This window comes from Nicotiana attenuata, chromosome 9 (assembly GCF_001879085.1).
Source record: "Nicotiana attenuata strain UT chromosome 9, NIATTr2, whole genome shotgun sequence".
In the NCBI taxonomy this organism is placed as follows: Eukaryota; Viridiplantae; Streptophyta; class Magnoliopsida; order Solanales; family Solanaceae; genus Nicotiana; species Nicotiana attenuata.
In genome coordinates this window covers 635,521-707,609 of record NC_031997.1, presented here as the reverse complement: position 1 = coordinate 707,609, position 72,089 = coordinate 635,521, and the positions used below count along the sequence as shown (strand labels likewise).

Here is a 72,089-nt window from a genome sequence, read left to right as displayed (position 1 = left end):
AGGATTAGGCCATTAATTAGTCTTTTTTTTCCGCACCCCAGTATCTACATTGGAGCCCGATCACTATCAAGGATTTTTTCATACCAGGGCTCAAACCCGAAACCTCTGATTAAGGGAAGAGCAGCCTCTATCTGCTGCACCACATCTTTTGGTGATGGATTAAGCCATTAGTCTCTTGTTATTTTTGGTTGCATTTTTTCTTGCCTATTGTTATTTTTTCTTTAGAATTATATTCTTGGATTTATTTCATGAGAAATTAATTAGATTAGGTTAGAATTGTACACAAGATTGGTGAAAGTGTATAGCTTGAGAGTAATTTTTTTGTTTAATCATCTGGCTTTCGGAATCACTGGCTCGACTAATTCAAATTCGTTGTAGTGTACGGCACATTAAGATGGAAGTTCTCTCTCCGCCCAGCTCTATTTTCACGACCCAAAATTTTTACCTTCGGGACCGTAACGGCGCCTAACATTTCACTTGCTAGGCAAGCCAACGTTAGAGTAATTTCTTTTGCCAATTTTTAAACACTTCGAATAATTTAACCAATTAAACATAAATGAAACTAAAATGAAGAACAAGTAGCATAATAACCCAATCATCTAGTACAACCCGGATCTGGAGTCACAAGTACACGAGCTTCTAGAGTTTCTACAAATAGGGTTTGAAATAAGTACAACCGTCTCGAGTGAAATAAACAGTAAATAGGAAAAGAGCAAAGGGACTTCAAGGTCTGCGCACACCAATAGATCTACCTCGAGTCTCCAAATAAGCTAATCTGAGCTGATGCACCTCACGGACAGCTGGGACCAGTACCAAAATCTGCACAAGAAGTGCAGAGTATAGTATGAGTACAACCGACCCAATGTACTCCGTAAGTGTCGAGCCTAACCTCGACAAGGTAGTGACGAGGCTATAATAGGGCACCCACATAATTAAACATGTACAGACGAAAATATACGTACAACATAATAACAAATAAAGATTAAACATGTACTATTGGGAGGTGACATGCGAAAGGGGGTACAAGATACGGTAACTACAATAGGAAATGACAACATGAAACAATCAATAAACCTTCAGCCGATGAAACGGATAAACATAATGAATAAAAACTGCACGACATCACTCTTCGTGCTTTTACTCTCAACCTCACCATGAAACAATAATAATAGCACGGCATCACCCTTCGTGCTTTTACTCTCAATCTCTCGATAAAATGATAAATACGGCACGACATCACTCTTCGTGCTTTTACTCTCAATTTCATCATGAAATAATAAATACGGCACGGCATCACCCTTCGTGCTTTAACTCTTTTAATCACTATGTATTAATCAATAATTGTAACAACAATTTGCACGGCATCACCCTTCGTGCTTTAACGCTCTGCCTTAACATGTAACAATGAACATATAACAATTGGGAGATAGAATAAGCAAGAATAAACCTTACGTCAACAACGGTCCCACAATACCGACCTCAACTTCAAAAACAATACTCAATTATCACAAATAGCCCATATATGCGGGAAAAATGATCAATTTAGTAATAAGCTAGTCTAAGCATGGATATCATGATCAAAGAAGGAAGTAAATTACAAGAAACAAGTCTTACCCGCATGCTTTAACCCAACAACAACGCATAAATACCGGTCACCTCATACATTCGTTGTACCCAACATTTAAACGTGTAGCAAATAGGCAAACAAGTCCTAATCCCTCAAGTCAAGGTTAACCACAACACTTACCTCGCTCCAAAAATTACCTCAAAGCTCAACCACGGCTTTGCCTTTCGAAAAAGCCTCCGAGCCAATAAAATCTACAAAATTATCGAACAAACAATTCAAAATAAGCCTTAGGAACTACCCACGAATGAAAATGGTTCAATTTAGGTCATTATTGAAAAAATCAACAAAAGTCAACTCACGGACCCGCTTGGTCCAAACCCGAAATTCGGACCAAAATTTGATTACACATTCACCCCGAGCCTGATTATGCTGTTTGTGAAATCCGACCTCAATTTGAGGTCTAAATTCCAATTTTTACAATAATTCCTAATTCTACCTAAAACCCCAACTTCTAACATGGAGGAACAAAGAGTAGGGCTAGAAATTAATGGGTTTTAACGACCCGACCGGTCGTTTTTAGCTCTAGTGCGTCGTTCAGCAGTTTGAGGCCATGAGCAGCTTCACTTCAGGTATTATGACTTGTACGCGTGGTCGGAATTGAATCTCGGGAAGTTCAGAGTCGATTTGGAAAGAGAATTCTCATTTCGGAAGCTTTAAGTTGATAGAAGTGACTAAGATTGGATTTTGAGTAAACGGCCTCAGAATCGGGATTCGAAGGTTCCAGCAGGTTCGTATGATGATTTCGGACTTGGGCGTATGTCCAAATCGGGTTTTGGAAGACCCGGGAATGTTTCGGCGCCTATTGTGAAAGCTATCATTTTTGGAAGAATTTCATAAGTTTGGGTTGTAGTACATTTTAGTGTTATCGATGTCTGTTTGAGATTCTGAGTCTGGGAATAGCTCCATATGGTGATTCTGGTATTGGGAGCACGATCAAAAGTGAATTCAGAGGTTCGTGGGTCATTTTGGAGTCATTTGGCTAAAGTTAGAAATTTGAAAGTATTTGAGAAGTTCGACCGGAAGTGGACTTTTTGTTATCGGGGTCAGATTCCGATTTCGGAAGTTGGAGTAGGTCTGCAACGTCAAATATGACTTGTGTGAAAAATTTGAGGTCAATAGGATATGATTTGATAGGTTTCGGCATCGAATGTTGAAGTTTGAATTTCTCAAGTTCATCAAGTTTGATTTGGGGTGTGATTCGTAATTTTGGCGCTTTTTGACATGATTTGAGGCCTCGAGCAGGTCCGCATTATGTTATGAGATTGGTTGGTGTGATTGGACGGGGTCCCGGGGGCCTCGGGTGGATTCCGAATAGTTAACGGATCGAAAAAAGGAGTTGAGGAAAAGCTGAAGCAGCTGAGCATCTAGTGTAACCGCACCTGCGTGAGGAGGGCCGCAGGTGCGAGCCCGCAGGTGCGACGGATAGCTCGCAGAAGCGGAATGGAGCCAGGCTGGTGGGGATCGCGGAAGCAAAATTATGTGAGCACCTGCAATGGCACAGGTGAGATGCCAGTAGTCGCAGAAGCGACAAAGACTGTAGGTGCTAAAGGAGAGGCCGCAGAAGCCGCAACGCCGGTACGACTGCCTGACCGCAGGTGCGAGTGGTCGAGCTGGGCAGTGTGTTTGTTTAAAACGGGGGTTTGGCTCATTTCAACCCCATTTCCTCCACGGAAGCCGATCTTTGGGCGATTTTGGAGCTCCATCTTCATCATCCATGTCAGGGTAAGTGGTTTCTACTAGTTTTGATTTAAATACTTGGATTATATACGGATTTGAGCATGAAAATGGGTAGAAACTTGGGGTTTGAGGGAAAACCTAGAAAATTGGTATTCTTGGATTTTGACCACGATTTTGGGCATGAAATTAAGAGTAAATTACATATTTGAGTTCGTGAGGTTATGGGTAAACTTTATCTTCGAAAAATTTCGGAATCCGAGCACGTGTGCCCGAGGGCGATTTTGTCAACTTTTTGAGCGGAGTTGGGATTTTATATAAATTGAATTGTTATGAATATTAGGGTGTATTTTCATTGGTTTGCCCGTCATTTGGCTAGTTTTGGAGAGTTGGGGCATCGGTTTGAGTCGTCGGAAGGGCTTGGAAGCCGGTCATTGGACTTCGGAGCAAGGTAAGTCTCCTCTCTAACCTTGTAAGAGGAATTGTCCCCATAGGCGAAATAATTGGTTATGTGCTTCTATTTGTGGGGGCTACGTACGCACGAGGTGACGAGAGTCCTTGCGTAGCTACTATTATGTTTAAGCCCGGGTAGTCTAGGACACAAAAGCATGCTATACTTGGAATATTTGTAATCTTATTAACAGTTTGAATTGCTTAAATCATATCAAATTAGTAAATGAATTTCTAAAAAGATTAAACTTCATTTTCATAAATTGTTAAAAGAGAATTGGCTTTCTTTGGATAATTGTTCCCTGATGACTTCTTGATTGATTGTCTGTGTGTGTTTAATTTTGGAACGGGCCGAACGCCTCGGCAGATTAAATAGATGCATCTATGGTTCGCGCCATTCGACCCTTTGGCAGTACAGAGTTTAAATATTTGTTGGATCGGGTCGTACGACCTCGACATGATTTGCGCATGCTTGTAATGTTTGCTTGAGATTTGTAAATTGATATTGCCTCCCTGGTCTGAGATAAATTGATAATATATGGATTATAAATTTGGAAACTCCTAAATGTAATAAGGGATGTTTACCTGTTTCTTGACTTACTGGTTTATTGCCGCTTTAATGAATCCATGATTATTCGTATTATTTATATATTATTATTGGACCACTAGTAAGTGTCTAAGTCGACCTCTCATTTCTACTTCTTCAAAGTTAGACGGGATACTTACTGGGTATATATTATTTTCGTACTCATACTACACTTGATGTGCATTTTGTTGCACAGGTTCATGTGTGGCTAGTGGCTTAGTGGCGTAGCGGCATGGTTGATGCGGGAACTTAGGTGAGCTGCATCTTGCGAGACGATCCGCAACCAGCAGAGTCTCCTTCAGAGTGTTGTACTGTACTATTTCATTCCTGTCCAATTGTATTTCGGACATTTATTGTATTTTATTTCATTCCTTAGTAAATGCTCATGCACTTGTGACACCGGGTTCTGGGATGATTATGGGTTATATGTATTAATTCCTAAATATTCTATCTAATTTGAAACGGTTATCTTTTACTAGTAAATTTGAAGGGAAAAAAATCATAGTTTTCAAAAATTTTAAAACAAGGCCTAAATTAAGTATTTATGATTGGCTTGCCTGAAAGCGGTGTCCGGTGCCATCACGACCCTTAGTGAATTTTGTGTCGTGATATGGGTAATGTTAGAAATGAAAGGAAATGAGTTAAATTGTACAAACCTATAAACTGGTGTTGAGTTTTCTCTTCAAAATCGCCTCTAGGCCGAGCTCTAATGGATGGTTTATGGAAAATGGGAGAAATCTCGTTTTGGGACTGTTTTAAATCACTGGCGTATGGTGTTCATCGCGTTCGCATGAAACCTGACGCGTTCGCGAAGAGCGTGGCTCAACTTGCCCTTCTTTCGGAACCTCATCACACCCTTCATGGGTAAAACCCGGAGCAACACCCTCTCTCTGACCATGAATGCAATATCCGTATGATATTCTTGAAAAGGATTGTACCGTACTTCCTTAGAATCGCGATATCACACTACTGCATTTTCATATGAATTGTTGAGCATTCATCCGTTACCTTTTGTTGAAGATTTCATTTAAAATCCTTGGTTTGAGATATCATTTGTTAGCTTAGCAAGCATAAGAATCTCACTATTAATGATATGGGAAAGTCTTTAAAAATTGGGAGTTGTGGGCCTCACTCTTGTGGATGACTTGGCCACAAAGACTCCTCCAATCTTGCCACCTTATTAAATGAACTTAAGAGTCACTTAATTTGGCCCAAGTCTTGCTGCCACGTTGGGGAGCCTATTAGGCTTATCCACAATATCTTAATTAATTATCAATTCCTTAATTAACTTGATAATTCTTTACTAATTCAATAATTAATCAATTACTCACATAATTAAGAATTATCTTAAATTACTTAAAATACTACTCACTTTTAACATACCTTATACACCTTACTATCATGGATGTGATACCTTGTATGGTACTAGTCCATAAATATCGAGTATTATAGCTCGGACCGTATTTTATCCCGAATTTTCAAACTTTGGCGAAACTCATTTTCTTCGATCCACTTACCCTCTCACCTTCACGAATTTACTTATCACTTGTTTGAAATAGCATAATACTTATAATCTCCAAATGCTCTTGTCCTTGAACTGATGTCAATTATCTTACAACAAATTCAACGTAAAATACTACATGGTGTAACATCGTCGTAATATAATACTGCAGAGCGTAACATTGACGTAAAACCGCGGGGCATAACACCTCTGCACTAGAATCACGGACATAAGCCAAATAAGCTAGACACCCGTTCTCGACCATATGCCGAGCCTTCACTTAAGAGATAAACCTACTGGTAGAATGGCTAGGAGTCCCCTCCACTCTAATCGAGGCAACCCTGGCAAGGCTAAGGTCACCGTCTTGGCGTGACAATCTAATATAGCATGATAAGGTGACAAACAATCCATACCCAAGATGACATCAAAATCAACCATATCGAGAAGTAGGAGATCTACACTAGTCTCGAGACTCCCAATGGTAAGCACACACGAACGATAGACACGATTAATAACAATAGAATCTCCCACAAGTGTGGACACATACATAGGAGCATTCAAAGAATCACGAGACACAACCAGATATGAAGCAAAATAGGATGACACGTATGAATATGCAGAGCCCGGATCAAATAGAACTAAAGCATCTCTATGGATAACAACGTCAGATGACTCAGCCCCAGGCCTAGCTGGAAAAGCATAAAATTAGGGCGGAGCCCCTCCACTCTTAACTACGTCTCATGGACGGGCCCTAGCTGGCTGGCCTCCACCTCTAACGGCCTGACCTCCACCTCTAGCTTCCTGACCCCTACCTCTAGCTGGCTGAGCGGGCGGCGAAACTACCGGTGCTGGGACCATGGCACGAGAACCCTGCTATTGTGAGCAGCCCGGTGCCCGAGGGCAGAATCTAACAATGTGCCTCGGATCACCACAAGTATAACAGGACCTTGGCTGTTGTGACTGCTGACCCTGTGTTACATCCCGTACCTTAGCATTAGGATGTGGCGTACGAAATCCACATAAATTCGAAGGGATTATGTCTATTAGGAGGTTATAGAGGGTTTAAGACATTATTATTATGAAACCCTGTAAGTTTAACAACCTTGATACTGTTAGATATTATGTTATTATGGTATTTTCTTCTAAGTGGAGTATTTTAGTAAAAGTTTTATAAGTATAATTTTGGATAGCTACCATTATTACTATTTTCGGATATGGTAAATGATCACGCCCAACTATGCCTTATAAAAAGGACTAAGCGGTCGTTGCAAAAATAATCCGGTTTACAAGTCCGGAGTCGAATCCCACAGAGAACTAAGGCTTAGCTATAGTTGTTCAATATCGCTAAGAAACACAAATCCAAACAATTTTCTAATTATAAAGATTATAATTTTATTTTTATCTAATTAACTAACAAATCTAGAAAGCCGTAAAACTATCAATTAACAAGGATAAGGATTGGAGTCAAGATTAAGGAGGCCTAGAGTTATAATTTCCCCAATTGTCGGAATCCTTCCCGCTACGTTTATCTATAAATTCGCCTAAGTATTCTCTACCGATCATGAGCGCTGACTGTCGTAACTCTCTCCCGAGTAATTACCACAATTTACTAGACGCACTCTCCCGAGTTACGCTAGCTGGCTTTGTTTATTACAGCTCACTTTAGATTGCACCCAAGGCTTCGTTATCCCTAATCCCGCCTTTAAACCCGTAGTTATAGATCCCTCTTATACTTTGGGAGTGGTGTTATTCAACAACTACCTAAATATACACTCTCTCCCGAGTTATGCACACTAAATAGGCACAGCTAATTGAGGATCCTGTCAATTAACTACAACAAACACGTAGTTGAACAAATAGAGAAAATACTAAGGCTCAATTATATAAAAATAACAAGAATTTATCCTACAAAAGGTTCCATCAAAACCCTAGATAACAAATTAGCTATTCATAATAGCATGTAAAACTACAATACTAAAAGTCATAACCAACAATGCAAAATAGGAAGAGGAAGGAAAAACTCGTAGAAGAATTTCCCGCCTTGCTCCTACCGTGTTCTTGCCTCCTAGGGTGTTGTCTAACCCTAAAGTAGTGTCCCTTCCTCCAAAGTGGTGTTTTAGGATGTATTTATATGACCTAGGGTTGATGAGGGACGGAATTCTTCAATCCAACTTTGGATGGGAGAGCTGGAATCCGCGTCTGCCTTCGTGTCTAGACGCGGACTTTGACGCGGATCCGCGTCTGCCTTCACGTCAGACGCGGACTTTGACGCGGATGCAGCTTTTGAAATTCTTCCATTTCGCGAAGCGCTCCGTGCCTTTGCTTCGCTTCGCTGTTTTGTGCCTTAATTTTTCTCCTTTTTCGCGTCCGACTTCGTGCCACGCACGAGAGTAGACGAGCTCCCACTCATTAATTTTCTTCTTTTTGTGTCGAGTTGTCATCTTTTGATCATTTATCATCCAAACTCGTTCCTACACATAAGAAACACATAATGAGTATATTTCAATTCGAAAATCATGTAATCTCCCGCGACACACACAAGAATTAATATGCAAATATATTCAAAAATATGCACTTTTCATCATTTATCAGTAAATTATACTCATAATATAAGAAAGTTTATGAGATTTTCTTTATTGTAAAGATAGAAATTATTTTCGCACAAGCAACGAAGGTTATCTTTTTACCATTTTAAGAATGAAGCGTACGAAAAATTTTACTCTTTATATGAGATTAGGAAAATTAAAAGTTGAAAAATTATATGTATTTTTACATGGATGTTTTAATGAAATAATAGTGTATGAATTTATTTTACATAGTACCACATGACCGTAATAGCACGGCGTATAAACAGAGGCGGATCCAGGATTTCAGGAGGATGGGTGCACCACTATCCGACCACCGTTTAATATGGTTCTCTAAAATTTAACTTGGAAAACTATCAATAATAACATCATTATTTGTAGTTACAAGTATTAAGCTCAATATATTAAAATTAAATAACTAATCAAAAAGAAAGTGGTAATGAAAAATGAGAAAACTTGAAATTGAAAAGATTCAAAATGATTTAATTTTCATTTTTTATAGTTTTTGAAACTCAATGATTTAACTAAAAAAGAGAATAAAGAAAACACAGAAAAGAATCCAATAAAAATGAAAATTTAATCCAAGGATATATCAAAGGATGAACCCAAAAACGAAAGAATGCATGGAAAAAAAAAAAAAAAAGATAGGACATGGATTTTGAACAAAAGAAAAGAACGAAAAAGAGAAATAGAAATAGAAAAATGGCTAAGAGATGGAAGATAGGAAAGTGGGATTTGAACACTAGACCTAGGGGGTCAATGGTGCACAATGCTACCACTACACCAAATGCTCTTTTGAGCATGGGTTCCCACGTGGATAATTAAGTACTTTATCCGAAAAATATCCCTTTGATGCACAGCCTAAGGAGGGGAGCATGGGTGCACGTGCCCCATGTCCCTCCACGTGGATCCGCCTCTGCGTATAAAGTGTATTAGAAATACATAGAATTTTAAGTAATTTGGGATAAATTTTAATTATGCGGATAATTGATAATTATCTAAAATATTTTGGATAAATCTTGAACTTTAACGTGGCAACAATATATGGTATAGATGATGACTCTTAAGTCACTTTGGAAAGGTGGAAGTTTGATGAGCTATATTACACCTTCTCTTTTCTTTATTCCCTTTCAAGGAGTGGTATGACATCAAAGAAGGAAAATAGCGTCTTGTGAGCCCTAGAAAGAAACATTTCTCCCTTAAATGTCTATTAGCTAACTTGACATTAGGTTGCAAAGCATTGAATATAAGACACATTATATTGTGGTATATAACTTGGAGGGAAATAGTGGCGAGACATGTATGAAGTAATTGGTCTAGCTATCAACTTTTCAAGTGGTGATTCCTTAGGTACATTTTTTTCTTTTGTAATAAGTCAAGCTATTCATCACTACTTAACCAAGATCGTGTTATTAACTGTGCCTTTGTCTTTGTTATTGCATAAGCATTTCTCACCTCCTTTTTGTCAAGGTGCTACATATCTCCTACCATCCTTCTGGATCTGAGGTAAAATTAGTGTTTGCAGGGTTAAAAGGGAATCTGTGACATTCCATTTGCTAGTAAGGTGATTGTATTTTGTTTTAACTGGAAGTATGCTGGGTAGGAAATAAAAGAAATAGAAGCTCTCAGAATGAGAGATAAGGGATTGAGGTACGCTACGATTTGGACTTATGAAAAAACGTACTCCAATGAACAAAGAAGGCATGGACTGATGAAAAAAAACGTACTCAAATGGACAAGACTGTGCAGTACTTATGGGTTAGGACAGCTAGACATACAGCAGCAGAGTAATCCTGGTTTCTGTCTCCTTTTGTTGGGGACGCTGCATCCATGCCTACAAGTATAGATAATCAGTTTGACGAGCCCTCATAGTAGACGAGATTGGCTTCAGCGAAGGATCGGTAAGACTCCACCTCATTTGGAGTGCAGCCGAATCTATGAATCATCGTGTCAAAAGTTTTCTACAGACTTATAGGTAGGCCGGTACCCTGTCCCATTTGATGTCAAATAATCTTAGAAGCTTTGTAGATAGAGGTTTATTTTGTACAATATGTCAGAGACCTTGACGGCCCATATGTATTTATGTTTTAAGAAAAATGGTTCAGTGATACAATGTTGTCCACTTACAATTGTACATTACGAGTTGTGGACATGTTGGCCCATGATAGTTGCAAAAGGAATGAATGAGTTTTAGAGTGGTTAGCTCGAGCCAGTGCGGAACCGGGTGCCATCTACGCCTCCCAAGGTTGGGGCGTGACACCCTGAAACTGACCCTGTCGACCTAAGTAATCACTCTAAAAACTTTGGAGCGGAGGTGCACTAAGAGGAGCTGGTGGTGCACAGTAGGTACTTGGTCGAGATGAGACATATGAGGGCCGCAACCACCTGAAGCACTGTGAGATGCTTGGAGAACTGAGTGAAACGGCCTGGGAGGATGGCCCCTACCAAAAGTACCCCTGACTCTAGACGAAGCGCCACTGCACCCATTGAAATGACGAGACCTCTTATCAGACCCTTGCCCTCTCTTGTGCAAGAACCATCTCGATCCTCCTAGCAACATTAGCCGCCGTCTGAAAGGAAATCTCACCCTCAGTCTCCTTGGACATCTGTAGCCTGATAGGGTGAGTTAGTCTATCAATAAACCTCATCATCCTCTCTCTCTCTCTCTCTCTCACTAGGAAGAAAAAGAAGAGCATGTCGGGCTAGATCCACAAAACAGGTCTCGTACTGAGTAACAGTCATACTACCCTACTGGAGACGCTCAAACTGTATGATCCTCTCTCAGTGTGATAGGGAGGAACTTCTCTAGGAATAGCTGAGAGAACTGGTCCCAAGTAAGAGCAGGCGACCCAACTAGTCTGGTCGACACATAATCCTTCCACCACCTCTTCGTGGAACCCGTCATCTGAAACACAGCAAAATCGACCCTATTGGTCTCAACTATCCCCATGTTCTGCAACACCTCATGGCAGCGGTCAAGATAATCGTGTGGGTCCTCAGAAGGTGCACCACTGAAGTGAGCTGGGAAGAGCTTTGTAAACTTGTCCAATCTCAATAAGCCCTCAGAAGACATGGCTGGCCGATCACCGGCATGTGCCGCAACAATCGGCTGAACTACCCTAGCTGGCTAGGCTGCTGGAGTCTGGTACTAGGGAGTCATCTGCTCTAGAGTGTGAGTAGCGACAGTTTGTGTTCCTCCCCCAGCCTGAGAGACGGTTGGTGCCACAGGAAATGTACCGGCCTGGGCCACACTCTTATAAGGCCCACCAAACAGACTAGAGTGTCCTGAAGCACTAGGGTGGCGATGAACCCCTCCAGGAGCTGAGCTGGTCCAACAAGGACAGTCTTAGCTGGAACCTCCTCATCAAAATCCACCTGAGGCTCCACTACTGGTGTTGGTGCTGCTACTCGAGCTCTAGGCTGAGCTCTGCCTCTGCCTCGGCCTTTGGCGCGACCTCGGCCTCGACCTCGACCTCTGCCCCCAGTATGAGCTGCCACTAGGGCTCCGGCTGCTATCTAGTTGAAGATGCAGTACGTGTTCGCGCCATCTGCGAGAGAACAAGAGTAGAAGAGTTCAATTATCAATGAGAGAATAAAATCGCACGGCAGAGAAGAATAGAAGTGAAATTTGTTCTTAAACTCCATAGCCTCTGAGAGATAAGTACAGACGTCTAGATACTGATCCTCCAAACTCTACTAAGCTTGCTCGTGACTCGTAAGACCTAGGCAACCTAGTGCTCTAATACCAACTTGTCACGATCCGAAATTCTCTCCTTCGGGACTGTGACGGTGCCTAATATTTCACTTTCTAGGCAAGCCAACGTTCGAGTAATTTCTTTTGCCAATATTTAAACACTTCGAACAATTTAACCAATTAAACATAAATGAAACTAAAATGAAGAGCAAGTAGCATAATAACCCAATCATCTAATACAAATTGGATCTGGAATCACAAGTACACGAACTTCTAGAGTTCTACAAATAGGATTTGAAATAAGTACAACTGTCTCGAGTGAAATGAACAGTAAATAGGAAAAGAGAAAAGGGGACTTCAAGGTCTGTGGACGCCAGCAGATCTACCTCGAGTCTCCAAATAAGCTAATCCGAGTTGATGCGTCTCATGGATAGCTGGAACTACAAACTCGTTCGCGCGATCAAAATACCAAAATAACACCTAGAACTACAAATCGAATACCAAAACGAATGAAATTTTCAATAAAATTTAAGAACTTTCACTTTAACAACCGGACGTCCGAATCACGTCAAATCACTTTTGTTTTGCACCAACTTTTGCAGACAAGTCACAAATATCGTAATGGACCTATACCAAATTTTGAAATAAAAATCGGACCCAGTATCAAAAAAGCCAAATATTGGTCAAATTTATAAAGTCTTTAAACCTTTAAACTTCAACTTTTCGACAAAATGCGATAACTTGAGCCAGAGACTTCCGAATACGATTTCGGGCATACGCCCAAGTCCTAAATCACAATACGGACCCACCTCGACTGTCAAAATAAGGTTACGGGTCCGTTTTCTCAAAACGTTGACCGAAGTCAACTCAAATTGGTTTTTAATATATGAATTCACATTTTAGTCAATTTTTCACATAAAAGCTTTTCGGAAAAAGGCATGGACTACGTACGCAAATTGAGGAAAGCTAAAAGGAGCTATTTGAGGTTTCGAAAAATAGAATTACAAGTTAAAGTTCTAGATGACCTATCGGATCATCACATCTATCAGCGGGCCCTTTCTTTTGCAATACTTAAAGTGAAAAATAGCACAGGCTAGCCAGTTTTTGGACTGGTAATCGAAAAATATCCAGCGTTTGCAAAGTCATTAAAAAATAGATATTATTTTGTTGAAACATGGAAAGTTCTAACATAATATACGTGATTATGGAGCTCCTGCGTATAAACTTCCAACATATTATGTGGGAACTCCAGCACACGGAAAGTTCCAGCATAATATGCTGGATTATAAAGCTCCTGCATATAAACTTCCCATATACTATGTTGGAACTCCAGCATATTATGAAATTCCAGTATATTATGCTGGAAGCTTATATGTAAAAAATTCAAACTCAACATATTATGCTGGAATATTTCCGGATTTTTAAAGGTATTTTTGTTCAGATTTGATTTTTACATGAAAAAGTGACTAAATTTCGATTACTTTTAAAACTATGACTATTTTTCAATTACCAGTTATAAATCTGGCTTCGTTCTTTTTTTTCCATACTTAAGAGAGACTCATGGACCAGTGATTATTATAGCGTTCACTACCATAGATTCAGACGAGAGATTTTTTATTGAGGACCCGAACTTAAGACTTTGATAATGCTTGAGACTTGACAGTGATAAGCTTATTCTATTTCTATTTATTTGAGATTAGACACTGAATTGTAAAATTGATGTTCAGCCAAAAATGCATTTATTCACTCATTGTTGCCTTATATTATAGCACCTTTTAATCGCCTTTTGAGTGTTAGTTATATTACATTATGCTTAATATTATATTTTAATTGTGTAGGAATAAAGCGGTATGAAGATGAAGAGATTTGGAGCAAAATTGAATAAAACGCGAAAGAAAAAGAAAGAAAATTAAATGAATAAAAAAGGGGGGACACCCTTTGGTTTTTGTCCCCCCAATTTGAAGACAAGAACAAAGGGAAAAATACAATTCCAATTGAAAGAAGGCAAAAGAAACGTACCTGGCATGAAGGATTCAGAACGGCAAATGTTACTGGTTTCAGCGCCAGGACCAGCGCCTAGCGCTGGCCTGGACGCTGTGTGAAGTGAGTTTTCCTATTTCGTCCGGGACAATGTTCTTTCGGCCCTACACGATTCCAATTCGTATAAAAGGGGTCCTAAACCTAATTTGGAGAAGATCTAACATACTTTGAAGGGAGTTTCACGTAGAGGAACATACACCACGCTTGGAGGAGGCTTCTAACTAGTTTTTCTTCTCTTCTCTTCCTTTAATTTCATAGTTTATTAGTTCTAGAGTGTGGGTGCTACATGAACATTGTGGTTTGAAGCTTGAATTGTTCTTATTATTTTATCATATTGGTTTATTTATTCAATCTTGCGCTTAATTATTTGATTGCTTGATCACCAATTAAATACTATCTACGAATCTAGGATTGAACTCGGGAGAGGGAATTCTAGATTGAATATAAGATTGAGTAGAGCAAGATCTTAACTCTTAGGGGGAGCGGATTTGCAGTTAGGATAGGAATATACCTAATTGCCTTACTTGGTTATTATACGGGAATTATAAATGCGTTCTTGTTAATTCTAACTCCATAGGAATATAGGCGTTAGGTTAGCTTGAATTGGTGAGTTGTACTTCGGGAGAAGGCTACGAGCAATATTAACCCTGTCAACCAATAAACCAGATAAATTAATTAGACGATTTAAGTGGAAAACTCAACGGGATTGTTAGCTAACCCATAGCTCTAGAATATTCACCCACATTGAATTCTTCGTTAGGTTTGTCGTTGTTTTCTTTAATCTCTTAATTTGTTACTTTAAATTAATTTTAGTTAAGTATTCATACTTTAGGAATCGCTTGAATAGATAAATTGTTTGGTTTAATTTAGTTGATAGTTAATCACAAGTCCCTGTGGGTACGATATCTGGATTTACAATCCTTTATTACTTGTCGACCACGTATACTTGCGTGTGCGTTTGGGAGCAACAAAAATCGTTAAAAGATTGAATTAGTCAAACATCACTTCTTCTCTTTCTTTTAATTTTATTTGTTGTTTTAAAGTTTTAACAAATTCATTAAGGCCGCATGCAGTAGATCTTTGTGGTCCGGTCCTTCTCCGGATCCTGTGCATAACGGGAGTTTAGTACACCGGGCTACCCTTTTATTAAGAATTTATTTGATAGCAATTAGCATGAATTGTATTCAACTGAATTACTTTTTTCTCTTCCTCAAACCTATAATTAATGACTATATATCTTCTTGAAGTAGTAAGGGTGGAATTGGAAAAATAATTACTTCCTCCGTTTACTTTTACTTGGCATGTATATTAAAAATAGATTTTTATTTTTTCTTGTCACTTTACGCATATCAAGATAAGACAAATTTTTTTTCTTGTTATACCCACAGTTAGGGGTGTTAAAACCGAACCGGAAAACCGCACCAAACCGAAAAACCAAACCAAACTGATTATAAAACCCGACTAGGTTTGGTTTGACTTGGTTTGGTATTGAGTAAAAAAACCCGAACCAAACCGTCATATAAATATATAAATTTTATTTATATTTTTAAGACTTTATAGTGAATTTTCTTTAGAAAATGTAAAAATATTTGGGATCCTCTCATGTATTAACCTTGAAAGCGTAAATTAACGAAAAATTATTGTTAGACGACTAAGAAAATAACTATCATGTGTTACTAAAAAAATTCTCCCATTAGAATATATTAATAGATCATATATTTGTCAATTTTTTTCATATTTACTAGACATATATTCACTTATCAAAGACCTATCTATAATTTTAACAAAGTAAGATTGAAATAATATTCATGTAACAAAAAAACCCGAAAACCCGACAAAACCGAACTAATCCAAATCGATATAGTTGGTTTGGTTCGGTTTTTATAAAAACCGAACCAACCCGGTCCATGTACACACCTACCCACAGTATTTATTACTCATTTCAAATCATTTTTTCAAATCTAATAAAATATACATCAATTAATATGGGTATCATGGTAAATTATGCACTTCATTTATTATTTCTTAAGGGGCGTGAAAAATCAAAACGTGCCAAGTAAAAGTGAACGGAGGGAGTATTATATTTTTGATCATTTTCTAAAGTGACGAATATTTTGGACCAATTTTTTATACCCAAAAATGATAGATAAAAAATGACCGGAGAAATTAAATATGTTATTTCTGCAATTTGTTAATTTGAGTGAGTGGCTGTGATGGATTCTTAATTGGATGATTAAACCGTAACCAATATATTATTATGTAATAAAAATTCATTGGGCAACTTGAACACATTTATTAAGATGAAGCACTGCAATTAAACATGAAATAGACCACTTATTATTTAACAATTTATTTACAGTAAGTCATAGAAATAGTGAAATTAAACACACAAACCATTTTTTAAGTGTAACTAAAGCGAAATAAATTCCAATGAGTAAAACTTGTGGTCTTCTGCATATTGTGTCTCATATTGAACCGGAAGGTGGTGGTCTCACGTGACCCCTACCCCTCCCACTCGGCCCAGAAGACTGAATTACTCGTTTTACCTGAATACGATGATAATTATCTATATTATCACTGTTTGAACCAGAAGGCGGTAATTCTTCGTTAATCTTCAGACTCGGTCCAGAAGGCGGAATTACTCCTTTCACTAGAATATGACGATAATTATCTATATTGTTACTGCTTGAGCCGGAAGGCGGCAATTCCTCGTTAATCTTTGGACTCGGCCCAGAAGGCGGAATTAATCCTTTCACTAGAATACGACGATAATTATCTATATTGTCACTGGTTGAACCAGAAGATGGTAATTCCTTGTTATTCTTCGGACTCGGCCCAGAAGGCGGAATTAATCCTTTCACTAGAATACGACGATAACTATCTATATTGTCACTGCTTGAACCAGAAGGCGGTAATTCCTTGTTAATCCTTGGACTCGGCCCAGAAGGCGGAATTACTCCTTTCACTAGAATACGATGATAATTATCTATATTGTCACTGCTTGAACCGGAAGACGGTAATTTCGCGTTAATCTTCGGACTCGGCCCAGAAGGCGGAATTACTCCTTTCGCTAGAATACGACGATAATTATCTATATTGTAACTGCTTGAACCAAAAGGCGGTAATTCCGCGTTAATCTTCGGACTCGGGCCAGAAGGCGGAATTACTCCTTTCGCTAAAATACGACGATAATTACTTATACTGCCACTGATTGTTCCTCTTTCCCAATTGGTTTCCGCCATTGAAAACGTCTCACTTGCCAACATTGACATGACTATTATCACAAGCATAGAAATTAAAGAAAGTTTATGAATTAAGTTGGCCATGGGAAATTAATCAATAATATGTTTAGAAATAGAAGAAGAAAGTTGATAGAAAAATTTTGTGTATTTGTTTTTTGTGTATGGAGGAATGTATTTATATGTACCATAATTTAATGTGGGAAATATTCGGTTTAATTACCAAATCATTAGAGTTATAAAAAGATTATTTTAGCTTAAATAGTGTGATCTCTACGTGCATGCTTTAGAATGTCCAAATCCAATATGATATTTTTTGCTTTCCATCTATTTACTGGTCTTGTAATATTGTTATTAATTTTATGGTTTTTTGTTGATGGTACTGATATATTGTCTCTTTTCGTCTTCTTGAGCCGATGGTCTATCGGAAACAGTCTCTCTACCCCATTGGGATAAATATAAAATCTGCGTACACTCTACCTTCCCCACACCTCACTTGTGGGATTTTACAGGGTCGTTGTTGTTGTTGTTGTTGTTGTTGTTGTTGTTGTTGTTGTATTATGATATCCTGATTTTTGAGATTTTTGTTATTATTATTGATTAATGTCAATAATTATGCAAAATAAGAGAAAGGATTTTGGACAAACAATTCTTGATTTGAGCTTTTAGATGGTTGTTAATTATTAACACGTTGTTCTTGAGATACTTGTGAAATTAAAAAATTTAAGATTAAGGATATTGAGACATCCAATAGGATGCATACTTAGGAACTACCCAAAAAAAAATCTTCATTTTAGTCTAAAGATTTTTTTTTCATTTCACCCTGTGTTTTACTCCCAATTGGTGCTTATTTTGTGACACTTTTACGATTTTTAAATATTTAATTATCTTTTTATTAAAGATACTTTGTTTTGTAGTTTCTTAAGGTAATTATTATATTTATAGAATTAAAAAGCCAAAATTAGCATTCAAATCCCGTTGTTGTTTTTGAACGATCGAAGAAGTATACGACAATGAATTGTTTCTCTAGTATAGTCTTTTATTTGGTAAATAGGAGATTTTATCATACAAGACAAAATTCAAATTCCGTGCTAAAATTGGGTGAAATTCAAAAATAGCCACATTTACAAGTGGTAATTGAAAAATAGTCACAGTTTCAAAAGTAATCTTAATTTAGCCACTTTTCATGTAAAGATAAATATGAACAAAAACACTGTTTAAACTCCGGAAAATATTCCAACATAATATACTGGAGTTCCAGCATAATATACTGGACTTCCAGCATAATATACTGGTCCGTCATAATATGCTGGAAGTTCATACACAGGTGCTCCAATCTCCAGTATATTATGCTGGAACTTTCCGTGTGTTGGATTTCCAGCATAATATGCTGGAAGTTCATACACAGGTGCACCAATCTACAGTATATTATGCTGGAACTTTTCGTGTTGTAGCAAAATAACGGATATTTTTCGATGACTTTACAAACACGGACTATTTTTTAGTTACCAGTCCAAAAACTGGTTAGCTCGTGCTATTTCGCTAAAATTTGAAATATCCTTGCAAGCATGACAGTATCATGGACGAAATCCGGGATATTATCACATAGTTTTACTTCCTTTTTAAAAATAAAAAGAATTGTATCTTGGCTTTTTTACTTATTTAGGTTGGAAATCCATGACATTATCTTCGTATTTTTACATTAAAAATGTCTACATTTTAATAAACTTTAAAACATTAGTTATTTTTCAAAAATGTGTCTGAAAATGGCTAGCGGTTAAAATTTTGAGGAACTTTCGTAAAACACACTATGATTTAGAGTCTAATAACTATAGTTTACCTAATTACTATTCATAGCTACTATTCAATTGTTACCAGCTTGTATCACTTGTATTCAAACACGCAACGAATACAACTTATGTCTACTGTATTTATTCGCGCAATTGTATTCACTTGCACAACGAATATAACATGTATCAATTGGAACTAAGGCGAAATACAAGGGTGTATACAAAGGAACATGTATCTACTGTATTCATTCGCGCAACAAATACAACCAAGGTCAAATACAAAAATACAGAAAAATAAAATGCTCTTGTTGAGAGTCAAAATCGAGACATCTACTAACTAAGTAGGCGCTTTAACCAACTGAGCTACGAGAGCTTGTTGCTCTATTCTAAGCAATTAATTTTTTATTTTATGAATTTGCTATAAAATTTAAATATAGTTACGAATGGTAAATATGCTGTAAGTATAGCTACGGATGGTAAATATAGTGTATATGTTTGACATATCGTGTAGTTTTCCCTAAAAATTTTAGAGAAATTATCATAAACCACACTATATTACTTCCTATAGCTATGTTTTCAGTTTTGCTAGAGTGTATTCGATGTATTTAAGCTACTGTATTCATGAATACAGTAGCAAAACTCGGTGTGAAACAGGGGAGTACAGCTGGGCAATTATTGTATTCGACTGTATTCACGATATATATTTGTGAATACAGTAACGTAAATAGCGTAAATCGTGGTCTATTCGGATGTTCTTTAACGGAAAGTGAATCAATTAACACAAATAGACTCCTAATATAACTCAACAAACTCAATTATAAATCTGAATACATAAATTATATTAATTAAAAAAAATATATATGAATACATTCATGGAATATAGAGAGACAGTGAATACAATGAAATACATGGAATACAGCGAGATACATTGAAATACAATGAAAAAAGAAGACAATGAATACAATGAATACATAAAATACAGCGAGATACATTGAAATACAATGGGAAAAAAAAAGGTAACAGACTCTTCAAGTTGCTCAGCCGCAAACTCCGTCGTCTTTGTTCAAGAATAACCCTAATGTCGTCTCGTCGATAGCAGATTTCGACCCTCCATTGTCAGCCCCAATTTACCTTATGTCAGATTTCGACATTGATACGAAACATAAGACATTGATTTCTAAACAGACTCTTCAACCACTAAATACAGCTATACGAAATTTTTATTATCAGCCCCAATTTACCTTTCAATAGCAGATTTCGGACCTTCATCTTTCTCTCTAGGGCTTGATTTCGACATTGATTTAGAGCCCCAGGCAACTGACAATGAAAATTTCGTTTGACAATGGAGATGAATCAGTGGAGAATCATGGTTGTATTCATGGAGAAAGACTAGCGTTGAGAGAGAGAGAGAGAGGGTGGAGAAAAATCTGAAAGAATGAGAGAGAAAAATAATACAAATCATATATGGCTTAAGGGTAGGAGATGACCACAAATAGATGGCTATAAAAATCAAAAGGTAGCAATGGAATATAATTTTTTAAAAGGGTATTTATTTAAAATAAATAAGGTATCGACCTTTGCTATAGGAGGTAAAAAAAAATTCCAAAATATACATAGAGTCTGTTTGGAAAGCCAACCTGTAATTGGAATTGGTGTAATTACTAGGGTAGTAATTACACAGCCTAGTAATTACACAGTTATGTAATTATGACGATCTGTTTGTTTGTCATAGTGTAATTACATGTTTACTGTTTGGTTGCGCAAGTGTAATTAAATAGTTAAATTAAATTTTAAATTTAATAATTATCGAAACTTAAAAGTTAATATAATAAGTATATGCCTATAAATTTTTATAAGTATAGATAATATTATATTTGGTATTTAAGATGTATATTTTTTCTTGAATATACATTAATTTAGTAACCATATATTTATAACTATTCATGTTTTATAAAATAAATTAATATTTTTAAATATAATATCGTAACATTATTCAAATATTTCACAAAACTAATCTATCAATTCTAACTAAAAAATGAACAACATGAAATATGAGCCAATACTACTAAAACAAGTAAATAAGAACCATGAATATAACACAATTTCAAAATTCAAAAAAAATAGTTTAACATATGTCAAATTCCAACATAATAATAGTAAGTTCCACTGTAATTTAAAATTAGGAAACATGATAAGTTTATAACCACATTCAACAACGAAATTCTACTTTAATTGAATCACTCATTATATGCCAAGTTTGTCAATGACTCATTATTTCTAATATTAGGAGGTGTAGTTTCAAAAAATAAAAAAATAAAAAAATTAAAATATAAGCAATTACATGGAATCACAAGAAATAAAGATAGAGAAATAAAAGATAAATAATGTACAAAGAAAAATATATTTAAAATTTCAATATAAATTAAAAAGTAAAAATAAAATTAAAAAAATTAAAATAATAGAAATAAAAAGTTATAAAGAAAATAAATTAAAATAAAAACAAAAGGGAAAGAAACTAAAAAGTAACCTTGTAATTACACAGTGTAATTACCACCAATTATCACCTCCCCCTTGAGAATTGAAGAGTGTAATTACACCCCTCGAATTACACCCAATTCCATATTGACCAAGTAATTACTTGGCCAAACAAGCATAACAAACTGTATAATTACACCCAATTACACCCAAATCCATTTCCAAGGTGGCTTTCCAAACAGGCTCGTAATGTTATGTTGGAAAATGGAGTTGGGCTGCAAGATTAGGTTGGGCCAAGTGGGAATGTCAATATTGGGCCTGTGAGAAAGAGTTCAAGATCCTAAATATAGTCTCTCCCTCTAAATTCGCCGAATGTTTTATCCCATCTAATTTCTAATGATTTCGGTTTTGTGCCATTTTTAGTATTTCTTCTAAATATATATGCTATAAAATAATCGAAAAGAAAAAAAGAAGTTTCTTATTCTTAAATAGATCAATCAGTTCATGAAATAAAAATTCAAAAGAATAACTTCAATACGTTTATTGAGATGAAACACTGGGGGTTAAACATGAAATAGTTCACACTTATTATTTAACAAATTATTTACAATAAAGTCATATAAACTATAATTAAACACATGACAACACAAATTACATCACTTTAAACGGAGGGTAAATATAAAAGATATTGTGTTTCATATTAAACCGGAAGGCAGTCGTGACCCTTTCGGCTCGGACCGGACAGCAGAATTACCCTTCTTACCGGAAAATGACGATAATTTTCTATATTGCCACTGCTTATTCCTCCTTCCCAATATTTTTGCTCGCTAAGTTGTTGTGACTGTAAAATTTTATATTATCAAATTAAATGTTTATCTTAAAAATAATTGTGCACTCATCTTCTTGAAATCTTAGATCCGACTCTGATTATTATATGATGAGTTCTTGCTGAAAATGCCCCACTTGTCATCATTGATATGACTAGTATAATCATAAGAATTGAGATTAGAGAAAGTTTCTGAACTGTGTTGGCCATGAAAAAATGAATACAAATTAAGAAGCAGAGGAAAATTGATAGAAAAATGCGTGTTAACATTCTTAATTTTGTTTGTTTTTGTGTATGGAGGAATGTATTTATGTGTATATCATGATTTAATGTGGGAAATATTTTGTTTAATTGCCATATAATTAGAAGTTATGAAAAGATTAGTGTAACTTAAATAGTGCAATTTTATCGTCCATGCCCCACAATATCCAAATTCAATGGGGTATATTCTTTCGATTTTTTATCTTTTTGTAATATTGATTAATTAATGACAATAATTAGGAGAAGTAAGAGGAGGGTTGTGTACAAACAATTCTTCCTTAAGATTTTACATCATCAACAACAACAACAAACCCAGTAGTTTTCCACAAGTGGGGTCTGGGGAGGATAAGATATACGCAGTCTTACCTCTACCCCTGGAAGGGCAGAGAGGTTGTTTCCGATAGACCCTCGGCTAGAGAACGACTGAAAAAGAAAAGATAATTGCAACAAGTAGGAATAACAGCAAGATGAAATAAGATTGAATCAATGAATGCAGTCAAATTCTAGGTAGTAATAGCCATCTACAGATAAAAGATATCATACTAATACTAATGCTAGCAGATTGAGTAAGACAAAGAGAAACACTCGACTACCTACGAACCGTCTACCCTAATCTTTAACCTCCACACCCTCCTGTCTAGGGCCATGTCCTCAGTCAGCTCCAGGTGCGCCATGTCCTGCCTAATAACCTCTCTCCAAGACTTCTTAGGCCTACTTCTACCTCTCCTGCTACCCACTGTTAGTAAACTGTATTTGTAAAATAATTCTGAAAATATAAATGAACATAAACAGAAATGAACACCGAAATAACAGAAACCAATTCGAGCCCACTGAATTCATAGTGTTTCCTTAAGGAATTTAATCCCCTCCTAGTACCCAAGGTTATGGATTATTTCCTCCCAGGATAGAACGAATTACACACTGGTGTAGTGTTACTTCAAACCCCAGTGTTTCATCGAACACAAAGTTCGGTAGCAAATCACACTTATTGTTGCTTTGTTTGATGTTTAAACTATGCAGAAGAAGGAGAAGATACTCTTCAGAATGACTGTTTATGCAAAACGGCCACAGCATAAATGTCATTACATAAGTGGCTATTTACTCAACGATAAAGAGGAAAAATTAAAGAGGGTAAATATTTAATAACATTTATGTTAATATTTTACTATTAACAAATAAATTTGGTCCAAAAAATTAATCAATCAATCGATCATTTGACCGAATCCGAATCCGAATCCGATGCCGAAGCCGAAGCCGAAGCCGAAGCCGAGCCGAGCCGAGCGAGCGACGACGACGACGGCGCGAGGCTTGCCTTCTTCTCAACTCTTTAAGAGCTAGAAGAAGAGCAATTGCTTATATACCCATAAAAAACCTCTTCCTCTTTCAATATGGGACAATGTTCCTTCATCAAGGGGGAAAACTTAAAATCTCACTCAAAAAATTTTTTATTTCCCTCCATTTCCCATTCACCCTCTTTTAAGTATTTAATATAATTAAATACATAAAAACCCAATAATCCCCCACATGAATGGGGAATGGCTATATCACGGAAACATGCATCACTGTGTGATTCGCAAGCAAGGATTAATTGCATCTGGATAAGTAGGTTTCCCTTTGAACTTTCCGTAGTGAACTTATGTCGGATATACTCGATCAATCGGTAGATTTGATATCTTTGAACCCTCGAACTTTGGTGTATACCTAGACAACCACAAGTCACACAACCAACCCTTAACCGTCTTTGGTTCTCATTGTTGTGTTCGTTTCAGCCATGAACACCGCCTGGTTTCATAAGTGCATAGAGAACTGGCCTTGCAAGATTCTCCTTGAAGCGGCTAACACTTAACACTTACATAGGTGATTCCTAAACGTGTCATCCCGTAGATATACTATTTGATATACCCCGTATCAAATTTAGAAATCATTAAAAAGACTTAATACTTTATCCTTGGTACTGAACATTGTCTCATCACGAGAATGGACCAAAAGTTTAGCTGACAATGTTGAACCGTCATTAATGACTTTGTTTGATCTCCTTGAACCTAGATCTTGGGATCTCCAGTCTTCTAGGTAGAGTTACCGCCTCTATGACTTGTTCTCGGCCATAGTCCCATTCCCCTTGATGATTTCTCGACTACCTCTCTAGTTAGGCCTTTTGTAAGTGGATCCAACATATTATCACTTGACTTTACATAATCAATCGTGATAATTCCTCTAGAGAGTAATTGCCTAACGGTTTTATGTCTTCGTCGTAAATGACGAGATTTACCGTTATACATAACGCTCCCAGCCCTTCCAATTGCCGCTTGACTATCACAATGTATGCATATTGGTGCCAACGGTTTGGGACAAAATGGAATATCTTCCAAGAAATTCCGGAGCCATTCAGCTTCTTCATCGGCTTTATCTAAGGCTATGAATTCAGCCTCCATTGTAGAGCGGGCAATACAAGTTTGTTTGGACGACTTCCAAGATACCGCTCCTCCACCAATAGTGAATACATATCCACTTGTGGACTTGGAATCAGTTGATCCGGTGATCCAATTTGCATCACAGTATCCCTCAATGACCGCAGGATATTTACTGTAGTGCAAAGCAAAGTCCTGGGTATGTACTAAATACCCCAAAACTCGTTTCATGGCCATCCAATGAGATTGACCTGGATTGTTCGTATATCGACTCAATTTACTTATAGCACAAGCTATATCTGGTCGTGTATAATTCATGATGTACATTAAGCAACCCAACACACGAGCATAATCCAATTGTGATATGCTTTGGCCTTTGTTCTTTGCTAATGCAAGATTCACGTCAATTGGAGTCTTTGCAACTTTAAAGCCCAAGTGCTTGAATTTTTCAAGTACTGTCTTAATATAATGAGATTGTGACAATGCCAGACCTTGAGAAGTCTTATGGATCTTAATTCCAAGAATTAAATCAGCAACTCCCAAGTCTTTCATATCAAACTTGCCAGTTAGCATGCGCTTAGTCGCATTTATGTTGGCAATTTCATTACTCATTATCAGCATATCATCCACATATAAGCAAACAATGACTATGTGATTTGGGACATTTTTAATGTACACACATTTATCACATTCATTTATTTTAAAACCATTTGACAACATTATTTGGTCAAATTTCGCATGCCATTGTTTGGGTGCTTGTTTTAGTCCGTAAAGGGACTTAACAAGTCTACATACCTTCTTTTCTTTACCTGGAACCACAAACCCTTCAGGTTGTTCCATGTAAATTTCTTCCTCCAACTCTCCATTTAAGAAGGCCGTCTTAACATCCATTTGATGAATTTCAAGACCATAAACTGCAGCTAACGCTACTAAAGTTCGTATGGATGTAATTCTTGTAACTGGAGAGTATGTATCAAAATAGTCAAGACCTTCTCGTTGTCTATACCCTTTGACCACAAGTCTTGCCTTAAATTTGTCAATAGTGCCATCATCTTTCATCTTCCTCTTAAAGATCCATTTAGAACCCAACGGTTTATTTCCAGGAGGAAGATCAACCAATTCCCATGTATGGTTGTTTAGTATGGATTCTATTTCACTATTGACTGCCTCTTTCCAAAATAATGATTCCGAAGAAGACATAGCTTCTTTAAATGTTTGAGGCTCATTTTCCAATAAGAAAGTCACAAAATCTGGTCCAAATGAAGTAGACGTTCTTTGACGTTTACTATGTCTTGGATCCTCCTGGTTAAGTGTACTTTCTTTTGTTTCTTCCCGAGGTCGTTTAGATCCTTCACCAATCGACTCACATTCCTTTTTTTACGGATATATATTTTCAAAGAACTCAGCATTATCTGATTCTATAACCGTATTATTATGAATGTCGGGATTTTCTGATTTATGAACCAGAAATCGATATGCTTTACTATTAGTCGCATATCCTATGAAAACACAATCAACGGTTTTCGGTCATATATTTAGCCTTTTGGGTTTAGGAACTTGCACTTTTGCCAAACACCCCCACACTTTAAAATAATTCAAGTTGGGCTTCCTTCCTTTCCATTTTGCATATGGAATGGATTGTGTTTTGCTATGGGGTACTCGATTTAGTATTCGGCTAGCCGTAAGAACGGCTTCCCCCCACAAGTTCTGTGGCAAACCAGAACTTATCAATAATGCGTTCATCATCTCCTTTAATGAACGACTCTTTCTTTCTGCAATCCCATTGGATTGGGGCGTGTAAGGGGCCGTTGTTTGATGAATAATTCCATATTCTAAACATATTTGTTCAAAAGGAGATTCATATTCACCACCCCTATCACTTCTTATCATTTTGATTTTCTTATTAAGTTGCGTTTCAACTTCATTTTTGTATTGCTTGAATGCGTCTATTGCTTCATCTTTACTATTAAGTAAGTAAACAAAGCAATATAGAGTACTATCGTCAATAAAAGTTATGAAATACTTCTTTCCGCCGCGAGATGGTATTGACTTCATGTCGCAAATATCTGTGTGAATTAAGTCTAAAGGATTTGAATTCCTTTCAACTGACTTATAAGGATGTTTAACATACTTAGATTTCACACATACTTGACATTTTGATTTGTCACATTCAAACTTAGGCAATACTTCCAAATTAATTATTTTCCGCAAGGTTTTATAATTGATATGACCCAAACGTATATGCCATAATTCATTTGACTCAAGTAAGTAAGACGAAGCTGAAATTTTATTATTATTTTCAACAATCATTACATTCAGCTTGAAAAGGCCCTCAGTGAGGTAACCTTTTCCTACAAACATTTCGTTCTTACTTATTACAACCTTATCGGAAACAAAAACACATTTAAAATCATTCTTAACAAGAAGTCCAGCAGAGACTAAATTCTTCCTAATCTCGGGAACATGAAGGACGTTGTTCAAAGTCACCACCTTGCAGGAAGTCATTTTGAGAAATATCTTCCCATATCCTTCAATCTTGGCATTTGAAGCATTTCCCATAGAAATCGTCTCATCGGGTCCAACAGGAGCATAAGTAGCAAAAGCTTCTCTAACAGCACAAACATGGCGAGTGGCTCCAGAATCAATCCACCACTCTTTAGGATTGCCCACCAAGTTGCATTCGGAAAGCATGACACATAAGTCATCAACATCATCATTCTTTTCAACCATGTTTGCTTGACCCTTCTTCTTATCTTTCTTCGGAGCACGACACTCCGTAGATTTGTGTCTGGTTTTTCCACAGTTGTAGCAGTTTCCACTGAACCGCTTCTTGCTTGGGTTGTATTTCGGTCCAGAAGCCTTCTTCCTCTTTTTGTTCTCTTCAACAATATTTGCTCCCATTATTGTTGAGTTTCCACGGCCTCTCTTTTCAGCAGCTTTGTTGTCCTCTTCGATTCTTAATCGAACAATGAGATCTTCAAGGGACATCTCCTTGCATTTGTTTTTCAAGTAGTTTTTGAAGTCCTTCCACAAAGGAGGCAACTTCTCAATCATCGCTGCTACTTGGAATGCTTCATTGATGACAAGACCTTCAATGAAATTTCTGTTAGTGAAAATACTAAGATTACTACTTTCAACATCAGTATTAATTTGATTTAAACCTTCAGCAAGGAGATCGTGAATAATCACTTGCAATTCCTGGACTTGGGTAATAACAGACTTGTTATCTACCATTTTGTAGCAAAAACTTTGCAGCAACGAACTTCTTCAACCCGGTATCTTCGATTTTGTATTTCTTTTCAAGAGCAGTCCACAGTTCTTTTGATGTTTCCACGCCACTGTAGACGTTATACAAAGCATCCTCCAGCCCGCTTAGAATATAATTCTTGCACAAAAAATCTGAATGCTTCCACGCCTCTATCACGAGAAAGCGTTCAGTTTCTGGAGTTTCATCGGACAGCACAGGAACATCTTCCTTGATGAACTTCTGGAGACTTAGAGTAGTCAAATAGAAGAACATCTTTTGCTGCCAGCACTTGAAATTAATCCCGAAAAATTTTCCGGGTTTCTCCGCCGGTGCCAATGCTGCCGGTGTTGTTCGGCTCGTTGAGGCATTGGCAGTCACCATTGGAATAACTTGGTTCACATTATCATTAGTCATTTCTGTAAAAGAATGACACAAACGTTAAAATCACGTAGATTTTAATAGAGTACAAAACCACAAAGGTTTTACTCTCCAGAAACAGTAAGTACAAAAACAAAAAATATATTAAATTCATTAAGCTTGTTAGTAAACTGTATTTGTAAAATAATTCTGAAAATATAAATGAACATAAACAGAAATGAACAACGAAATAACAGAAAACCAATTCGAGCCCACCGAATTCACAGTGTTTCCTTAAGGAATTTAATCCCCTCCTAGTACCCAAGGTTATGGATTATTTTCTCCCAGGATAGAACGAATTACACACTGGTATAGTGGTACTTCAAACCCCAATGTTTCAGCGAACACAAAGTTCGGTAGCAAATCACACTTATTGTTGCTTTGCTTGATGTTTAAACTATGCAGAAGAAGGAGAAGATACTTAGAAAATCGTATAGAAATTCTGAGCAGAATATTGTTGTATTTATAGCCAAAGTTGGGCTGAAATCTGAAGAGGTGCTACTCTTCAGAATGGCTGTTTATGCAAAACGGCCACATCATAAATGCCATTACATAAGTGGCTATTTACTCAACAATAAAGAGGGAAAATTGAAGAGGGTAGTTAATTTTCTGTTACCAAAATAGAAAAACGGATTGGAGGATTTAATATTAATATTTATTTTAATATTTAATATTCTGTTATTAAAATAAATATTTAATAACATTTTTGTTAATATTTTACTATTAACAAATAAATTTAGTCCAAAAATTAATCAATCAATCGATCATTTGACCAAATCCGAATCCGAAGCCGAAGCCGAAGCCGAGCCGAGCCGAGCGAGCGAGCGACGACGACGGCGCGAGGCTTGCCTTTATATTAACAAATAAATTTGGTCCAAAAAATTAATCAATCAATCGATCATTTAACCAAATCCGAATCCGAATCCGAATCCGAAGCCGAAGCCGAAGCCGAAGCCGAAACCGAAGCCGAGCCGAGCGAGCGACGACGACGGCGCGAGGCTTGCCTTCTTCTCAACTCTTTAAGAGTTAGAAGAAGAGCAATTGCTTATATACCCATAAAAAACCTCTTCCTCTTCCTCTTCTAATATGGGACAATGTTCCTTCATCAAGGGGGGAAACTTAAAATTTCACTCAAAAAAATTTCATTTCCCTCCATTTCCCATTCACCCTCTTTTAAGTATTTAATATAATTAAATACATAAAAACCCAACACCCACTGAGGCTAACCGCTCGCGCCTTCTTATTGGGGCTTCTATACTTCTCCTCTTAACATGACTGAACCATCTCAACCTCGTCTCCCGCATCTTATTCTCCACAGGGGCCACTCCCAACTTTTTCCGAATAACTTCATTTCTAATCTTATCTAACCGGGTATGCCCACACATCCACCTCAACATCCTCATCTCAACTACTTTTAGCTTCTGGGCATGAGAGTTCTTGACCGGCTAACACTTTGCTTTATACAACATAGTCGGTCTAACTAAAAACTTGTAGAACTTACCTTTAAGTCTCAGCGAGACATTCTTATCACACAAGACATCGGAAGCGAGCCTCCACTTCATCCGTCTTGCTCTGATACGATGCGTGACATCTTCATCAATCTCCCTGTTACATTTTATTATAGATCCAAGATACTTAAAACTACCTCTCTTGGGGATAACTTGCGTATGAAGTTTCACCTTCATATCCCTTTCCCGGTACCGTTGCTGAACGTGCACTCCAAGTATTCCGTCTTGGTCCTGCTCAACTAGAAACCCTTAGACTCTAGGGCATGCCTCCAAACCTCCAACCTATCATTAACACCACCCCGCGTCTCATCAATTAAAACTATGTCATCAGCAAATAATATACACCATGGCACCTTACCTTGAATATGTCTCGTCAAAGTATCCATTGCCAAGGAAAATAGGAATGGACTAAGAGCTGATCCCTGGTGCAACCCCATAATAACCGGAAAGTGTTCCAAGTCTCCTCCTGCTATCCTAACCCGAGTCTTAGCTTCATCATACATGTCATTAATCACCCTAATGTAGGCTACTGGGACCCCTTTAGCCTTCAAGCATCGCTAGAGCACCCTTCCCGGGACTTTGTCATATGCTTTCTCTAGGTCAATGAACACCATGTGCAAGTCTTTCTTCATCTCCCTATACCGCTCCACCAATATCCTCACAATGTAATGGCTTCCATAGTCGAATGTCCCTGCACGAAACCGAACTGGTCCTCACCCTTACTTCAACCACCCTCTCCCAAACTTTCATAGTATGACCTAGCAGCTTAATCCCCCTATAATTATTGCAACTTTAGATATCGCCCTTGTTTTTATACATAGGAATCATTGTACTCCACTTCCATTCATCGGGAATCTTCTTCGTCCTAAAAATAACGTTGAACAGTCTAGTGAGCCACTCCAAACCTGCCCTACCCGTATTCTTCCAAAATTTCACAAGTATTTCATCTGGCCCGGTAGCTCTACCCTTGTGCATCTTACGCATAGCCCCCTCGACCTCCTCTACTCTTATGCGCCTACAATAAATTTCTACGCATCTCGGAGTGCTCCAAGTCGCGCAGCACAATGTCCCTATCACCCTATTCGTTCAGGAGTTTATGGAAATATGTCTGCCATCTTCGTCTAATTTGAGCCTCTTCCATAAAAACTCTACCTTCCTCATCTTTGATACACTTAACTTGATCCAGATCATGGGCCTTCTTCTCTCTCACCTTGGCTAGCCTGTATAGTTTCTTATCACCGCATTTGGCCCCAAGCTCTTCATACAAACGCCTAAATGCCACAGTCTTAGCCGCAGTAACCGCTAACTTCACCTCCTTCTTAGCCCTCCTATACTCCTCCATGTTCATCCTCTTCTCCTCCTCATCCTCTTCATAAATATAATCCGGTTTACAAGTCCGGAGTCAAATCCCACAGAGAACTAAGGCTTAGCTACAGTTGTTCAATATCGCTAAGAAACGCAAGTCCAAACAATTTCCTAATTATAAAGATTATAATATTTATTTTTATCTAATTAACTAACAAATATTAGAAAGCAATAAAACTATCAATTAACAAGGATATGGATTGAAGACAAGATTAAGAGGTCTAGAGTTATGATTTCTCCTATTGTCGGAATCCTTTCCGCAATATTTTCTATAAATTTGCCTAAGTTTTCTCTACTGTTCATGAGCGCTTTGAGTGTTGTAATTCTCTCCCGAGTAACTACCACAATTTACTATACATATTCTCCTGAATTATGCTAGCTGGCATTAAGTACGGCTCACTCGGATCGCACAAAGGTTTCGTTATCCCTAATCATACCTTTAAGCCCTCAATATTGATCCCTCATATACGTTAGGAGTGATGTTGTTCAACAACTACTTAAGTATGCACTCTCTCCCGAGTAATACATAGTTACATACTAAATAGGCACGGTCGATTGAGAGCTTCAACCAACCACAATATAAACGTAGTTGAACAATTAGAGAAAAAGCTACAGCAAATCTATACTAACGTAATAGGAAAATCATCCTCCAATAGGTTCTATCAAAACCCTAGATAATAAATTAGCTATTCATAATAGTATGCATAACTACAATACTAGAATTCATAACCAATAATGGAAATAGGAAGAAGGAAGTAAAAAACTCGTAGAAGACTTCTCCTCCTTGCTCCTAGTGTTTTCTTGCCTCATCAGGTCGAATCCCCGGTCTAATGTCGGTCTCCCTATCCAATCTCTCGTCTCTCCTTAAAGTGGCATTTTTAGGTCTATTTATATGTGTAGGAAAAGACCTAAACGTGTAGGTCACGTCCTAGTCAAACCAGGAGACAAAATAAATCTTCAAAACTCGAACTGGATCTCGCCCCAGGCCTGGCGTCGCCAGCCTAACGCCTGGTGGACCTAGCATTTGCTTGGCCTCGCAAGCCTAACGCCAGCTTCAAGCCTGGCCTTTGCCGTGCCTTGCCAGCCTAATGCCAGCTTCAAGCCTGGCGTCGCCAGGGTTTCTCATTCACTGTTCTCGAGCACGCTTTCAACATTTAAGTATCCCTTTTGCTCTACTTTCATCTTCAATTTACCTACACACAAAATAGACTCCATTACGCGCAAATAAAGTGTAATATATCATAAAAGCATGTAAAATGCAAGGCAAATAATGTAGGAAACTATGGAATTATAGACACACATCAATACCCCACACTTAAACATTGCTCGTCCTCGAGCAATCAAACAACACTTATAGACACAACCTTGAGCACTTTGTTTTTACACAATTGAGGCACACCACACCAATGACCATGGTTTATAGCAACAATTAAACTCTAGCATATGCAATCACATACACTTTCCTTTTCTTATGCCATACTTCATGAATATTCACAACAAAGACAACATGCTCCTCACAATCCTAGCCTCAAAAACCAACTCAATGTCACTACTTACTCATGGCTTGAACACCCAACATCATAGAGAGAAGTCTAATAACGTTACATATCCCTCGTGAAACCATGTGCCCTCACCACAAGAATAAGAGAGTAAGTTGAATCCACATATTCAAATCAAATGCTCAAATATATTTTAAGGACTCATATATATATCCAAGAATATCGCTCACTTTTACAAAAGAAGTCACATGCATGCAATTGGTACCATTGGCTTGCCCATTATGTAAATCTCTACTAATGTAGCTCACTCGATCTAAAATAAATTAGGACTTTTTCAAGGTTGTAATGTGGGATAAGGAACGAGTAGGATATATTTAGGAATAGTGGTTCACCCTCCTAAGCACTTTACACATCACTTAATAATCTTTATGCGCAAATTCCTCAATCCCCTTCAATTTCACAAACAAAATCATCCCTAACAACGTACTCTTTTTCTTTAAGCACTACTTTAATTCATACCCACTAGCAAGAACAAGACAACAATTTATTAATCTCTATTTTTCTTTCTTCTTTTTTTTTTCCTTTGCAGTTTTCGCTAGTGATGTATTACTTTACAGAACAAATGCACCTTTCTTCCTTTCATTGGTTCCACTCAAAAGCCACCCCACACTTAGTCTTTTCTTATCATTTCACAATTAACGTGCTTCAAGAGGTAAAAGAATCAAAAATATCAATTAAGAACAAAAAGGGTATAAGCTTGTAATGTGGGTGCCAAATAAAAGTTTATAGGCTCAAAATGGTTAACTAGGGACAAATTTTATTTGTGATAGCGATAACGCTCGAGAAAGACATCAAAGAAAGCCTAAAATTATTTTTCACACTGAGCTTCACCTAAAATTTCGCTTCAGCTCACATACTAGGGCAAGTTCTAGACACAAGTACAATACATGAACTACATAAAATCTCACTACACGTGGCACATGATTCACTGAGGACGGTCTCATTCTGATTCTCAAACTAATGCAAGTATTCACAGAGCCACAAAATATTAAGCGTTAAGCACAAAGTGAACATAAGTCAGGAAAATGAGACGTAGGCGTCACAAAATATGCTATCCAAATAATCAAGGCATCATAAGCAATTTTAGCTCATAACGAAGATACTACACATGTCAAAGCCTAAATATGCCACTATCAAACAAGTCAAGGGCGTCTAGGAATCTCATCTTTCTTTCTCCATTTATTTCCTAATTCTAATCTACTCTAAAAATAACAAAGAAAAAATAAAAGGAAAAACTACTACCCGGTTCAAGCAAAACTCTTGGAAAAGAACCGCGGCATAAAAAAAAACCAAGGGGGAATTACTACACTACCTACCAAGAAAATCATTTTTTTTTCAGACTTAAATCCCTCAAGAAAATTGTCTAATAGATCCATCATCGAACAAAGTCCAATCATTTAAAAAAAAGCATTATTCAATTAAACTAACACAGCTAAAGTAGTATAGAAAGTCACCCACACACTCTCCTCACCCCACACTTAAAATTTTACATTGTCCCCAATGCACACCATACTAATAAGAGGGTAAAAGAAACTTCCTGGTAGGCTAAAGGCCGAAGCACTAGCAGCTCATGGGGTACTCAGACTTCTCCCATGTTTGGTCTTCGTCCGAGTACCTCACAGTTAGTTCCAACCATCTGGTTTGTTGTTGCATCCTTCCAATAGCTTTGCTTTCCATGCTCCTAGAAAATCAAAAATCGACACTACAAAAATAATATAATTAAAAAAAATAATTAAAAAAAATAAAAGAAAGCAGTATAGCTGGGTTGCCTCCCAATAAGCGCTTGATTTAACGTCGCGACACGACGCGAATCACTTTCTGCCTCCACTTTGAACTTATGAATTGGACCCCAAGTTTTGATTCTGCTCTATGATCCTGCTCCTGGGGTGGTGGAATGAATCTGACTGGCCCAATAAAATAATGTAGTATTCTGCACTTCTTGGCCTTTAGATGAGATGTGTAATCCCGACTTTTTGGCAAGAAGAATTTCAGAATGTAGGCATCTTGTTCCTTATCCCTTGACTCCTCAAGTGGCTCGGACAACTCTATTTCCATATCATCATCCAAACACAATGTGGGAAAATGCTTGGAGTGTGGACCAATGCGCTCAACTAGATAAATATTGGGATTGTCAACATCTTCAACACTAATGACACTAGAGCCAACTAAATATGTATCATCAATGTCCTTGGTTGACTCTAGTATCTCTTCTACAACATCGACATCCTCAAAATCTAGTTCGATTGATTGTTAGTGTTCTACTCTGGCCTTCTCCACTTGCACCTCCTCGTATTTTTTTAAAGCCTCCAATATAATGGCAATTTCTGCAGCCAATTCATGCTCTTCTTGGCTACTATCCACAATGTAAGCTTGTTGCGCTTCACAAGGTTCAATTAGTTTATACGCTTGAGCCTCCAAGTGGTGAATAATTGCCTCTTGCCTTTGTATCTGCCGTGGTTTCTCATTATATTGTTCCACATGGCACTTTAACATATTTTTGATCTCCTTTAGGTCAGCTTCCCTAGGTTCTTTGTTCCTGTTATCCTCACAAGAGAAAGTAGAAACCATCTTGACCACCACACATGTCACACACATTCCATACATAAGATTGAGTTGGTGCACATAACTCGCTCTCGAAAATATTTTGATAATTTTGCAATGGGTAATTTCCTCCACAATATGCATAAGGAGGATCAAAAGTAGAATTACCAACATCAAAACTCTCATAATTCCAAGATGCCATGTTCTCAAATCAACAAGTAAAACAAAACAAATTAAAAAAAAATCAAATACAAAAATAAAATAAAAGTTCAAACTTAAAACCTAGCAATATGTACACCTACAGCTACACCGTTAGTTCCCCGGCAACGACGCCAAAATTTGATCACGCCCAACTATGCCTTATAAAATGACTAAGTGGTCGTTGCAAATATAATCCGGTTTACAAGTCCGGAGTCGAATCCCACAGAAAACTAAGTCTTAACTAGAGTTGTTCAATATCGCTAAGAAACACAAGTCCAAACAATTTCCTAATTATAAAGATTATAATATTTATTTTTATCTAATTAACTAATAAATACTAGAAAGCAGTAAAACTATCAATTAACAAGGATAAGGATTGGAGACAAGATTAAGGAGGTCTAGAGTTATGATTTCCCCTATTGTCTAAATCCTTTCAGCAATGTTTTCTATAAATTTGCCTAAGTTTTCTCTACCGATCATGAGCGCTCTGAGTGTTGTAATTCTCTCCCGAGTAACTACCACAATTTACTAGACATATTTTCCCGAATTACGCTAGCTGTCATTAAGTACGGCTCACTCGGATCGCACCAAGGTTTCGTTATCCCTAATCCCACATTTATACCTCCGTTTTACCCCTCATATACGTTGGGAGTGATGTTGTTCAATAACTACTTAAATATGCACTCTCTCCTGAGTAACACACACTAAATAGGCACAGTCGATTGAGAGCTCTTCAACCAACCACAATATAAACGTAGTTGAACAATTAGAGAAAAAGCTACAGCAAATCTATATTAACGTAACAGGAAAATCATCCTCCAATAGGTTCTATCAAAATCCTAGATAATAAATTAGCTATTCATAATAGTATGCATAACTACAATACTAGAATTCATAACCAATACTGGAAATAGGAAGAAGGAAGTGAAAAACTCGTTGAAGAATTCTCCGCCTTGCTCCTAGTGTGTTCTTGCCTCCTCAGGTCGAATCCCCTGTCTAATGTCGGTCTCCCTGTCCAATCTCTCGTCTCTCCTCAAAGTGGCATTTTTAGGTCTATTTATATGTGTAGGAAAAGACCTAAACGTGTAGGTCAAGTCTTAGTCAAACCAGGAGACGAAATAAATCTTCAAAACTCGGACTGGATCTCGCCCCAGGCCTGGCGTCGCCAGCCTAACGCCTAGTGGACCTAGCCTTGCCAGCCTAACGCCAGCTTCAAGCCTGGCGTCGCCAGGGTTTCTCATTCACTATTCTCAAGCACGCTTTCAACGCTTAAGTATCCCTTTTGCTCTACTTTCATCTTCAATTCACCTACACACAAAATAGACTCTGTTACGCACAAATAAAGTATAATTTATCATTAAAGCATATTTAATGCAAGGCAAATAATGTACGAAACTATGGAATTATAGCCACACATCACTCTCTATCAGTGTCAAGTATGCCGCTTGCTTGGCTTCCACTTTCTCTTGTACCTCCTCACTCCACCACCAGTCACCTTTGTGGCCGCCAGAGAAACCCTTCGAGACCCCTAACACTTCTCTCGCAGCTACTCTAATACACTCCGCTGTTGTGGTCCACATACAACTCGCGTTCCCAATGCTCCTCCATGCTCCCATAGCCAACAACTTTTTTCCCAACTCCTGCGCTTTGTCACTAGTTAAAGCACCCCCACCTGATCTTGGGTTGACCATACATGACCCTCTTCCTCCTCTTCCTTACGATCTCTAAGTCCATCACCAATAACTATGTTGAGTCGCGAGATTCTCGCTTGGTATAACCTTGCAATCCATGCACAGACTCCTGCCACATCTCTAAGTCCATCACCAATAATCTTCCTTAAGATTTTACATCGTCGTTATTAAATGTTAACACGTAGTTCTTAAGATATTTGTATAAAATGAAAAAGATCAATCATATTATAAAAAAGTTACATTATTTATGCCTTGTTTGAGTCCAGTATAAATTTTCATACAAATATATAAGATAATATCCAAAATGTTATGCAAAAGTTTGATTTTCGATATTAAACTCATATGCAAAACCGAATGTTTTGTTAGTGATCTATATAACTTATACTTGAATTTAAGTAATATTATTTTATACGAAATAAAATATCTTTTTATTTTTATTTTTATATATTATTCTCTCACGTATTAAGACATGACTTGTACCTACCACATGTTAAGCACAACCACAATCTATCAACCTTGGCCTACTACCTATTACAGACCTACCTATGCATCCTCCAAATAATGCAAATATATGATAAGAATATTAAACTCTGATTTTTCATTAGATTTGTTTGGATAAGATAATAAGCTCCTATCACCATTCATAATAAGTTGAACACAAAAGTTGACTTTTCTTATGTGACCAATTAAATATTACTCCCTCCCCGGTCCACTTTAATTGATTTTATGGTTGTTTTCAAACATATTAAGAAATTCATTTTTTAACATTAATTAACAATGAAATTGATCATACTAACCTTAATTTGTTCATTAGAAATATAACAAATACTCCTAGACTCTTTACAAGGGGTGGGCGTTCGGATTGCACGTGAAAATTTTGGTTTGGATTTTCGATTTTCGGATTGAAGAAATGACAATCCAAATCCAATCCAAATAAGCTTGGATTGGATCAGATTTTTTAAGTTCAGTTTCGGATTTATCGGTTAGGAGCTTATAAGTTGAGATGACTCTTCTTTTTGCAAAAATGAATATCCAAACTCATGTTAAATTGCCTGAAAAATTTCTCATTTTCACCGCAATCATCCAAATGAAGTATTCGTGTAATGAAATTATTATTAAAAAAATACAATAGAGACATTAATACGGCCGAAAAGAAGTAAAAATTGTAAAACCATGTCCAAATAGGAAATATTCTCAGAGTAACTTAGTAATTAATATTGAATATATGAGATAATATCTAATGGGTAGGGTATTGAACTTATTATTGTTGACATATGGATAATTGACTAAATATAAAGTATAAGAATTTCGGATTTTCGGATATCCAAAATTCGAAGTATCAAATCCAATATCCAATGTGAAATCCAAAATTTTTAAAAATTAAATCCAAAATCCAATCCATAATCCAAAAATTCAAACCAAAATCCAAAAAAATCGGATTCCGGGTTACCCAAACTATGCTCCAAGGGCAACTTAACTTTGAAAACAGAAGTTAATTATTTTTTGATATCTGAAAAAATCAAATAGTATGGATCACAAAAAAAAAATCAATTAAAGTAGACCGGAAGGAGTATATTTTATTTTTCTCAATTTAGATGATACTCTTTCTTTGGTCAGAGACTTTTTTATATTTAATGACAATTTAACTTTAAAATATATATTTTTATTTTAAATGGGATAATTTTTAATTACATAAATATATGGGAAATTTACATGAAAATACACTTGGAGAAAGCACTTTTCAGCCGCCTAACCCACAAATACGATTTTCATCCGGTAGCCCACAAACATTAATCAATTTTATGAAAACAAGTCGAACTTCGTCAACTACACCCAAAATCACGCCTAAATCAGATTTCGCTTTTTTCTTTCATTTTTATCTTTTCCCTTTTTCCATTTTCATTCTTATTTATTTTTTACTTCCCTCTGTATAGTATTTCCTAAAATTCATAATATCAGGAAGTTGAAGTAAAAAATATATTCATCCTTAGAGTCTATAATTTTATTTTTATATTTTTTTTTGCAAAATTCAAAGTTTTGTTAGGGAAAATCTTATTTTTCTGGAAAAAAAATAAAAATTTACATTATTAAACACCTTATATACATTGTTATACATAGTCATACGTTAATTATACATAAATATATAATAATACACACTATCTGAGGGCAATTTTTTTGCAATTATCTATGTTGTATAATTATGTATAATCTTGTATACTTGTGTATAATCACATATAGTTCTTTATAGCTATGAGAATACACACAAATATACATGGTTATAATTATGTATAATCTTGTATACTTGTGTATAATCATGTATAATTCTGTATAACTATGAGAATACACACAAATATACATGGTTATACATGATTATACAAAGTATATATAGTTATATACAACATATACATCATTCTTCCTCCCTTCGGAAGTCATTAAAAGTGAGAAGAAGAAGAAGAAGAAGAAGAAGGAGGAGGAGGAGGAGGAAAAATTACCAAAAAAAAGGGAGATTTCATAACTTAGAATAAGAGATAAGAATTAAAAGAAATAACCACTCAATATTTTCTTTTTCTTCAAACGGGAATAAAAGGATCCTCTAATGTGAAAGTCGGAATCGGCTTCGGCGAGCACTGAATCGAAAAGAAAAAGACTACAAAAGATAGATCCGGTGTGGATTGTTCAACAATGTTATTTTGCAGAAGAGGAAGATACAGATGAGTGGCGTTCTCTGCAACTTTTGGGTGTTCATCTTCTCTATGTCGTCCTCTGAATAATTCAACAATTTCACGCGCTTTGCCTCAATCGTCTTCTTCACTCTCCTTTCGATCTTCGCCTTCACTTTTTAACCGCAAAAAGTCTTTGTCTATTCGATCTGCTACACTTGAAGGTAATCTTTTACATACTTGAGTTTTGGATTAATAGCATAATAGAATGGAAATCTGAAGAAGAACTCGACTATTTTGCCAGAGAGAGAAAGAGCAAGAGCAAGAGCGAATTGAAAATGAAAGAGAAAGAGGGGTGGGGAGAAAATCTGAAAGAGAAAACTGATTTGGGAATGGAAAAGTTTCCTCCGCATAAAGAAAAAGAGTGGGGGCGGCGATGTGGCTAATCGGTGAAAATATTTTTTCAACTTTATAGAAACTGGGCCATACCGGGTAAGAAGGGAAAATATAGGCCCAATTTTGTTAGAATGTTGGAACAACTGACAATGAGAGTAATTTTGTCTAAATATATAACACTTATTTTAGACCACAAATTACAAAAGTATTATTTTCTTATAAATTCATGCCTAATCAAATAACCTCATATAAATTGAGACAGATGAAGTATTATTTTATGCAGTATAATTTTACTGGGATTAATTATCTTTTTCTTTGTTTTTTTGATTTTTCATTACGCGCATTGGAGCCCGACTATATCCAGATTCACGCCTCGTAGGGCCCCATTCGGGGGGAAGCGCTCCCTATGAAGGATTTTTCCATACTCAGGGTTCGGGAAGAGCAGTCTCATCCACTGCACCACATCCTCCATAGGGCTCGATTTTTTAATTTTCCACCCGGTATCCGGTACCCAATTATCCAGTACAAACAACCAAAGGACTCTAGTTAAAAAGAGGAAAGAAAAGAACCTTCTTTAGAAACTACCCCTCTAATAAATCCCAGGTGTCGCTATATTTTGAGCTGGAATCATTTGTTTCCTTCTTCTCTCTACAAAATTGAAGCTTGTATTTTCACTAAATACTGTATCTAGTAAAAAACTTCTGCAAATAAAGTAGATAGTACTATATATGAATATAGCTGTCACGCTCAAAAGAATCAGAAACCAACTCAAAATCCCATTTGTTTTCTCTCTTTATACATATAATAATATAAACTTTCCCACAACAGAAATTTATGTAAATAGTTCATTTCCCTCTTTAATTTCGGTTGAAAACTAGTTTCTGGGTGATTCTTGAACATGGGTTGTGCTGGATCCAAAGAAAATGGTACTGTTTTTGCTTTCTTGTTAGTATTATTGGTGAAATTATTTTTTTTGTGCCAAATTTTAGTTATACCCAATTTATTATTTAGATATATGGTGTTAGTTTTTCTGTTAGTTAATGGATTTGCATTTGTTCTAAAGTTGGTTGCTTTTATTGTTTTTGCTCTTTTCTGGGAATTTCCTTCCCAAGATCTTTTAATTGTTATTAGGTGATTTTTTACTCTCTGTCTAAGCCTTGGTGAGAAGGGCTACCCGTAGCTGTGCTGGTGGGAGCTAGTAGGTTATAGGTGGAATAGATAGTCTACGTGTGCGCAAGCGGGCCCGACACCACCATCATTAAGAGAAAGATCTTTTAACTGTTTTCTTGTTAAACCACAATTTAAAATACAAATTATGAAACAGGCTCAAATCGTACGATGGATATAGAGGATTCCTACAGCTGAGCCCAAGTAATTCGGGATTAAGGCCTAGTAGTAGTAGTTGTTGTAGTTGTGAGAGAGCAATACAAGCATCTGTGTTGCTAGGTGAAACAACACGAATGCTGCACCATAGATGGCAAAAGTCCAGTTGCCGAAAGCATCACTAACTTAAGCTCTGACCTGAGTAGCATGGGGCACGTGGATGTTGTTGTTTGTATTGTTTGTATTACTTTTATTCGTGCTTAGGTATGTGATGTTTGAGAACTAGTCTTTTGATGAATTAGGTGCAAGGAGATATTAGTACTATTTGTTTAATTGAAATATCCTCTTTAGTAAAGAATGTGAGCGTTTTATGCTGATGGTTAAGGTTGTGGTTGTAGAGATGATGGCGGGTTGCTTATTTAACTAAAGAATTGATATATCAGTTATGCCTCAACTCGAAACTAGTTGAGGTCAGCTCTATGAATCATCTGTATTGACTAAAGAAATGACTTTAAAATTTAAGTTGGAGAAACCATTGTGGGATAATGTCGCCTTTTCTAGAGGTTAGACTGGCACACGATTTGATCCGTAATGTGTTTTGTAGCATTGTATTTTGGTTCTGAACGTTTGTAAGTACTTCTTAGAAATGTGGTGAGAGAGCAGATCTCAAAGAGATCGCAAATACCCAATATCTCGTTCTTGTAAGTAGATATCAGTGGACTAATATTAGGAGTTTAAACCGAATATATGGAGTGTGTTGGCAGAAAGTCAAGAAATGCCTAAAGCAAAAATTTCAGGTACTTCTCAGAATTGCTTGTAAAGATGCAGAAAACATAACAATGGTTATGCATAGATAATAGGTTGACTAATTGGCAGTGTTGATTGGACTATTACTATATAGATATATCCAACGTAAATTATGGTATGTACCTGAATATTTTCGGCAGCTAAGAAGCAACACTTTAAACAAGACTCGAACAATATATATATCATACTTGAGAAGGATAAAGCTGAAAGAAGGAGCTATAGATGGAGGAGTAGAAGGAAGGACTGAAATAAGTTCGTTAAGTGATTTGAGGGAGATAATATTAAAATGTTAGCATTTGGTTATGAATACAGTTGAGATACAAGTCAATGAGAATTGATTTAAGTTGTTAGGCTTTTTCCGAGTCAGGATTCGAGTAGTAGGCTTTTAGTGTGGTAGAATTCAGATTGTTAGCCCACCACAGGGGAGATTTTTAGGTTGATTAGAGATCATTGATTTCAGTGTGGATACTGTTTTACCTACGGTTGACAACATAGGATTTAGTCTTCTTAATCAGAGTCCAAGAGAAAATGCATCTGAGCAAGTTCAGTGTATGAGTTTATGCTGTACTAGTTTGCCCTGATTAGGGTGGTCTGATTGTCATCTCATTTCCAGTCAGACACCCATTTTTCCCTGCATAATTTGTGAAATTTGTTAGCACATCTTGCTTCCTTTGCTTGGTCAAGAATTAAGGTATAAGGCTAGTAGGTAGTCTAGCGTGTCTATTTCCCATACCAGTAGTATTAGTGTTAGTCTTGTATTCTGTTCCTTTGCTTGGTCAAGAATTAAGGTATAAGGCTAGTAGGTAGTCGAGCGTGTCTATTTCCCATACCAGTAGTATTAGTGTTAGTCTTGTATTCTGTTATTGGTAGATTTCTGCTACTACATGTTGTTCCTTTCGCTTCATTTTTTTATTATCTGCTTTCTTTTCATCTTTTTAGTAGTCTTGGTGCTACATGTTTCATTGTTTTCTACTTTCTAGCCTTTTCCTCTTCATTCTCTGTATAGTTCTGATGTTATTATTATGGAAAGTGCTTTGTTTCTTGTGACAACGATCTTCACACTTCAGTTTGTAGTGACTTTGGATTATTTTCCTCCTAAGTGAATGGTCTTAACAACCTTCAATTACCCTCATTTTTGTTTTCCGTTAAAAATGATACTTTATGTAGCAGAAGTCGTACATCCCTGCTTTGCTGTTTACAGCTGAAAGTGAGTGAGATCATCCCGTCAGCGTCTATTAAGGGTCATATTCCTAGGAAGTTGAATGTTAGATGAATACTTAGGTCACTTAGTCATTTCCCAGTTATGCCCGTCATACTCACCTGTTATCTCATAGTTAGTAGTTTGTATTTGTTCTTTCCATTAATGGCTTATTGCCCTACAAATCTGAAGCCTTAAACAGCAAATGTAAAATGGCATCATAGTACGGATTTGTTGCAGTTCTATGTGTGTTTTTTGCTTCTGAAAAGTGATTTTTGTTCCCTTTTTAGCCAAATTTTGCTTTTCACAAGCTACCCGCTTTGACTCTTTCATTCAAAAATTCGCCTCCAAACGCCATCACATTTTTGTTTATCATTTTCGTTCTCGTTACCTTATTTAAAAAAAGGCTTATTTAAAGCACAGGGTTGTATGAAGTATGTGCTATAGTGTAGTAAGGAATCCCTTTTAGAAGGAAAAAGAGATACATTACTTATAAAGTGAAGATTTTAGTGTTAAAGGAGGAATATTGCCTGCTTAATTAATTATAAGCTGATTAAACATTGAGAAAATATGGGCAGAAGTTATACCCAACTTATGTTTCCAAAATATATTAAATTTCTGAGTGATTAACAGGTAGCATAAGAATCGGAATCCATCATACAAAAGGGATTCTATAATTACAGGACTATAGAATATATAGGGTGCGCGATTGACACTTCAGATCTGCAATTATGCTTTCCCATGGCTTCGTGCTGCCTGCTATTTCCTGTGGATTCCTAAATCCCAAGTAACATGCATATGAAATTGAAGGTAAAATGACTATCTGAAAGTCATCAAAATAGAGGTGCTTATCTATAACTCCATAACAGATGTTTTCTTCCAGATATATAAGTCGCCTTGTCAAATAGGACTAGCCGTTCTTTGCTCAAATAAACTGGCCGAGGAACGTTAGGACATTAAGACTGGAATTATTAGTTCATAATTCTTTTACAGTATTTACTTTCAGAACATTAGGGAAGGGCACACAATTTCTGGTAGTGATGGGGCTGCTCTTCCCTTAACTAGAGGTCTCGGGTTCGAGCTTTGGGTATGGAAAAATCGTTGGTAGGGAGCACTTCCCCCCTAATGGATCCCAACGCGGCGCGATTCCGGATATAGTCGGGCTCCAATGAGTGTACCGGACACCGGGTGGGAACCAAAATTTTTTGGTAGTGGTAGTTCATCATTCAATTTGTTGAGTATCTAAAATCAACAGATCATTGACCATATCTTTTTAACATCTTATGTGAAATATTTGCTTTAACAGTACTCTTGAACTTCACGAACATCTGACCTTGCTTCTTGATTGTAGAAGCAGCTAAGCAGATACGAAAACCAAAGCCTTGGAATCATTCAGAACCTATTACGAGGGATCAGCTTGTACGGATGCGTGACGAATTCTGGGACACAGCACCACACTATGGGGGTCGAAAAGGTAATCTTCACAGAATATGAGAATTTTTACTGTATACTAATTACTAGTTTCTGAATAGGAGCCTTGGCGTAACTGGTAAAGTTGTTGCTATGTGACCAGGAGGTCACGGATTCAAGCCGTGGAAACAGCCTCTTGCTGAAATGCAAGGTAAGGCTGCGTACAATAGACCCTTGTGGTCCGGCCCTTGCCCGGACCCCACACATAGCGCGAGCTTAGTGCACCGGACTGCCCCTTTTTAATTACTAGTTTCGGGATTTCTTGAATAACTGGTTAAGTAGAGTCAGAAGTGCATGGCCTGATTCAACAACTTTACAAATTGAAATATACTTCTAAATTTTGCATCAATATAACTACGAAGTTCGTCCTTCCACAGTTATTGGTATGTCAACTCTAGAATCTGGAATGCATAAGTTACTTGTTTGACAATTTCTTTTTAAAGAAATAGAAAAGATGTTTGACAATATATATTGATATTTGGGTGGAATTGCATTGATCAATAGGATCTTCATTGATAATATAGTGTTGTGCGTATCACTTTTGAGTAGTTATGAATGCTTTGACCTTTTATTTTAACAATCTAACTCCAGTAATCACTTTAATATAGGCTCACTAGCTTATCAGTTTATTTATTGTCGGTTCATGCATTTGGGATACCATTCAACGCATTGAACTCCTTCGTCTTTCATGTTACACATCACTCTCTAATACAAAATGCAACGTCGAATGTATTTGTACTGTTTCACCTTAGAAATAGCTAGAGCTTTGAGATTAAAATGACATTGTTGATTCTCGCGTTGGAGAGGTAATTGAACTGCTGCCACTAATGAACATACCTATTTGTACATAGAAGGTAGGTCAATTCATAAAACAGCATAGCAGATGAAAATATCGTAAAAGACTTGAAACATTATTTTTTCCTCTTCAGAGATCTGGGATGCACTCCGAGCTGCAGCAGAGTCGGATATAAGCCTTGCACAAGCAATTGTCGACAGTGCTGGGGTAATTGTGCAAGCCCCCGATTTAACAGTATGCTATGACGAGAGAGGTTCGTAGTAATACTCTTTGCCAAACACTTTTAACTTCCTTTCTCTGTAATCTCATTATATCATCTATTGTTCTATTACAGGCGCCAAGTACGAGTTGCCCAAATATGTTTTGAGCGAGCCAACTAATTTGATTCGCGAAAGCTGAACAGACAAGTTCTTCCTGTTGAGACTGTAAATTGTTGTAAATTACTGTCACAAGTTATTTCTTTCATCAATTGATATTGTTTTTTGCATGATAGTTCTATTTCAAGATATCAAAAAAATCTATGTCCCCAGAAATAGAACAGCAAAATTCTCTTATTGAGCTAGTTCAACTTGGCAAAGGAAATGAGTCAAATTTTGCTTGTTTCTCAGAAATCAAAAGTGGTTTATAATTCATGTATAACTTGTGTTTAACCATTTATAATCAGTATATAATTTATGTATACCAGCTTAAAAAAATATAAATTCGGCCGACTATTTGTATAAAGATCCCAAAAATATTCATCTATGCTTTCCACTTGCAAAGATTTGCCAAACAAGTTGGTTTTACCTTCTTTCTTTGTGGGTTTAATTATTTAATATTCAGAGTTTAATAAGTAATGATCTGACTAATTTAGATTAAGATCCATTATAAAGGAGGAAACACTCCCCATTAAGAGTTACCTATTTTCGGGGCTCGAACTCGTAACCATTGTTTATGATAATCAAGCTTTATTTGATATTTTATTGGTGGATAGTAGTTGATTTATTTCTAATCTTTTAGATCATCAAATTAATCATTTTAAAATCAACTTTCTGATATGTTTGACTGTTTTATATTTGTTGACATCTCTCCAGATTCACCTTTGTGACTTTACAACCAGTTAGTTGTAGAAGGTTTGGTTCAGCTACTTCCACTTTAAGCCAAAGCTAAAATTGCTCAAATCAGAAATTCAAATAACAAATTTCCAAGAAAGAAAATCAGTGAGAAGCTTCTTTCCACTTCTCAATTTCAAGTACACAATTTGGAAAACAAAAATAAAAATAAAAAATAAAAAATAAATCCCTTGGGGAAAACTTGTAGTCTTTCTTCAGACCACATTGGATATTCCCAAATTTGTAAAAAGAATAAGAAGAAAAAAAATATTTTTTCAATATTGGCGCACGGTAAAAATTGATGACGTTTGATCAGGAGATCACGAGTTCAAACCATGAAAATAGCTTGGAAAGTAAAGCTACGTACATTAAATCCAACGTCGCCTGGCACTTCCACAAACCTCGTCCATAGCAGGAGCTTAGTGCACCAACGCCCGGGCTGCCTATTTTTTACATTATCACAACTTTTTCTTAGGTACAAGAATGTCAAAATCACTAACAGTCCACTCTGCCACTTGATTTGGATCTTTATAAATTTCTGTTCCCAAATCAATTGAACTCCATTTCCTCTTTGCTGGTTTAGTTCCTGGATCCTAAAACAAAACATGTTCCATCATTATTTATCATACCTTTTCTAAGTAATTTTGCATTTTACTCCATCCGTCCCAATTTATATGACATTTCTTTTTGAGATTTAAACTTCTTAAATTTGATCGCGTGTTTGAACATAGAATCTTTAAATTTTTCAAAATAAAATTTATATATTTAAAAACTATATTAAAAGTACTATAAGTTACAATAATTAATAATTCAAAATATTTAAAAGGTATATAAAAAAAATTGTGATCAAAGTCTACTTTCATTATTTAACTTTATCCAAGACAGATGATCAATTTGGCTACCAAATTATGCCTAGGACAAGTTTTCCAAATCATGGTTATAGTACAATGACATAGTAAAGATTTTTTGACACTGACAGTGTAGTGTAACATGTGATAGTAGGTAGATTACCATTTTTACTACGTTACTAATTAATGCTAATCAAGATTTACCTATAATTACCTTATAAAAACCTGATTGTAAATATATTTTTAATATCGTTAGTGCAAAGAACTTAAACTCGTTTTGAAATCAAGAAAAGAGCGGATTGGTTCAAACCTGGTAAAAATAAAGTGAATGTGACAACCTCCCAACATCAAGTTCCCATGTTCTTGGATCTCCAATCCAACCATCTCCTTTCCTAGTAGGATAACCATAATCTCCCCAAACAGGATGTGGCAAAATCTGCAGAATTTCTTGAGGCTGAGGATTACTATAAGGATCACAATGAACACTAGGTTGTTCAATATGTTCACCATTTCCAGGTGCACAATACATATGATAAGCCTCATAGGGAAAACGAGTCGTATCGTTTCGATGAATTCTTGTTCCATTAGGGAAAATGTGATATGGTGGACATAATTTTGGGCTATCTGGTTTGCACCAAGATGGTGTTTCTGGATTCAGGATCATCTCGCTATATCGCGTAACGTCGGATGTTACATTGCCATCACATGGCTTTCCATTGTTCTTCCAACAACTCCCCATGTCCATTAAGTAAAATTGGCTGCTTGGACCTCCTCCCCTAATCACATTCAATGTGAATCTCACCTTAAAATTTGGTGATTCTGGTATCTACAAATCACAAAAGTATTTATAATCTCAAAGATCCATAAGGGTGAGTTCAAATTTACACATCAACTACACGAAATATCTTGATTTTACCTTTTGTTATACTTTCTGGTCATTCATGCCCTTATCATTAGTAAATCATGTCGTATTTGCCTCAAAGTTTAATGGAGTTCCAACGTGGACTGAACGGATTTGCAAAGTTACTCCTCTACTTTTGGCTATAATGTAAAATTTATCGTCCTTGACACTGAGGCTGGAGCTCTGTTAGGGTCGAGGACAAATACGAAATGATTTACTAACGACAAGGGTATGAATGACCTAAGAGCATATAACGAAGGTTAAAATTATGATATTTCGTAAAGTAGACTATAAGCATACATCAACAATAAGAAATATCTTAATTTTGTCTTTTGTTATACTTTCTGGTCATTCATGCTCTTATCATCAGTAAATCATGTCGTTTTTGCCTCGAACTTTAACGGAGCTCCAATATAGACCGCATGGATTCCACTTGACAAAATACTTCGAGAAAGAAGTGCAAATTTACGCCTCTACTTTTGGCTATGATGTAAAATTTATCCTCCTTTACACTTCAGGTCGGAGCTCCATTAAAGTCAAGGGCAATTACGAAATGATTTACTAACGACAAGAGTATGAATGACCCAAAAGCATATAAAGTAGTTTAAAATCAAGATATTTCGTACAATAAAGATGTATTTGTGACCTTTTCCCCACATATGAAGAAGAAAAAAGGGTTGTCAGGTGCACTAAGCTCCCGCTATGCGCAGGATCGGGGAAAGGGCCAGACCACAAGGTCTATTGTACGCAGCCTTACCTTGCATTTCTGCAAGAGGCTGTTTCCACGGCTTGAACCCGTGACCTCCTGGTCACATGGCAACAACTTTACAACATACGAAGAAAATATTTAGAAAATTAAAGTGCGTACTCACAATTTTTGACATGCCCCTAGTTGGATAATGATATCCACCAGAAAAACCAAATGTAGCATCTGATCTTAGGTAAAGCATAAGCCAAGGATACTTAGTTGATGTCCTCAACACATGCTGAAAAATCCAACTATCTTTTCCTAATTCTTTCTGCCATTTAACAGAATAGAAAGAACTATTCTCTTCTCTTGTTTTACTCAATCTACTACTCAAATCCCATGTTCCATAAAAACTTCCTTTAAGTGTAGTCCTATTATGACCTTGTAATGTTGTATAATTGTGAAAAATCAATGGCTGATTCATACATCCTTTGCCAAAACATGGAAATCTATTATCAGGACCATATGGACCTATTTTGTGACCGTTTTTCGGACATTTTGCAGCATAGGTATCCATATTTCCATTTTTAAGCATGATCATCCAAAATTGCCATGGTTTTGGTTTGTCTTCAACTTGACATTTTGATCCCAAATAGAGTTCTTTTTGTGCTGCATATTGGTCAATATCAAGAATTGCCTTTTTCTCCAATCCAAGAAAAGGTTTTCCTATTCCTAACCTGTTTTCTTCCTCTGTCACTCTGTGTACCAACATGTATGGTATTGCATTGCAAAGTGAACAATTATTTGCCCCTGTAAAACATAGCCATTATATCTCAAGACAACTTAAATGATTGAAAAAATATGGGAAAAAGACATTGTATAGCCTCTCTCAAAATAATAGCCGGAAAAATGTATATTTTTTGTATACATTCTGTATATTATATATAAAAATTATGCAGATTTTACACACTTTTTCGGCTACCGAATACAAGTAGTTTTTGCTGCGGCTAAAAGTGAAAAAAGCCCTTGAAATATGGAATTCAACTCCAAGGCAGACCTAGAGTGTTAGGAGCCACTTCAACTTAACTTACTATTAGCATAGACTATAAGGGGTCGTTTGGTTACTGGGATTAGGATTATAATCTCGGGATAGAATTTGAGATTGTATTTATTCATCTTTGGTCACTGGTATTAGCTAATATCGATACAAATTCTATACCAAAATGGTGGTATTAACTATTCCAAATTGGATGCGGCATTAACAACCCCAGAATTATAATCATGGGATTGTTAGTCCCTGGATATCCCGCTTTGCAACCAAACGACCCCTAAATATATATATGTAAAAATAAGCAAAAAAAGTAGTTTAAAGATTAAGTGTTGAACTCATATTTTGAAAGAACTCACAATCTTGAATGTTATTAACTTTAAATTCTGAATTCGCCTCTGGACGTCAACTGACCTTTTGATTTAGGAGAAGCTTTATAGACATCAAAGCAATCAGCAGCTCTTGGACTGCCCATTTTAGCTACTTCTTCTCCAACTTCATTGCATTGATTCCATGCTTCTATTGCAACTCTTAGCCCATCCCTTCTCATCCCCGGATCGCCGACGGCCGAGATGTAGTCATTTTCATCAAGATTTAAAGAAGAAACTCCAGAAAAAGACATTAATTTGATTGCAAGAAGAGAAAGAAGAATAAACCAAGAAGATGAAGAAGTTTCATGTTGAGCCATTGATAAGTTTTTTAGCCTATGTACAGCTTGCTATAAATACAAAACCATGTAGAAGGACAAAAGGAAGGACATGATTTTAAAATGTGTATTGTGGTTTAGATTTCTATATGAAATGACAACTACTCACTTTATTGTTTCATTAACTTTTTTAAGCTAACTTCTTTGAACATCTTTGTCCTTTCCAAAAAAAAAAAAAAATTAGCTATGAATTTTTTGCTAATTTGTCGCTAAATAGCCTATAGCTATCAGGATGTTATGATAATTCGTCGCTAAATAGGATTAATGACAGGTTATTGCTGTTTAGATACGAAAGTTTTCCATCGTTAATTTCTATTTTTTTTTTGGTTGTAGTGTTTTTTTCTTGTCATAACTGTTGTGATTATACTTTCATTAAGCTAGGGGTCTACCGGAAACAGCCTCTTTACCCAGAGGCGAAGCTAGGATTTAAGTTTTATCGTTTCAACTTTTAAGGTTTTTAACATTAAATTCATTATATTTTTAAATTTATGGGTTCATATTGCTATATATTATAATATTAGTAAATTTTTACATATAAATTTATGCTCCGCATCAAAAGTACCGTGTTCTGAACCCGAATACGTTGCATCCACCTCTGTCTTTACCTTTACAAAGTAGGGATAAAGTCGGCATACACACAATTCTTCTCAGACCCCACTTGTGAAATTACACTGAATATGTTGTTGTTGCTGTAGTGTTTTTTCCTTTGATTTACAACTATACAAGTGATTGTAAATTATGCTATGCAGCTGGTTTTGTTGTTGACATTTGCTCCTCTTTTCTCATGATTGGTTAGGTTCCAACTTGATATTGAAATCAATGTTTTTGTAGTATCTTTTTACTAAAACCTCTAAAAACAGAGGTCCATTTGTCAGCAACATCACCTAATAAATTAGATGTTGACTGCCTTATCTTTCTGTGAACTAATGTTCATTTAACTGTTTTGTGGACAAGAAATTCATTGATCCAGCTCAAAAGCAATAGAGGGAAAAAGAAAACTTTGTGCTCTATTTCACATGTATATTAAACGCATGTTCTTTTGAAAAAAAAAACTCTTGAGGAGAATAAAAGAACTATCTTGAGTTCACTTAAATACAATATTTTTGACATGGAACATAAGTATATATGCAGACAATCACTAAATTTCGACAAATATTATTACTTCAAACCCCTAATTTCAAAAGTTTAAGGGGCCCGCTGGTACAAAACTTAAAGATTTAGCCATCGAATTTAAATTTTGGATCAGCACGGAAGAGTGGAGAGGGAGGGTGTGTGTGGGGGGGGGGGGGGGGAGGGAGGGAGAACTTGTTGAGGAGGATATATGGGTATTCTTGAACTCAAAGGATACTTTTTATCATGTTAGAGGTAACATAAAGTACAAGTATTGTGTTTTAGATAACTTAAGATGCAAATATTCTTTTCCAAGAAAATACTAAGCTTTGAGAATTTGTTTGATTTTTGTGAACTTTATGCTACCAAATCCAACCCCACAAGAAGGTAGGGTAGATGGAGCACCATTATTGATCCTATATCCATTTGAGGAAGTCTTTAGCAACTCCACTTTGAACCATTTGCTATAGGATTGGTTTTTTAGGCTCTTTTTATACACTAGATCACCATTTGGCAAGGTTCCGACGAAAAGATAGATCTGAATTAACATAATTATTATAATGTAAGTTTTTCGATGGAAAGAGCGGATTATCCTATGATACCATGTAGAGGAGCGTGTCAGAAAAATAGGCACACAAAGTGAGTAACGGTTAAATCATCCACCACAAGCCCTCTGAAGCAAGGATACACACGACTTAATATATTTTTCTCGAGATTAGATTCTCAATTTTATATGTAACCATTATTTATTAACATCAGATTTTGAGTAGAACTTTATAACATTCTTGATGTGTTAGAATTTCATGGTATCTATTAAACTTATTATACTTTTATTGTTATTATTCAAATGTTTTAGTTAAAGCCGTATCACTTGAACAAAGAATTTTGCCAACTAAAGATAATTTGCGACTCAAAAAAAGAAACCTTTCTTTTTAGTTCGGTTTCCAGGTAAGCTTCTATGGTGCACGCTATTTGCGAATGATATTGTGTTGATTGAACAATGAGGATGTGAAACAAAAGTTTGAATTGTGGAAAACACTTTAGAGATTAACATATACTTAATTATGGTTACACCTCATACGGGATGTAAGTGTAAGATTTCATAGTATAAGGAATGTAAGTGTTTAATTTTATAATATGGGGGATGTATTCGAAATGAGTTATATTATAAGGGTGTTTAGTGTAATTAACCCTTAATATAACAGGTCGTTTAGTAATAAAGTGAAAATTTTATATTTCATTTACCATTAAGAATTTTGAAGGGGAACCTTGGTGTAACTGGTAAAATTGCTGACATATGACTAGGAGGTCACGGGTTCAAGCCGTGAAAACATCCTCTTGCAGAAATGCAGGGTAAGGTTGAGTACAATAGACCCATATGGTGCGGCCCTTCCCCGGACCCCGTCCGCATACCGGGAACTTACGCACCGGGTTGACCTTTACCATCAAGAATCTTAAGCTTTATGCCTAATCAATTGTTGACTCAACAGCTCTAAACAACTTCATAGACAACTAGACAACCAATCACTCTCTTTGCTTAGATATGTTTTTGGCCTTTTTTGTTTCTCAAAGGCCAAACAGAGCATCAAATCTTTGACTGCTATTAATTGCTTTTGATAGGAAAACAGTGATTTCAGACAAAGACCAATTATTTAGCTTAAGAGCCCATCTTTGAAGACTAACTAACTGCTCCCACCACATGGTCTTACCACATTCTTTTGTTCTTTGGGTGTACAAACTTCTCCACTATGAAAAAAGTTAGAAGTAATGGATGAATAATGCTGGGCTGGTTTTAGCATCTAAGGCATTCCAAGATTTTCACATAAAAAGGGCGGTAGCTCGGTGCACTAAACTCCCGCTATGCGCGGGGTCGGAGAAAGAGCTGGATCACAAGGGTCTATTGTACGCAGTCTTATCTTGCATTTCTGCAAGAGGCTGTTTCTACGTCTCGAACCCGTGACCTCCTGGTCACATGGCAACTTTACCAGTTACGCCAAGGCTCCCCTTCAATTTTCACATAGCATATCCTATATTGTTTTCGAAAGCCAGTTTTGTCCAGACTAACTTACTCGCACATCAATTATTTCACCAGCTGATACTTCCCACCAACATACACAACGAATAACTCTGCACGACAAGACATAGGCAGATAAGATGAGATCACCTAACTTTTTTTTTTCTCTACCGGCAGTGCCAGAACCAGAAATTTATACATAGGGAAAATTTTAGGATCTCACATTTGAAATTTGAAATGACCTAAAGCAATTTCGAACCACCTTTACTACTATACATGAATTTTTCTTCATGTCAAGGGGATTCAATAACTCACATATAGCCAACAAAGATCATTTTTACTCTTTTTATATTGTGTAATTTTCCGACGAAGGGGGTTCAGTCCCTTCACTATACCTAGTTCAGCTCATGTCTGCAGGGATTAGAACACTGGTCTCTCAAAGTTTTCGCCTACTTCATTGATCGCGGCCACACCCTTAGATGCAGATCCTATATACAGTTTTAACACAGGAACTTGTGTCTCTAACCAACATATAAAACCACCATCCATTGAGGTGTCAAATGGCTGAGTAGCATAGAGTTGCAGATAACAATAAAGCATCTAACAGCTAGCTATGAATAGAAGCTGATGAAGTATCAAACATGTTACATCGAAAAAGGGCAGCCCGGTGCACTAGCTCCCGCTATGCGCAGAGTCCGGGGAAGGGCCGGACCACAAGGGTCTATTGTACGCAGCCTTACCCTGCATTCCAAGGTAAAACTGTATACCAGCATAAATAGTAGAGCAAAACTGTTCGTACAAAACAATGAACCTGCACGTAAGATCATCGGAGGCTTCACGAGCATCCTCAACTATTTCAGATGCAAGACACGTTTAATCTAAAAAGTCTCGTGGAAACGACTCCAGATTATCATAACTTAAGCCACTCACATTCTCAAATTCAGATTATCATAACTTAAGCCACTCACATTCTCAACATAAGACTCTTGGATCCAGCTCAGTCGTCTTCCAAGGCACTTCAGGATATCTGGATTTGCAGCCATAACAACTTTCTCAACTCCAGACCAACAATATGAGTCAGCCACTATATAAAGACTCTCCTTTTCGACTTTGATGACATAAAAGAGATTAACATTCGATGTTTCACGGGCTATTTCAGGCCTAAGAAGTTATACACTAGTCAAGTGTGGAAAACAACAAACAAGAAACGTCAGCGAAAATGATGAAAACTTTAAGGATTAGTGTTACTGCACGAGTACTGTTCTAACAATGCTGATCTCTATTGGCAGTCTTATGAAGAAATTGCGTAGTCAAAAAAATAACCACCAAGAAATGGTGTGAGCTACTGAATACATTGAGCAGAAACTATTTCCTCATTCGGAAGATTATCCAAGGCCTGGTAAACCATTCTTAGGGGCAGGAATGAATTAGTTTTAAACCAGAGTTCATACCCTTGACAGCAGGGCAAAGGTTTCTCCTTTCATCTAATTAAGTTCTCTAACACTAACTTGCAACATCTGGCCATATTTAATTTGTCAAAGAGAAGCAGGAGTTGAAGAATATATACTCACCCCCACCCCCACCCCCATAAACCGTATTGTGACTCCCCTGCTCAAATAATTTCTTCTGTTTCTAAGAAAAAAGGGCAGCCCGGTGCACGAAGCATCACAAGTTTACGCAGGATCTAGGGAAGGGTTGTATCCCAAGGGGGTGTGATGTAGGCCGCCTACCCTGATACAAGCATCAGTGGCTGATTCCACGGCTCGCACCCCTGACCTATAAGTCACACGGAGACAACTTATTGTTGCTCTCCAAGGCTCCCCTTCCTTCTGTTTCTAAGAGCTAGCAGAAAAAATATCATGACCAAATCGTCTTTGACGAATAGAGGCAAAATTCTTAACATTCTTAAACACAACCACAAGTTTCTTAAACTGCAAAGTTACCACCAAAATGGAATGCTATGCATTAGAAGATGTCGTGTGTTTGGGTGTGTATGCATAAGCTATATCTACTGGTTAGCAATATAAACAGTATAAATTCATTACTTGATTGAGGATAATAATAACATGAACGGAAATTAGATTGAAAAACAAATAATTCTTCTGCATCTCATAACATGACCAGTAAAACCAAATATGAACCGCTTAAGCTAGCACAAGATTCAGAAGTATATAGTGTTAATATACCAAAATTTTATCATTCACTATATTACGCCATGTCCAACAAGGGTAAAAACAAAAAACGGTTAATATACCAAAATTCTATCTACTCTCTGATAGATCACTTTCTCCAGATTTACAACAAGCCAGAGGCAAAAAAAAAACATTCAGAACATTTACTATATCCAAAATAGCACATAACCTACCACATTACGTTCGCTCCGCTGGAGTAAGATGTCCCAACTGTTCTGTAAGGCTATTTACACTCTTCATTTTCCACCAAGATTTCCCGTGCTCAACTGTTTTGGATTCACTTTTTTGGCTATCGATATCTTCCCGTTCCGGCTTTACATCAGATTCAGTAGAACCAGGGTTCTCGGTTAGGAATTGTTCCCAGAATACATCATTTACTCCTGTTGGCCGGTTAGTAGCAGTCCCTATTACTACAACTTGGTCTTCTTGTAGGGCAACTTCAGGAACAGTGATTCCCTTAGGCTCAGAATTCATGTCGATACCACAAATCTTAGACCCAATATCGACATATAGTTGTGAGTAAGATATAGCAGGGCTGTCAGCGCAACTAATAGATGCATCTAAGTCCACTGAAGAACTCCGTCTCATCCCATTTTGATCAACGTCATGTAGTATATTCTCCCAGAAGGTCAAAGAAGATTCCAACTGATCTAAAAGTTCCTTGTTGAGAGTCAAATGAGAAGTTGGGTCCATATTTTCCCTAGTCGAATCTTGAGAAGAACTCGGTTGATTATCTTCAAGGCCAGTTTCATGATAAAGAAAGCTGTTTCCCGGCAACCTTCTCTTTCTCTCATTCATTTCCAGCTGCGGCATGAGACTCAAAGCCAATCCTGGTTTATTTATGGTTCGAGCTAAAGTAGATAGCATGTTCTTTTGACGGTGTTTCACTCGTTGGACACGTTCGGCAAACACCTGCATTTGCATTTCAAGCCCTTGATAATCCTGTTTATGTCCTTGTAGTTCTAAATGAAGCGATTCAATTACATGCTTCAACTTCTCGATATCTTCCTTATACCCTTGTCTTTCTGATTCAGTCAATGCAGATGAAACACTATGAAGATTCTGTACAGAATGACTATGAACGGGTTTCCGTCTATGGATATTCTTCAAAAGATGTGGCTCACCTCTAATAAAATCCTCATTCGCAAATTCCCATTGTTCAGGATCTACTTTCCTGAATCCCTGGTTTGACAAAAGAGGCAAGAGATAAGATAATAAGAACAGAAACGGTAAAAGATTGAAACTCAATTTAAGTAAAGCAAATTTCTTACATAAGTGTTTAGCTGTCGAATAAAGCTGGAAAAGTTATTGTGCTTGAAGTATCTAGGCAACAATTCTCTTGCAAAATCAGGAGGATTCCAAACAATGAAACTTTTATTATTCGAACTCCAGGAGACTATTGGATCTGTGGAGGGATCATCTACCATTTCGTATGTCTTTGCAATAAACGGAGGCAGTGTATTGGCGCTACAAGGAGCTTCATCCATTTTTAAGTTCAATTCAAAATCACAATGCAAAGCTCAACTAGAAGCGAGAAATCCCAACGGACAACGAAGATCAACTTTTTATATTCACAGCATACGCGTACAAACCAGACAAAATTCTTAAGATCTTGATTTCCTTCGATAAATTCAACTAAAGCAACTCCCACATGATCATACAAATTCTTTGCAAATTCACATTTCCAACTCAATTCCCAGCTCCGGCTTGATCATACTTCACGCGAATCCAAGTTTCAAGACTGCTTTTTCTATTTGTTACTCAACGAAACATCAATGACAACCAACAATCTCAAATTTCCTCCATTGTAGATATAAGTAAGCAAATATATGCCAAAGTTTCTTTCTTTAACCGCAATTTAAACAAGTCAACTCACATATAACCCCATAATCTCAAAGCTCAAAATCCTATGTAATACAACAACAACAACAACAACAACAACGCCTCAATCCAAAACAAGTAGGGTCAGTTATATGAATCCTCAAAAATCATTCTTCTCTAATTGGACCTGTTTCATTCCGATACTCAATAATTTGTCTTTAATGAACAACAAAATGTCGAAAAGCTCAAAAGAAAAGTGCAATCAACTTGATTTCCAATCTAAATCTTTCCTAAAACAAGTCAACTCACATATAACCCCATAACCTCAAAGCTCAAAAAATCCTCATGTAATACAACAACAACAACAACAACAACTACGCCTCAATCCAGAACAAGTCGGAGTCCGTTATATGAATCTTCATAATAATTCCACTCCAATTAGACCCCTTCCATTCCAATACTCAATACAAGATTCCCACTTTTTTCTCTTTTTTTCAATCAACTTGACTTCCAAAAGACAGCTCAGCTTTTTCCCCCACTAAAACTCAGAAATTTACAAACCCAATTTCCCTGTGTTCGCAACTAATCACAGTCAAAACAAAAAACTGCAAGAAAATGGGAAAAGTCAAAAACATGTCAAATTTCCCATGAAAACCATTAACATCAAAGTCGTTAAAAACATAATCTTTTACTCTTAAACTTGAAGCAAAAGCTGAAATCACACATAAATACAAAGACCCACAAAGGATATATAATCACAAAAATGAATCCCTTGTAAGAAATTTACCTGAAATAGAAAATTCAAGAATGATCATAAAAAGAGACGAACAAAGAGAGAGAGAGAGAGAGAGAGAGAGAGAGAGAGAGGAGGACAGTTTACTTTGACTTCCCCTTTCCTTCCAAAGACTTCTTCTCATTGAGTCTGGTTCGTTGGTACGTCCGGATTTGGATGTTTATCGGTATCCATAAAAATATAAACTATATTATTATAGTATAATAATAATAAAGGGATTTTCTGAATTGACGGAGAAACAGAGGTGGGGGGAGGGGGGAGGGGGTTGGTTTTGATTTTGGTTTTGAACAAGAAAAAGTGAATAGAATCGATATATATATATATCATTTTTATAATATAAGTTAAAATTTTATACGATCTTCTCTTTAAAAAAAATTAGTCTAGATATATTCATAATCCTTGCTTTGAACGTATTATTTTAACATGACTATTATAGAAGTATATGGTCACTTACTTAATTAGCAAGTAATATTATTAAAATATTTTAATCATCTTATGCTTTCATCTCCACAAGCTAATATATTTATTATGATCATATATATTTTTTTGTTTTGAGATATTTTTACAGGCGAATCTTAAAAGTAAACGAAATATACCATTGTTCAGTTTCATATAAAGTTTTGCATCCATATTGAAATTTTGTTTAGGCTTGAAATAATATATGAATGAAAGGGAATAATAATCGTGTTTTAGGGAGAAAAATTATGATAAATTTATATTATTATTATTTAAACATGTTTTAGTTCATGTTTTAGATGCAATAGTGCCACGTGCTCCCGCTAAATTGTCAACGACGTCGTGGTGATTGCCACGCTTCCTAGCAACTACCTCACCCACTTCTTTTAAAATACTAAGGGCCGTTTGGCTATAAAAAAAATTCTTTTTTTTTTTTGAATTAATTTTTTATTTTTCCATTGTATAAGAACAGGTTTGGAGTGGTTGATTGGGTTGTTTAATGTTATTTTTAAGGCAAAGAGGATGCCGGAAGAGTGGAGGTGGAGTACGGTGTTCCATTGTATAAGAACAAAGGTGATATCCAGAGTTGTAACAATTATAGGGGTATCAAATTACTGAGTCATACCATAAAAGTGGGAGAGAGGGTTGTTGAAGCGAGGGTGAGGATGACGGTGTCTGTATCCGACAACCAGTTCGGGTTCATGCTGGGTCGTTCTACTACAGAAGCTATTCACCTTGTTAGGAGGTTGGTGGAACAGTACAGAGATAGAAAGAAGAATTTGCATATAGTATTTATTGACCTAGAGAAAGCGTATGACAAGGTTCCTAGAGAAGTTCTCTGGAGATGCTTGGAGGCAAAAGGTGTGTCGGTTCCTTACATTATGGCGATTAAAGACATGTATGATGGGGCTAAGACTCGGGTTAGGACAGTAGGAGTCGACTCTGAGCATTTTTCGGTTGTTATGGGGTTATACCAAGGTTCTGCGCTCAGTCCATTCTTATCCGCCCTGGTGATGGACGCGTTAACACACCATATTCAAGGGGAGGTGCCATGGTGCATGTTATTCGTTGATGACATAGTTCTAATTGATGAGTCACGAGCCGGTGTTAACGAGAGGCTGGAGGTTTGGAGACATGCTCTTAAGTCTAAGGGTTTCAATCTGAGCAGGACGAAGACAGAATACTAGAATGTAAGTTCAGCGCTGAGCCGGGGAAAGTGGGCGTAGATGTGAGGCTTGAATCATAGGTCATCCCAAAGTAGAGGCAGCTTCAAGTACCTTGGGTCAGTTATCCAGGGGGGAGGGGAGATCGACGAGGATGTCACACACCGTATTGGGGTAAGATGGATGAAGTGGAGGTTAGTATCTAGAGTCATGTGTGACAAGAGAGTGCACACCGATACTCAAAGGTAAGTTCTATAAAGTTGTGGTTAGACCGGCCATGATGTATGGGGCTGAGTGTTGGCCTGTTAAGAACTCACATATCCAGAAGATGAAAGTAGCAGAAATGAGGATGTTGAGGTGGATGTGCGGGCACACTAGGATGGATAAGATTAGGAATGATGATATTCGGAGAAGGTGCACGTGGCTCCCATTGATGACAAGATGCGGGAAGCGAGGCTCAGATGGTTTGGGCATGTAAAGAGGAGAAGCCCAGATACTCCGGTAAGGAGATGTGAGCGGCTGGTTGTGGAGGGCACGAGAAGAGGTAGAGGGCGGCGTAAGAAGTATTGGGGATAGGTGATCATTCAGGACATAGAGAGGCTTCAGATTTCCGAGGACATGGCACTTGATAGGAAGATGTGGAGGTCGAGTATTAGGGTTAGGGGTGTTCATAAAAACCCGAAAAACCGAACCAAACCGACCAAAAAAACCGATACTTTTTGGTTTGGTTTGGTTTTGGTTTTGAATTTTAAAAACCGATCAAATTTGGTTTGGTTTTGGTTTTAATCAGAAAAAAACCGAACCAAACCGACTATAGGAGTAGCTATTTCAAATTTATTATTATACCTATATATATATGTATATTGTTATACAAAGTTTCAAAAAAATTTATGGTAAATGTTAATAGTTTGCACTTTTAATATAGTTCTTTACCTTTACATTCTAGTTTGATTGGTAGTTTTCTTTTGTTTAGTGTAAGAATCCATTTCGTGTTAAAAATAACATATTTTTAATTGAGTCCTTAAATTATTCATCACTATTTGATTCAATTATCATCAATATATCTTTGTAAATAATAGATTTCTCAAAGGGCAATTGATTTGATAGTGTTACATTGAAAATGTGGCCGCTGGAATATGTGTTATGTCTTATATTTAAGAAAAAACCGACAAATAACTGAAAAAAATAAAAAACCGACATAAACCGAATCGAGAAAAACCGACTTAATTGGTTTGGTTTGGTTCTAATATTTGAAAAAACCGACTTACTTGGTTTGGTTTCTTTTTAGGGAAAAACCGATCCACACCGAACCATGAACACCCCTAATTAGGGTTGTAGGTTTGGAGGTAGTTAAGTCTTGCCTTACTTCGTACCTTTGTGAGACTAGTCTGGTAGGATTTTTGTCTAAGATAGCTAGTGGCAATGTCGTGTCTTACTTTTTCGCTTTTTAGTGCCGGACCTATTTACTAGTAATCGCTTTTGCTTTGCATCTTTCTTCTAGATGTCATGATATTCCTATTTTTCCTATGATTTTTGTGGTGATACTGATATTGTCTCCTTTTATCTTTTTGTCTTCTTGAGCCGAGGGTCTTTCGGAAACAGTCTCTCTACTCCTCCAGGGTAGGGGTAAAATCTGCGTACACACTACCCTCCTCCAGACCCTACTAGTGGAATTTCACTGGGTCGTTGTCGTTGTTGTTGTAATTTATTATTTTTTCCGGAATTAGTATTTGGCTATGAAAAATTCAAATTTCACTTGAAGTTGAATTTCAAAAATTTTCGAAATGTGCAAAACTTCAAAAAAAAACTATTTTTCAAAATTCCACTTCAGAACACTTACAAAAATTCTAAAATAGCTCCAAATTAAATTCATGTCCAAACATAACTCTATTTTTCAAAACCATTTTTAACCTCTTTCTTTTCCCCACTTTTTTCCAGAATTTTACAATTTTTATGTCCAAAGCTCACTAGTCACGTGCACTACCCACGTTTCCAGGACTTTTTAGCTATAAACAAACCTATAGTGGCATGTTCGTAATTTCATCATAACTCAGTGGCATCTTCAAGTCACGTTTCCATATTTACTTCTCCCTCCTCTTTCAGCTATTTCAATTTCCAGTTCATAAGCCCGATCCTGAACCAAACTGGTTCCGAGTCGAAAGACTTCAAGTCCGGTTCGATACCGGTTTACAGCAGAGCAACCGGTTCACAGGCGTCGTAAATGACGTCCGGCACGAGACTTCCGTCATGGAAAGAGAGAGAGAACAACAAACGGAGAGAACGACGGCGAAGGGCGATCGCGGCGAAGATCTTCGCCGGACTTAGAATGTATGGTAATTTTAAGCTCCCAAAACACTGTGATAATAATGAGGTGTTGAAAGCTCTGTGTAATGAAGCTGGTTGGATTGTTGAAGAAGATGGCACCACTTACAAAAAGGTAAATTACTTTTTTTGTTTGTTCTGAAGCTCTAATTTTCGGTTTTATTTCTCGATCAGAACATGAAAATAATGTTCAACGTCTTAATTTATGTGCACGCTTTTTTTCTGTCAGTTCTCTAGAAATAATGTAGATTTAAAATTCTCGTATTTGACCACAAGTTTGAATATTTTAAATTTGTTTTTTAAAATCTGGGCTCAGTCAAATAACACCGCCTAAAATGAGACGGAGTTTTAAGTGGACGGAGGGAGTATTTGTTTTTCCTCAAAAATCAAAGGTATTTCTTGTTGTATAACTCAGTTAAATACTGATATTTCCATTAAACATACGAAGCTAAAAGGATTTAGGCCCCGTTTGGCCATGAGTTTTCTCAAAATAAATTTGGGATTTATTTTCAAAACTCATGTTTGGCCATAAATTTAGCTCATATTTTGGCTAAATCCCCAATCCCAAATTTCAAATCCCAAAATCAGCTATTGAGCTGATTTTGGGTAAAAATCCCAAAATTTGGGAATTATATACATGTGTTTCCAAAATAAAGATGGAAAATATGTTTTGAAAACGTATGTCCAAACACATTTTCATCTTCAAACCAAACTTCATCCAAATCAGATTTTTCAAAATAAATTTGGGATCTATGGCCAAATGCTAGCTTAGAGATTCGGACCGTGCAAATTTTAATTTTTTTTCTCGATCAGAACATGGAAAATGCAAAATATTGAAAAGACAAAATCCATTAGATTCTCTGTTTTTGTGTAAACCATAGTCTGAGATTTTCTGAAAGTCTGAACATTTTACCCAGATGATCATTTGACGAGAATGCCCCTGGGGCTACTTGTGTTTTCTCGTTTTCTCATATTCTTTTGGTTTGTGATAGAAGGGTAAGGCAGTCATTTTGCCAAGTCCTTATTGATTTTAAAGTCTCATTTACTTCATTTCACCTGCGGTGAAAGCTAGCAGAATTTGCAGTTCTCTATCCTGAGTCTCCTGACTTCATGCCCAGGCAAACATAATCACATGAATAAAATAGACGGGGTAAGAGCTTAAGTTTTATACAGTGTTAGTGTGTAATATACTAACACAATAAGCCAATTACATGTAAATTTTTTTGATAACCGTAATGTCCGGATCAACTTGCGTGCACCTCGACTAATTCCACTAGATACTTGCAATTACATGTAAATTTTCATTATTCATTAATAACTTTGAAAAAAACTTGTGTATATGCTACCTTACATTTATTATTTATATTCTTAGTGTATATAACTTAAATTAGTTTTCTAATCTTTTATGTGTTAAATTTGGTTATCTTTCCGAGATTCCCGGGGTAATACACCTTGCCCAACTAAAGTCAAGCATGGGATTCAATAGTTTCCTTTTCGGTGGTGTGTATTGGTTGTCAATTTGTGGGCCTTAGATGTTCTTGAAATGTTGGGGGTATCATTTATTATACTTTATATTGCAGTTTGTTATAAAGTTGATAATGTATGATTTTATATTATAACAGGAAAGTAGATATCAAAATCTTTGGATTCTCTTTCACAAAAAAAGAAAAAACAAATAGCTGTTGAGGCTGTTAGAGCGTGTGGCAAAACTAATTTTGGATTGGATAGCAGAAGAGCTGTTGTTGGGCGAGGCCCGTTTGGCCATAATTTTTTTTCCACTTTTTTTTCCAAACAAATTCATTTCTTCTCGAAATCAGTGTTTGGTCTTGAAAATTTTAAATTTCACTTGAAGTTGAATTTTAAAATTCTTCGAAAATTTGAAAAACTCCAAAAAATTGTTTTCAAAATTTTTCACTTCAAATCACTCACAAAAATTCAAAAACGGCTCCAAATTGTATTCATGTCCAAACACAACTTTAAATTTTCAAATATCATTTTCACTTAAAAATATTCACTTTTTTCCGAAATTTCACAATTCTTATGTCCAGACGCCCACTAAGAGAGTGTAAATTATAATGATGGTGTTGACATTATTGATAGTGCCATCATTCTTTTGCCTTTTTATGGTATATGGGTGTGGGTTATGTCCAACCTTTTTTGGGTATGTTTGGTACTTTTATCATTAATATGTAGGGATATGGCTGTCATGATTCTGAGTCTTTGGTCAATGTTAGTAAATAGATAAGTAAGAGAAATGGTCTCAAAGTGACGTTCTAGCCATTCATCAATGAATATAATTTCAGAAGTTAATAACTTATCTGCTAGTTATTAGATACATCAACTAGTTCATTAAACATATCTTAGCGATGATGTTGATCCCCGCACAATCTGTTTCATGTTTTCACTTTGTCTTTGTATATGGAGAGCTAAGTTAATTAGTCACTGACTCACTGTGTTGCAGAAGTTTTCTATTAACAACAAAGCAAATTGCTACATTCATAAGAACCAAAATATAGGTGACTCCACATTCATGATACGATTTGTATGTTAAGTGATGTCTCTGCTTCTGTGTGGACACATCTATATTTTTATGAACAATGATAGAGATGAGCGGTCAAGGTACAAATAGTGCGCAAAATGAGTGTTCGTGCTTTGGTTGCTTTGTTTGATTTGATATTTTAATCTATGACTTGTAAAATTATCAGCACATTCAGGTCTGCCTTATTGCTTTGCACCAAGTAACAACTTGTTTATGGCTTTATACTGCATCTAGAACTTGAATGTTTGACATCTTTGAGGCACGGTGACATTGCATAGTTCTGGTGGCAGATTTATTGTCAGTTCTTTTTGTGATTATCCGTTTTTTAATATGCTTATAGATTCTTCTATTTTCCAGGGATGCAAGCCAGTAGAACGTATGGATAATATATGTTATTCAGCATCTGTAAGTCCCTGCTCATCTTACCAACCGAGTCCAGGTGCCTCATATAATCCAAGCCCTGCTTCGTCATCTTTCCCTAGCCCGGTCTCATCCCATTACGTTGCAAATAGCCAAAATAATTCCGATCCTAACTCGCTAATTCCTTGGCTTAAGAATCTCTCGTCTGGATCATCGCCTTCTTCATCCAAATTTTCCCACCATTTGTACATTCCGGGGAGCTCTATAAGTGCGCCCGTTACTCCACCTTTGAGCTCTCCTACAGCTCGTACTCCTCGGATGAAGGATGATCCCATGGCCAATTCAACGTCGTGGGCACAACAACACTATGCTTTCTTGCCGTCCTCTACTCCAGCTAGTCCTGGTTGTCAAACACCACCAGATTCAGGTTGGCTTTCTGGTGTTCAAACTCCACAAGATGAGCCTTCATCTCCGACATTTAGCCTTGTTTCACCAAATCCATTTGGATTTAAGGAGCCATTATCAAATGGAGGCTCTCGGATGTGGACACCAGGGCAAAGCGGGGCATGTTCTCCAGCAATTGGAGCAGGTATCGACCAAACAGCTGATGTACCAATGTCGGATGCTATTTCAGCTGAGTTTGCATTTGGCAGCAATATGAAGGGATTAGTAAAGCCATGGGAAGGAGAAAGAATTCACGAGGAGTGTGTGACCGATGATCTGGAGCTTACACTTGGGAATTCTAGCACTAGGTAAATCCTTTTCTATTACCAACTTTAGTGGAAAATATCTTTGCTATCCATACACGGAAGGAAAGTTGATCGTAGAAAGGGGCAGATTATTATAATGTTGGCTTGAGATGAATTTAAATGGTGGACATGGTCAATGATGACTCATATAGCCGACCTCAACTTGTTTGGGTCTGAGGCGATTGTTGTTGTTGTTGCTTCGCGGATAGAGTAGTGCAATGAGAAATCTATTTATTCATTGATTTGGTCATGGCCTTATCTTTGTGCAAAAGTTGAAATTAACTTCTTCTGTTGATCCCTTGTGTGTGAAGAAATTCTGGTTGATGAAAACCAGTTGAAATACATAGTAGGAGCAATGTAGATTGAAGTAATGTGAAGGCTATCTTTGCACATTTTCCATGAAATTTTCCCTGTATTTTTTATTACTAGCCCCTATTTTTTGCATTCTTTGTAATTCTTCCACTTTCAAGATTGGAATTTTTTAAAAACTTTTTGTAGGTATCTTTTGTAATTGTTCATGATTTATGTGGTGATACTAATATTGTCTCCCTTTTGTCTTTCTGTTTTCTTGAGCCGAGGATCATTCGGAAACAACCTCTCTACTTCTCGGGGTAGGGGTAAGGTCTCGTACACACTACCAGGGGCGGATTTAGGGGGCGTAAGGGGATTCATCTGAACCCTCAATGTTTAAGGTTTGACTTAATTACACTTAGTATACCAAATTACCAATTCTATACCATAATTAATTAAGGGTATAATTAATTATACGTTTTTACTCCTTAATTAAAGGAATCTGTATAGATAAGTATCTCCACTCATCCCACGTTTCTCTCTCTCCCAAAAATTCATTTCTGTTATACTATTGGACTACGAGTTTAAGATAAATTAATTTAACTGTAGGTAATAGTAGAAAATATATTAAGATATTAATACTAAAAAAGATAAATTCAAAAGAAAAGGTGCAGTAGATGTTAATGCTTGAAAGTCTTCAAAATGAAAAGCGTCATTTAAATTGAACTGCTTACTAATAGCAAGTAATTTCCAGATTTAAATATTGAGCAAAAAGTGAGCCATAAGCTGCCCAAAAATTGTAGACGTAGATGAATCCATAAAATCGACATTAGCTTTCTTAAAAATTAATGTGATATACATACAATAAATATAGTACAAGCTTATTACAGTGCGCAGACGCACTTAGAGATCATCTTAGCAATTCATGCATAATAGGAAATAGAAGAATTTATTTTTGAATGGTCTCTCTCTATATATATATATATAGAATTTTTACATTCCTATGCCACATAGAGAATGTCGACGAACTGAGTTTTTGCAATGGTGGAAGAATCTACAAACTGGGTGCATTGAATTTTAATATCCCAATTCCCATTCAATTGTAGCTTAATTGGTATTTTCGACATAATTGCATTTTTTGCAGAAGATTTTGTAGAAGTTTTAGTCGTTTTGGATTTGTGAAAACAGAAAAAAATGCATCTACAATCAGAATACAAATAATCTACAATTCATCTACAAAATATCTAGAAACTGGGTATATTGAATTTTAATATCCCAATTCCCATTCGATCGTAGTTTAATTGTGATTTTCGACATAATTGCGTTTTTTGTAGAAGATTTGTAGAAGTTTTAGTCGTTTTTGATTTGTGAAAACAGAAAACAAAGCATCTACAATCAGAATACAATAATCTACAATTCATCTACAAAATATCTACAAACTAGGTATATTGAATTTTAATATCCCAATTCCCATTCGATTGAAGTTTAATTGGGATTTTCGACATAATTTCATTTTTTGAAGAAGATTTGTAGAAGTTTTAGTCGTTTTTGATTTGTGAAAACAAAAAACAAAGCATCTACAATTAGAATACAAATAATCTACAATTTATCTACAAAATATCTACAACCTGGGTACATTGTTTTTATATCCCAATTCCCATTCAATTGTAGCATAATTAGAATTTTTGACGTAATTGCGTTTTTTCAGAAGATTTGTAGAAGTTTTAGCCCTTTTTTATTTGTGAAAACAGAAAATAAAGCATCTACAATCAGAATACAAATAATCTATAATTTATCTACAATTTCTGCAATATGTCTTCTTCTTCGAGTTTCAATCTGAAATTCAGTCAAAACCAAGTCTAATCTTCACCAAAACCCCTCAAAATTGAGATATAAACTCCAAACCATAGTCCCGAATATTTTCAACAGCACCCAATCCAAACAAATAATAATTTTTGAAAACCCAAATTTGAATTCAAAGCTTTCAAGCTTTTTAATGGCTGTCAATGGTGGAATTGCTGCTCTCTTTTCATTTGCTTTGTATTACTGAAATTTGCGATTGAGAAATAGAGAGAGATGTAGAGAGAATTTCTGAAAACAGAGTGTATCGCAAAAACAGAGTATAGAAAATCTTGTTCTGCGTTGTGGAAGATCAGAGTGAAGCCGACGATAATTATGGAATGTGCGTCATTTGCGTTGGGGAAGATCTGGAAAATATTTAATTTCCCCTTTTTTAGCGCGCAAAATAAGGAATCATAAAGCTACAGTGATTCCTTATTTAATGCATTGTATATATTAGGTAGAAATACTATTAACATGAAGGGTAATAAGCAAACTATGAACATATTTGGTAATATAGTTTCATATATGGTATATATACGAAAAAGCCTCTTTTTTAAAAGGGTATTTATTTAAAATAAATAAGGTATCAACCTTTGCTACAAGAGGTAAAAATTCCTATATTATACCTCTATTAGGACCCTATGAATGACACTTCAATAGGCTTTAATTCACTTGGGTCAGGGCTCAACATATATATTGGTTCAGCCCATGGACATCAACAGCAAATGTAATCATTCCCGGGAAAGTGCACAAACAGCCATTCTTAGGGCTGTTATTTGGGAATTAGTACTTATTTTGTTCTGAAAATTTGAACTAAAAATTTTAATTTCAAGACAATTTAGGATATTTGTGTCACAAAAATTTAACTAAAAAACTGAAATTAAGGACACATTAGTTAATTCCTAAATAGCAGCCCTTTAGAGGAGTGATAAAAAATGTAACTGTGACGTCAATTGATCTTTCAATTTTTATCTTTTTCAATGAACTATTAGAATACTCCATCTGTGACGACCCGACCCGTCGTCTCATGAGTTACCGCTCCGTTTCCCCCCATTTTCTGCTTCTTCATGTTTCATTATCAGTATTTGGTGTGTTATAGTTGATTCGGATTGGTTTTGGTAGAAATGAGGCACTTAGTCTCTTTTAAGAAGGCTTAAGTTGGAAAAGTCAACTGGACGTTGACTTATGAGTTAGAAGGCTCGGATGTGATTTCCGGTGATTCGGTTAGCTTCGGGAAGTGATTTATGACTTAGGAGTGTGATCGGAATTGATTTTGGAGGTCCGGTGTAGAATTAGGCTTGAATTGGCGAAATTAGAATTTTGGCGAAATTCGGTTGTTGGGTGAGATTTTGATCCGAGGGTCGGAATGGAATTTCGAGAGTTGCTGTCGCTTCGTTATGTGATTTGTGTACAAAATTTCAGGTCATTCGGACGTCGTTTGGTCGGGTTTTTGATTGGAAGTGCATTTCGGAAGTTTTGAGAAACTTAGGCTTGAATCTGATGTAATTTGGTGGTTTTGGTGTTGTTTGAGGTGTTTTGATGATTGGAACAAGCTTGGATGATGATTCAGGGTGTGTTGGTGCTTTTGGTTGAGGTCCCGGGGGCCTCGGGGTGATTCCGGATGGCTAACGGGAAGTTTGGAACTTGGAAAATATTGTAGAAATTTCAGATCAGGTGTTGCAGGTTTTATACCTTCGCGATCGCGTAGGTGTGTCGCGTTCGCGAAGAAGGGAATTGGAAGGCAGGTGAATTACTTTTCGCGTTCGCGATGTGTGGGTTCGCGTTCGCGGAGGGGTAGCTGAGTGTGCATCGCGTTCGCGAGGCAGTAGCCGCGAACGCGTATAAGGAATTGAGGTTCAGGATTTTTGGTCTTCGCGTTCGCATCATGTGTGTCGCGTTCGCGTATGTATGAGGAATAAAGCTTCGCGTTCGCGTGGTGTGGGCCGCGTTCGCGAAGGGCATTTTTGGCAGATGGAAAATTTGAGCATCGCGAACGCGGGATAGCCCTCGCGTTCGTGAAGAAGGAGGGGTCAGACCTGGGCAGAATGTTTTAAAACATTTCATCCGCGAACCCAGCCCATTTTTCCACCATTTTTGGGCATTGTTGAGAGCTTTTGGACGGGGATTAAAGAGGGATTCGAAGAAAATATTTTGGAGGTAAGATTTTTGAACTCCATACTCGTTTTTATTGTGAAATCCACCTAGAAATCCATGGAATTAAGCCTAAAATTAATGAACTTGGGCTTGGGATTTTGAGATTTAAATTTGGGATTTGAGGGAGCATTTGAGCTCGGATTTTGGTAAATTTGATATGTATAGACTCGTGGCGAGATGAGGAATCCATTGATGTGAATTTTTTGATTTTTCGAGAAGTGGGCCCGAGGCTCGGGTTTTGCTAGTTTCGAGATTTTTGCTATTTTTTGATTGTTTTCGATTGGGTATTGTTCCCTTAGCATATTGTGATGTATTCGCTCTGATTTTGGTTAGATTCAACGCGCGTGTAGGCCGATTTGAGGGGCAAAGGCGTCGCGAGCTAGAGATTTCACCGGTTTATGGTGAGTAATGATTGTAAATGATATCCTGAGGGTTTGAAACCCCGGATTTGCACCCATAGTGCTATATTGAGGTGACTTGCACGCCGGATAGGGGGGGGGGATAGAGCACCGTTGGGGATTGTGACTTGGTCCGTCCCGGTTGTTGATTTTACCGCGTAATTGGCTGAAACTTATTTGATATTTCATGATTTGGGCTAATTGCCGTATTTGGGCTTCGTGCCAATTATTTGAATCCTTCAGGGATTGATATCACCGTTTTCGCATT

At 36.7% G+C, this 72,089-nt stretch overlaps 4 protein-coding genes across 11 annotated transcripts; 2 read left to right on the top strand and 2 right to left on the bottom strand.

Annotated features, from left to right (window-relative positions):
- Positions 41,347-46,965, top strand: LOC109231938 (ubiquitin domain-containing protein 1-like). 3 transcript variants are annotated; one of them, XM_019397538.1, is made up of 4 exons: positions 41,347-41,667; positions 45,424-45,543; positions 46,469-46,588; positions 46,670-46,965. In XM_019397538.1, exons 1-4 carry the CDS (start codon positions 41,640-41,642, stop codon positions 46,732-46,734), a joined length of 333 nt encoding a protein of 110 aa, XP_019253083.1. In that variant the 5' UTR covers positions 41,347-41,639; the 3' UTR covers positions 46,735-46,965. The 3 variants fall into 3 exon arrangements, with proteins under 3 accessions (XP_019253083.1, XP_019253084.1, XP_019253082.1); XM_019397539.1 differs by having other exon boundaries at positions 41,348-41,667; positions 45,427-45,543; XM_019397537.1 differs by having other exon boundaries at positions 41,349-41,667; positions 45,421-45,543.
- Positions 45,888-51,710, bottom strand: LOC109231937. 2 transcript variants are annotated; one of them, XR_002068865.1, is made up of 5 exons: positions 51,326-51,710; positions 50,048-50,673; positions 48,585-49,100; positions 47,794-48,019; positions 45,888-46,376 (listed from the first exon to the last, which is right to left on the bottom strand). XR_002068865.1 is itself a non-coding variant. In XM_019397536.1 (4 exons), the coding sequence occupies exons 1-4, from the start codon at positions 51,597-51,599 to the stop codon at positions 47,885-47,887; spliced, it is 1,551 nt and encodes a 516-aa protein (XP_019253081.1). In that variant the 5' UTR covers positions 51,600-51,710; the 3' UTR covers positions 47,496-47,884. The 2 variants fall into 2 exon arrangements, 1 of the variants encoding a protein (XP_019253081.1); XM_019397536.1 differs by lacking the exon at positions 45,888-46,376 and having other exon boundaries at positions 47,496-48,019.
- LOC109231936 (heat stress transcription factor A-4a-like) lies at positions 56,902-59,728 on the bottom strand. 5 transcript variants are annotated; one of them, XM_019397535.1, is made up of 4 exons: positions 59,635-59,720; positions 59,497-59,541; positions 58,205-59,359; positions 56,902-58,115 (listed from the first exon to the last, which is right to left on the bottom strand). In XM_019397535.1, exons 3-4 carry the CDS (start codon positions 58,418-58,420, stop codon positions 57,111-57,113), a joined length of 1,221 nt encoding a protein of 406 aa, XP_019253080.1. In that variant the 5' UTR covers positions 58,421-59,359; positions 59,497-59,541; positions 59,635-59,720; the 3' UTR covers positions 56,902-57,110. The 5 variants fall into 5 exon arrangements, with proteins under 5 accessions (XP_019253080.1, XP_019253079.1, XP_019253077.1 ...); XM_019397534.1 differs by lacking the exon at positions 59,497-59,541 and having other exon boundaries at positions 59,635-59,728; XM_019397532.1 differs by having other exon boundaries at positions 58,205-59,541.
- Positions 63,072-67,671, top strand: LOC109231935 (BES1/BZR1 homolog protein 4-like). Its single transcript, XM_019397529.1, has 2 exons — positions 63,072-63,603; positions 66,385-67,671. Exons 1-2 carry the CDS (start codon positions 63,388-63,390, stop codon positions 67,141-67,143), a joined length of 975 nt encoding a protein of 324 aa, XP_019253074.1. The 5' UTR covers positions 63,072-63,387; the 3' UTR covers positions 67,144-67,671.

Excerpts from the sequence above, each read along its gene's own strand:
- LOC109231938 (XM_019397537.1), top strand. The coding sequence starts at position 41,640 with ATGGGTTGTGCTGGATCCAAAGAAAATG. Across the intron at positions 45,544-46,468 it reads ACACTATGGGGGTCGAAAAG|AGATCTGGGATGCACTCCGA; the intron begins GTAATCTTCACA and ends TTTCCTCTTCAG. Across the intron at positions 46,589-46,669 it reads AGTATGCTATGACGAGAGAG|GCGCCAAGTACGAGTTGCCC; the intron begins GTTCGTAGTAAT and ends GTTCTATTACAG.
- LOC109231937 (XM_019397536.1), bottom strand. The coding sequence starts at position 51,599 with ATGGCTCAACATGAAACTTCTTCATCTTCTTGGTTTATTCTTCTTTCT. Across the intron at positions 49,101-50,047 it reads CTAGGGGCATGTCAAAAATT|ATACCAGAATCACCAAATTT; the intron begins GTGAGTACGCAC and ends TGTGATTTGTAG. Across the intron at positions 48,020-48,584 it reads ATTCACTTTATTTTTACCAG|GATCCAGGAACTAAACCAGC; the intron begins GTTTGAACCAAT and ends GTTTTGTTTTAG.
- LOC109231936 (XM_019397534.1), bottom strand. The coding sequence starts at position 58,420 with ATGGATGAAGCTCCTTGTAGCGCCAATACACTGCCTCCGTTTATTGCA. Across the intron at positions 58,116-58,204 it reads TTCGACAGCTAAACACTTAT|GGATTCAGGAAAGTAGATCC; the intron begins GTAAGAAATTTG and ends TTGTCAAACCAG.
- LOC109231935 (XM_019397529.1), top strand. The coding sequence starts at position 63,388 with ATGACGTCCGGCACGAGACTTCCGTCATGGAAAGAGAGAGAGAACAAC. Across the intron at positions 63,604-66,384 it reads ATGGCACCACTTACAAAAAG|GGATGCAAGCCAGTAGAACG; the intron begins GTAAATTACTTT and ends TCTATTTTCCAG.